At 35.2% G+C, this 70,955-nt stretch overlaps 7 protein-coding genes across 10 annotated transcripts; 2 read left to right on the forward strand and 5 right to left on the reverse strand.

The window, feature by feature from the left end:
• Nucleotides 1–12,387: 12,387 nt before the first annotated feature.
• LOC143566173 (uncharacterized) lies at nt 12,388–17,137 on the reverse strand. The gene is made up of 7 exons (XM_077052932.1): nt 16,963–17,137; nt 14,128–14,260; nt 13,716–13,795; nt 13,561–13,639; nt 13,375–13,484; nt 13,234–13,298; nt 12,388–12,555 (listed from the first exon to the last, which is right to left on the reverse strand). Exons 1-7 carry the CDS (start codon nt 17,107–17,109, stop codon nt 12,462–12,464), a joined length of 708 nt encoding a protein of 235 aa, XP_076909047.1. The 5' UTR covers nt 17,110–17,137; the 3' UTR covers nt 12,388–12,461.
• Nucleotides 17,138–23,289: 6,152 nt separating this feature from the next.
• On the forward strand, nt 23,290–29,391 carry LOC143566183 (protein ACTIVITY OF BC1 COMPLEX KINASE 7, chloroplastic-like). 4 transcript variants are annotated; one of them, XM_077052943.1, is made up of 18 exons: nt 23,290–23,510; nt 24,559–25,155; nt 25,232–25,375; nt 25,475–25,600; nt 25,699–25,786; nt 25,863–25,956; nt 26,132–26,225; nt 26,324–26,378; nt 26,485–26,576; nt 26,656–26,826; nt 26,924–26,980; nt 27,079–27,162; nt 27,661–27,745; nt 28,501–28,562; nt 28,640–28,714; nt 28,807–28,911; nt 28,994–29,135; nt 29,212–29,391. In XM_077052943.1, the coding sequence occupies exons 2-18, from the start codon at nt 24,601–24,603 to the stop codon at nt 29,283–29,285; spliced, it is 2,103 nt and encodes a 700-aa protein (XP_076909058.1). In that variant the 5' UTR covers nt 23,290–23,510; nt 24,559–24,600; the 3' UTR covers nt 29,286–29,391. The 4 variants fall into 4 exon arrangements, with proteins under 4 accessions (XP_076909058.1, XP_076909060.1, XP_076909059.1 ...); XM_077052945.1 differs by having other exon boundaries at nt 24,593–25,155; XM_077052944.1 differs by having other exon boundaries at nt 23,290–23,465.
• Nucleotides 29,392–37,080: 7,689 nt separating this feature from the next.
• On the forward strand, nt 37,081–40,873 carry LOC143566184 (acetyl-CoA acetyltransferase 2-like). The gene is made up of 13 exons (XM_077052946.1): nt 37,081–37,181; nt 38,207–38,305; nt 38,378–38,551; nt 38,633–38,738; nt 38,857–38,995; nt 39,085–39,162; nt 39,257–39,322; nt 39,405–39,490; nt 39,589–39,688; nt 39,750–39,860; nt 39,957–39,998; nt 40,499–40,585; nt 40,708–40,873. The coding sequence occupies exons 1-13, from the start codon at nt 37,133–37,135 to the stop codon at nt 40,795–40,797; spliced, it is 1,227 nt and encodes a 408-aa protein (XP_076909061.1). The 5' UTR covers nt 37,081–37,132; the 3' UTR covers nt 40,798–40,873.
• A 361-nt stretch (nt 40,874–41,234) lies between these two features.
• LOC143566174 (transmembrane emp24 domain-containing protein p24beta2-like) lies at nt 41,235–42,843 on the reverse strand. The gene is made up of 4 exons (XM_077052933.1): nt 42,491–42,843; nt 41,681–41,867; nt 41,482–41,589; nt 41,235–41,394 (listed from the first exon to the last, which is right to left on the reverse strand). The coding sequence occupies exons 1-4, from the start codon at nt 42,689–42,691 to the stop codon at nt 41,261–41,263; spliced, it is 630 nt and encodes a 209-aa protein (XP_076909048.1). The 5' UTR covers nt 42,692–42,843; the 3' UTR covers nt 41,235–41,260.
• Nucleotides 42,844–45,026: 2,183 nt separating this feature from the next.
• Nucleotides 45,027–47,853, reverse strand: LOC143566175 (uncharacterized). Its single transcript, XM_077052934.1, has 2 exons — nt 47,456–47,853; nt 45,027–45,440 (listed from the first exon to the last, which is right to left on the reverse strand). Exons 1-2 carry the CDS (start codon nt 47,834–47,836, stop codon nt 45,117–45,119), a joined length of 705 nt encoding a protein of 234 aa, XP_076909049.1. The 5' UTR covers nt 47,837–47,853; the 3' UTR covers nt 45,027–45,116.
• A 1,862-nt stretch (nt 47,854–49,715) lies between these two features.
• On the reverse strand, nt 49,716–53,411 carry LOC143566185 (indole-3-glycerol phosphate synthase, chloroplastic-like). Its single transcript, XM_077052947.1, has 10 exons — nt 53,211–53,411; nt 51,876–52,136; nt 51,587–51,763; nt 51,057–51,131; nt 50,918–50,962; nt 50,671–50,835; nt 50,501–50,579; nt 50,324–50,406; nt 50,169–50,237; nt 49,716–50,088 (listed from the first exon to the last, which is right to left on the reverse strand). The coding sequence occupies exons 1-10, from the start codon at nt 53,346–53,348 to the stop codon at nt 50,005–50,007; spliced, it is 1,176 nt and encodes a 391-aa protein (XP_076909062.1). The 5' UTR covers nt 53,349–53,411; the 3' UTR covers nt 49,716–50,004.
• Nucleotides 53,412–55,343: 1,932 nt separating this feature from the next.
• LOC143566176 (ribulose-1,5 bisphosphate carboxylase/oxygenase large subunit N-methyltransferase, chloroplastic-like) lies at nt 55,344–60,803 on the reverse strand. The gene is made up of 12 exons (XM_077052935.1): nt 60,546–60,803; nt 59,174–59,337; nt 59,023–59,106; nt 58,328–58,385; nt 58,196–58,249; nt 58,043–58,114; nt 57,873–57,953; nt 57,563–57,735; nt 56,862–56,964; nt 56,637–56,768; nt 55,756–55,878; nt 55,344–55,669 (listed from the first exon to the last, which is right to left on the reverse strand). The coding sequence occupies exons 1-12, from the start codon at nt 60,657–60,659 to the stop codon at nt 55,583–55,585; spliced, it is 1,245 nt and encodes a 414-aa protein (XP_076909050.1). The 5' UTR covers nt 60,660–60,803; the 3' UTR covers nt 55,344–55,582.
• Nucleotides 60,804–70,955: the final 10,152 nt, after the last annotated feature.

A 70,955-nucleotide genomic window follows, 5' to 3' on the forward strand; every position in this document is an offset into this window, starting at 1 on the left:
CAGCATTGTGACGATGTCGGATTATTTGAGCTTTTGGCCATGGGAGCTCCTCAGTGGCGAATATCTCGGTGACGCTTTTGGTGAGTGGCGTCCATCTGGAGTTCTGGTTCGACTGTACGTTATCCCTTCCGCCTAACCGATGTTGCAAGCCGGATGAGGTGTCAAAGTTTACCCTTGAATGCCAAATGCCTAGCTTCCGTTTTTTGTTTAGTCGGGCGGTAAGGACGTTGTCTTCTCTTGTTTTCTGGGTGTAGAGGTTTGTGCTCTGGGGGAGATCTCTACCCAGTTGCTTCTCCGTTTCCGCAAAGCGTTTAACTGCTGTCATGATGGCATCCCATGTGGATGGCATGCCATCTTTACCCGTTAGGGTGCGGATGAGCTCTGGGTCGTTAGCGCCCTGGATGAAAGCAGCGCGAACAAGATCTTCGCTAATATTACCCAGACTTAGCTTCTTTGAGTTGAAGCGAGTGATGAAGTCTGGCAAAGATTCATCTTCCTCTCGAATGCATTTGAGGATTGTCCATTGCTCTTCGGTATACTTTCTTTGTTGGCTGAAGTGTTGGCTAAATTTCTGCTGGAAGTCTTCCCAATCGTAGATGTGGTGGACCGGTAGACGATCGAACCACGCTCTAGCTGCCCCAACAAGCGTCATTTGGAACATGTAACACCACGTAGGTTCTGTCCAACTACTGATGGTTGCCCCCGCTATGAACCTGTTCAAATGATCGTCTGGATCAGATATACCATCGTAAGTGCCGATGTTGGACATCTGTTTGGCACTTTTCGGGACGATTGCTTCCGCAATGTCCCTTGCAAATTTGGACGTTCCCGCCTTTGCAGCAGTTGGTGTAAATGTTTTGGAGAAGTCACGTGGGTTTCCACCTGCGTTTTTTGGTTTGAAGGTTTCTCCAAAACGCCTTCTTGGTTGGGAGTCCGTTTCCTTACGCTTCCCTTTCGCCCTATGACGAGGGTTTGCGTCACTATCGGATTCCTCCGAATCATTGTCCCAGTACTCTTCGAATTCCTCAGGCTGTTGGAGTGAACGTAAGCGTTCATCCAACTCAGCTTGGAATTCTTTTTGACGTGCTTCCGCCCACGCTTTAACTTCATCGAGTGTTTGGCGGGGGAGCCTCGTTCGTTGTCTCTCTAACTGGGTATCGGTGAATCCCAGTGAGCGATTATTTACTGCACTTGCCCCAGCTTGGGTAACTGGGGTAGTGTTCGTAAAATTTACTGCACTTGCCCCGGCTTGGGTAACCGGGGTAGTGTTCGTAAAAACTGTGTAGTCGCCGGTATTCCCCTCAGTAGCTGGGGTTGTGGTTACCGGAGTTTCTTTAACCATCTTTCCAGAAGTTTGAAAAAACTGAAAAGAAATGAAGTTCTAGCTTTTATGCACGGATGGCGCCAATGAAGAAACACTAATCGACCCCGGGCAGATTACGGATAATCTGGGGGTTAAATAGATGTTTCCCACGAGGGGTTAGACCCGGCAAAGATGGTTCTTCTGATAACCTGCAAAACAGACACCGTGAGCTCGTCACTGAGAAGGGGGGGTACCTCCTTGTGACCACCCTCCGGCGTGAGAATCAGACTAGATTGCTCTTGAATATAAGTGTATATTAAGAGATTGCTAGAGCAGATATCAGGTATAAGATGTAAGATACAAGATAAGATGAGATGATCATACCATTTGGGGTATTTATAGCCGAAGGTAGGTTTCCAAGAGGGTATAGCCGGTTGAATAGTATTCCTGTTCTACCAACTGTGGCCTACGCACGTGCCATGCTGGTAGTTGGTGGGTATGCAGCGGCTGACAGTGACCAGGCCTGCTGTGTACTATTCCTTTTCCACCAACTGCAGGCTATGCACGTGGTATGACAGGAGTTGGTGAGTAGGTAGCGGCTAATAGTGACATACAGTACAAGAGCATGCTGCTCGCCATACTGTTGTCAATGGGCTGTCGTATCTCTGGTCAGATCTTTTGCCCATACCTCGTCAGGTACAGTACAAAAGATCTTCCAGTATCGTACGGACTGGCTCATTTGGGCGGGAGTATTCCCCCTCCCGCCTTTGTACGGGATTGTTCCCGGCTTTGCTCATTCCTTCAGGTGACTACTGAATTATTGAGAGCTAAGTGCCTTGTGCGTGTAGCCTTGCTGCGCGGGTGGCCTTCCCTGATGGCTTGTATCCGCAGCTGCGGGAACAGGCGGAGTACTTCACCATTGGGAGGCATTTCCTGCGGGAACAGCTTGCGTACTGCGCGTAAGGACGTCACGTCTCTGAGCATGGTGGGTCCTGCGGATCCAGTTGGTTTCTGCGCAGACGTCTCTCTTCAAGGTGAGTCATGTGGGTCCAACTGGGCTCTGCTGGGATCAGTAAACATTTGAACATGTGAGATTACCATATTACATGAATTAGGAAATAATTTTATGTTTAGTGTTAATAGTTATAATATTAATTTTTAAGTTAAAATTACCATGGCTTAAAATGTTACATAATAAAAAACAATTGAAACGACCAACAATTTAAAAGGTTAAAAAATTATAAAATTTATTGTAGCATAAAAATAAAAGGATGTACCGTTTGATTACATATGCAAAGTTGATACTGAAATTTATTGTTGAATTTGCTAAAGATGACAGTTTGCATACGTATAAAAATCTACACAACATAATGTACACGTACCTATTTGGTCAAATGACTTTTATGGTAGTATAGTAATACAAATAATAATAATATTATAACAAACCATTGGCATCCCTACGTACTTCATGGGGTCAACGAAACATTAGATATTCATTAAAAGAATTTATCAAATGTACCTCCAGTAAATTATTTGTAAGTTATTCAATTACTTTTAATAACAAATTATAAAAAAAAAACTACTAAGACATTAGTTATTCAATTACTTTTGATATAACAAATTATAAAAAAAAAACTACTAAGACATTAGTTATTCAATTACTTTTGATATAATAAATTATAAAAAAAACTACTAAGACATCGAAAAGTAAATGAAATCCATAAAGTCGTTGGCTGTTTTGTGAAAGATTTTGTTGCGCTCACGATCAAATAAAGTAAGGTATAAAACCTAAAACAACTTATTTAAGCCATGGTAAAGCTTTATTATGTACATTGCAGTAAAAAAAAATTAATTGGTTGCATGTTACAATTAATAATTAAAATAAGTAAATGCGTTCATTTGCATTTTGATAAAGGAAATATCCGGGCTTATAAGAAACAAAATTTGCGAATTATTTACCATATAATTTTCAGTCAAACATGTGTTTATGTTCGTTTATTTAATAAACGAACGAACATGAACAAAAAATTTGTGCTCGCTTAATTAAACGAACGAACATGAACGCATGTTATGTTCATTCGTTTATTTTCATGTACGTTAGTTTATGTTCGTGTATGTCTACTTATTTATGTTTGTTTATGTATTAATAGAAAATAATTAAATATTATCTAGACGAGTAATCTACTCAAAGGTTTTATATTTTTTTTAATTGTGTTCATTTAAGTCTTTTCATTTATGTTCGTTTATGTTTGGGTTTATTTACATTTGTTCATATATGTTCTTTTATCTTTATTCAGTTATGTTTGTTTGGATTTTAAACAAGCGAATATAAATGAACATGAACATAAATATTTAGGCTCTATCGATTTTATTTGTGTTTGTGAACGCATTCATTTCCTTAATGAACGAACACGAACATGCTCTTATTCGTGTTTGTTCAATTCGCTTATAGTATTTCATTATTAACAGTGATGAATATATCGGTCTCTATCTCAAGGCTCTATCGATTTTATTTGTGTTCGTGAACATATTCATTTCTCTTAATGAACGAACACGAACACATTCATTTGTTGTAGAGGTGGTTCCAATCAGTGATGGTGATAGGAAGGACTGTGAAGAAGATAAAGGAGCTTGTGGAAATGTTCTAAGTAGATTTTATTTGTGATCGTTATTATTTTGGTGAAGATAACTGAATGTTCTTTTCACTTTTTTTCTTTTTTGGATTATAGGCATATATGATATAACTTATAATCTAATATTATTATTGACATCAAAATATCAACATGTAGATTGACCCACAATATACAAATTAATGGAATTTGTTATGCAGCCTATTTTTTATTTCAAACTAGATGATGTATAAAGGCTCTCAAAGCTGAAGACATCTTTAGACCTTCTATTCATCATACATATTAAAAGTCAACATAATAAAATGGTAATTTGAGATAACATGATTAATGGCCATTTGAGATGACCATCTTTCCTTTATTTATTTATATTTATATATTACTAACAAGACAAGCATCCATTCAATAATGGTTAAAGTTGAGAGCGGTGGTAGGTGGTAAGAATATTGTAAGTCAAAGTGATTGTTAATCAACGTATGAAAGTTTGAATTATTTAAGTCCAAATTTGCACTTGAAAAAGATTGTAAACTAAGCAAAATTAAAGTCTTTTAGAAAACTTTACATCACCCAGTTGTTCTTTTTTATAAATGTCTTACAATATCAATAAGAGTTCACTTTCTTTATTTAATATATGTTTCGACATTCTTTAACTAACATATATCGATCAAAATATTGATAAAATCGACGTTGTTAACTAGGGAAGACATTCATTTACCAAAACAAATATAGGGGTACTGGGGTAGTGATATTTGAGCTATGGTTTAGATTAACTGTTTATACAATGTATTTTCCTTTTCATTTTAGTTTTGAATTCGTTAATTTCGCATGTAGATAGTATTAGATATGTGTCATTTTTCCCGCAATGTCTATTTTGCACCGACGACGGTCATTTTTGCATTTTGCTAATTTCAAGTTTGTTGATAGTTTGTTTTTGCCAACGTATTTTAAACATAATTGGTGTTGTTAAGTTAATCTTTTTTTACCCAATCCTGTGTATCACACAAGTTTATAACCTAGTTTATATATAAATGAAGAGACAAACTAGGTTTTATTAAAGTGATTTTGATTTGTTTGTCACGTGTTGTTATAGTAACATTGTAGAAGACAGGTGTAGCCTCTTTTAAGACCTCCACCACTTACCCTTTTCTTTTGTTCATTTTTCAGTTTCATTTCATGGAGACTTACATCATCCTTGAAGTTGGTAGCTTGTGAGTTCTTCCTACATTTATTCCGGTTTGTTAATTTATGTTTTGAGTTTAGTTTCTTATATACTTCCTTCCTATGGTTATTGCAGCTTGCAATTAAGGCATGAAGATGTTTACTAGAAATCACAAGGTTGATTTTTTTTTTTTAAATTTAAAAATATTAACTGGTTATATATAAATGAAGAGATGAGATGAAACTGTTAGTAGCATGAAATCATATATTGCATACCCAAAAATATTACAAGAATCTTTAGCACCTCAACCTTTTGTTTCATTACCAAAAAACTCATCCAAACTCACATCTTTACTTCATTGAGTTGACACACCTATCAAAACACCACCTTTCTTTTGGATGTTTGTTGTTGAATATCGTGATCGCGGTTTTGGTCTACACCTACGGTGGCAATAAACCTAAAAACAGGTGGATTTCGTTCCTTTTTAAAAACAGGTTAAAAAGGAACGAAATCCACCTGTTTTTAGGTTTATTGCCACCGTAGGTGTAGACCAAAACCGCGATCACGATATTCAACAACAAACATCCAAAAGAAAGGGCCGGATACATCCTCTCTTGCGGGGTAGATTCGGTTGCCTGATTAAACGATTGAAGCAGCACTCCCATGACACCTACAAGCATGATGTAAAGCTGTACCCTAAACAAATAGTTCATTCATTATTTTAAGTTAGTAAAGCAATTGATATATTTCAGAATTAATATAACAATGATAATGATTTAAAAAAAAACGAAACTGACCCGTCCTCGACCGACATCATATAGCATGCTCTTGAATTTATAATTCAAGCAACACAAAATAATTGTACATAAGTCAGTTTACATAAAAGAAGGGAGTTAGATCCTAATATAACAGTGATGACTAAAAAAGAGATGACTGACCTATTGTTTGAGACATTTGGATCCAAGACGCGGTCATCTGAAACATTTAGGTCCTCGGGTAATCGCATGATGCGTGCGCTTCTATTTCATGCAATACAAAATAACTGTATCTTAGTAAAAATTGCCGATTCACCATAGGATTTACTCATATCATCTTTGTCATTACTACATTTTGTTAATTTTTTTCAGTCAAATATACCGATGTGTTAAAAGCAAGAATTCACTATTCAGTTTGTTCAAAATATCTCAGTGTTCCATTTCTATGATCAATCTACCTGTTTGTTCATTACATGCTAGAAAATTGAATTTACCAGGTAAAGATACTAATGTGTTGGTTTTAACACACACAAATATTAGATTTGACTTGTTGAATAATGATTGGTGGCTTTGCTTGAAATTATTTTATATATAAACTAAGATTAAAGACATCAAAATTTTGCTTTAAAAAAAAACCAATGTTTGTCATTTTCAATTACTACTACTAGTACTTTAATATTTTAACTTACCTCATCTTAAATACACAATTGCGGTATTTCAATGTTGTATAAAGTTCTTTTTAAATTTCGTGAGTTTATCATTTAACTAAACTAAATCGCTCAAAGTCTTCGTTTAAGCTTGTTCAAATTTGTACTCACGGTCTTATGAATCCTACCTCGAATGTTGCGATATTTAAAAATTTTCACAGGCTATTATTCGTCTACAATTATCAATTAATTCCTTCATAAACTTTTGTTGACGTTATCCTTGCAATCATAGAATTTTTGGTAAGTTCACATAAATTTGTTAATTGGCTCGTATCCCCACTCTCTTTCTTCATAATCGATCTTGTTGACGCATCATATATCCCAACTTCAATGTTTCCGTTTCTCTTAACTTTTAAGTTACTTTAAAATTTTCACTAATTTCATTAATCAAATTTGAAAGTTCACCTAAATTGCGTTATTAGAAATATTTTATAAAATCTTCTGATTTTACACTTATAATAAATCAACTCCTAATGGTCTTATAATATGTTAACACTTTCCTCATATTTATAATAAATTAATAGCTTTTCTCACGAAGTCATGCCTTTCAAATATTTTGTTAACCACACGATGGGACGAGTTATGTGGACCATTCGACGACCTAAGTAATTATGGAGGCCTACATAATTATCGAAGTCCTCGCATGGAAATCATAATGCGTGCAATTGTGTGTCATAATATGGAATCGAAAGTAATTGGGATGACGGTACAAATGTAGAGATGATAAGGACATGGTGGATATGCCGTTGGTACATCCTATATATAAGTGCCTTTATCGGATTTTCATTTGGAGCGTTGTTTTGACTATTCAAAATTCTGTGTTATGAGAAAATTTTAAATTATAATTAAAAATTTTGTTTTCCTTAAAATTTAATGGTGTTGCTATTGCATTCCTCAATTTCGGGACGAAATTCCCTAAAGTAGGGGAGACTGTAACAACTCGGGTTTTACATGTATTATAGTAAGATCCAATATCCGACCCGCCTTCGTTTTCGGATAACTTTTAATCAATAAAATATTTATGCTATTACATCATATTTTCTTTTCTTTATTTATTAATATAACTTTGTACCATATTCAAAATGCACCCTAAACTATAGTTTAACCATATTTTGTAGCCATAGCTAAACTCAAAGGACTAATTAGCAAAATCTATTGATATTATGAATTGTTAGCCAGAAACCCGTTTACCTGAACTTCAACCTCGTGACCCGTTAATAGCTTGCACCCTAATCTTCGCTCTCTATATGGAATTGATTATAACAAATCATTTATACACGTATTCTGAATCTCACCGACAGTCTAATTAAGAAAACACGATCAACTATTATATGTATTAACAAAAATTGTATCGCGTCCTAACCCGTTTTTCTTTGGACACCATTACGATCTTCATAATTCAATTAATCCTACGTCAACCTTCCTGGATACCTCGCGCATCAAAACCCTATGATTAATTACATCATTCAAGCCTGCAACTAGCCTAATCTCTTCGTGTTTTGGCCGTACGTCCTGTCTCGCCGTTCACCATCAATAAACCATCGTTAAAGGTAATTGTTTATGCTTCTGTGTTCGTTTGGTATCGTATAACATAAACCCTAACTTAATTTTATCTTACAAATAACGGATTGAACGATTTAGAAACTTAGGGTTCTTATTGATTTAGGGCTTTTAACAATTTATGTATTTAAATTATTTTTCTTGTTCGTTAATCAACAAACCAGCTAGCCCAACTGGTTGCGTGTGTGGGTGTTAGCATCTGCGAGCCGGCCAGGGCGCGAGTTTGAGCCCCGGCCAGCGCATATTCTTTTTGTTTATTTCCTTTCTTGGTTTTTATTTGTTCTAATGGCTTTAATGTTTTATAAATTAAATATAAATTAGTATTAATTATCAAATACACATTATTTTATTTGAACCCACATCTTTAAGTCATCGTTTCTTGCCAAAAGTTTTTGTTTACGTATATATATGTATATGTATATATTATTTGTATTATTCTTTTTTTTAAACGAAAATATAATGAAGCATATTAAACGTGTTACGCGAATTAACTATATTTTACCATTGGGTTTCGTTAAAGATTCTAAAATATGAATTTTACTATAATTAACTGTTTAAACATTTATTTTTATAATATGTCACAACTCCTATTTATTTAAACAAATTATTCATAAATCAGATTATATGATAAGTAAACGATTCTTTTAATTAAACAATGACTAATAATATTGTTTCTGTAACAACAAATAATCCATAGAGATCAATCGTTCAATCATTAAATGTTCTAATCCCAGAATCCTAACTCAAATCTTATCGAAATTCTAAATATATTATACATGTTATATCGTTTATAATTGGACTCATACTATTATTATATTTAATTAGGGATCCTTGACGGTAAATCCCGAAGGGTTCATTATTCTCACATCCGAACTTCTATTTCGTTCATCCGATCAGGTGAGTAATCACTCCCCTATTTTACTTGTTTTCAAATGTTTTGGGGACACTTGCGTACCACTTATCATATTATTTATCTTATCATTTATCAAACGCAAACTGTGATCTTTGTGTTGTGTATCAATTGAATGACTGTTTGTTACTTGCTATTTGTTTACTTGCTTACTTGAATCGCATTCGGAGAGGTCCAACATAATCTCATTATAGTATGATCATACGACCGTCGTAGTGGGCGGAGCCCGATCGCATTGGCAATGGTTTCACCGACACTCACTACTTGCTTAACACTTTCATTGTTTATACTCACAGATAACAGTTTTGCTTATTTTTACTCTAATTAGATATTTAACAGTTAAACGAGTATTTTAGTTGTTTAGACACAACTTAATGTGAGGGTTAAGGAAGGACTAGATGTGTTTAGTGAACATTATTAAAGAGGCGTAACTAGAACTTTATTCAGGCGTTCATCGATTTTCGCGATCTGCACAAACTAAATATATGAATATGCAAAATACAGCAGCAGATGATAAGCATAAGCTGTTTTGTGTCTCTTTTGATATTGCTGACGCAGTTAATATACAAGTAATTAAAGATGATTGGATTGACGCATATGTCTTCTACACCTTCCTTCGTAAATTATTACAACGATTCAAGCAGCAGGTAATTTATAATTAGCAGAGTCTAATCTTCAACTACAACTCTCAATTATTATTATTATTATTATTATTATTATTATTATTATTGCAGGGAAAGAGGAGCGCGTGGCTAAATTTGACTGATGAACAAGCGTATCTTGGCCGGTCTGCAAGAAGGGTAATAAGTTTGGTGCTTCATATTTTTGGTTTAAAAAGGCGAGCCTGAGGCGTGAGGCGCTCGACGCGTTTTTAAAAACGCCTTATTTTACGTAAGGCGATAAAAAACATGAGGCGACGCGTTAGCGGGTGAGGCGTGAGGCGCTTGAGGCAGCGCTTCATGAGATGCAGTCTTAATTAAATAAAAAATATAACTGTTTGGGACCATTTGCTTAAAATATTAACGTTGGGAACATTACCAGCCATATATATATATATATATATATATGATTGATTTATTTTGAGAACCCCTTTGAGTTTTAAGAACTCGAAAAAACTCCACGTAACAATTTTTTTTCGAATTTTTTTTATACATGTGTAATACGTAAGTGTAAGTGATGTGCAAAAAATTACGGTATTTTTTTACACACCGAATCGACTTTTTACACATGTGTAACTAACGTTTAAACTTGTGTAATTATCAAAAATATTTATTCTCTCTCCTACTTCCTTTTTTAATCAAATTTAATCTCAGCCACATATTTTATATCATTTAGTTAAATGTGTGGTTCAAAATTGAGTTCTTAAAGTTCTTAAAAAACAAGATGGGACTTTGACTCTAAACATATCATTAACCATGATTTCTATATTCAGTGCCGACTGTGTTGCAGGTTGCAAACCCTAGAAAATCGAGAGAGAGTTTACGCGTCTTTCAATTTAGGGTTTCTTTAATATTGTGGATAATACACATTTTCGGTTACACCCCTTCAAGTAAGGGGGAGTTTCCCAAAAAGGGTCCTTTAATTTCAAAATTTCCAGAAATCTCGTGGGAAATTTGGACAGAGGTTTTGTTAAGATGACACTAAACAAAGATAAGAAACTTATATGACAATTAAAAATAGTTGTAATTTTTTTTAGTTTTGTTTAATATGTTTTTATATTTAATTTAGCTAGTTTTTTATTATTATTGTATTTTATATTATTGTGTTGGTTTTTTTGTTTTATGGAAAAAAAATCAAAAGTTTAAAGTGGCTTCGATGCCCCTCACCCACTAATGTAAAAATCGCTAGTCGGTAATCGGGCAGTGAGCTGGGGACTAGCGATTAATCGGGATTGATCGGATCAGACTTTAATGTATATTTTTCAGTTTTATATATACACGCACGCATTTTTATATGTAATTTTTCAATTTTATACATACACAAACATATTTTTGGCGAAAATTGGCTGAAAACCGTTGGTTTTTGTTGGAATCTTGCAGAAATCGTTGATTTTGGTCGAAATCTCACAGGAAACTGCTGATTTTTGTCGGAATTTCGCTGATTCTGGCTGAATATGACCGTTGACTAATTAATTAGCCGACTAGCCCAAAATTAATCAGTGAAGTGAGGAATAGCGATTAATCGGTGCCTAGTCAGGATTTTGGCAACACCGCCCTTACCATAGAGGTACATTGGGGTTTCGATGCCCCCGATGCTCACGTGGCGCGGTAAAGGGGTTTCAATTCCCCTCACCATAAAGACAGCCTAAAAGGTGCCACGTGTGGAAACTCTGACAAGTCCAAACAAAATATGTACCGGAAACATCACAACTCATCGGATCCGGCAGCTTTTAAATTGGTTTTGTCTTCCTCGACCAACTTCTAAAATATTCTATTTTTAAGTTTTATTTTAATATTATATAAGCATCAGTAATTTCTTTGTTTTCTTTTATAACGTTTGAAATATATAAAATTTTATAGAATTTCAAATATACCGTTCATACGTGCTTATTTATATCCACGTACCGACATGAACTTTATTCGAAACTAAGCTGGGTCAAATTTATGTCGAAACCTTTAATAAAAGCTTGGCCTGACTTAGTATATTATATGATATATATAATTGAATGAGAATACAGCCCTTATTATTTTGTAAAGTTGTAATTCTAGAAATGAGTTAGGTTCATGTTCGTGTCAACACACGTGAAAACTCATGCAGCGTTCGGGTTCATATCAAATTTTCAGATTGACAACCGGGTCAACATGCGAACACAATCCATTTAACACCGTAATTCACAATCATCTAGCAGAACGAAAACCTTGAACCCAACATCGTCACCTTAGCATAATTTCAGTTTTACAAATGCGTTGGTTCATAAATATGGTTATAGTCTTCCGAAAACCTTGAAGAACCACCCCTCTTTCTAAATTTGCACTTATACATTTTGGGTCCATAAATGCATATAAACCTCAATGAAACAAATTATAGATTTGATGATAAATGATATAATGATTTTTAAGTAAAACCAATAATAAAAATAATAATAATAATAAAGCCAAACTGCAGAGTTGCATACACAAAACATGAAAGAGTGTGCACCAATTCGGGTTAACATTGAGTTATTTCGACTTTTGACGAAATTTAGGTGGGGAACGAAAGTTGGCGGATCGGGTGGTGACGTTGGTTTTGTTCAGTTTGTTATTACTTATTACTACAGTTAAAGTTTATCACCAACAGACGATAAATTGCAAAACCCGTTCGACACATTCTCACATCAATAAACTATTACATATGCAGACTTTTAGTTTTTAAGCATCACTATACTTGGCCCTTTTTGTACACACACTATTATAAAAAAAAGAAAAAAAAAACCCTGAACTTACAGTTTTGTAGTCAGCAAATCACAACTGACCTGCTCTGATGTCTCTATCGACTCGCTCCGCATTAAACGTTCCGGGGAGTTCTCTAAAATCTTCATTGAAGATGGAATAAGCACTGCAAACGCCACAACCGTTAGCTTATACACGGGTTGATTTCATATTATAATTTCTCATAGGGGTGTGCATAAATTATAAAACCGAATCGAAAAAGAAAAACCCAAATAAACCTAACCGAAAAAACCAAACCAAATTTGAAACCGGTGGTTCGGTTTTGTATATATTGTTAACAACCGAAAAAACCGAACCACACCGAAATAACAAAAAAAATCAAAATAACCATAATATCTTAACCGTAACCCTTAAAACAAAATCTACCGACGACTATTTGTTTAGTTTTAACATATGGTTAATAACAAATATATTTTGTTTCTACATATGGTTAATAACTAATAATACTGGTATTTTTAGTTTTTATTTTGAATTTTGATTTTAAAAGTATCTTTTATTAGCTTTTAATATTTGGAGTCCAAATATTCTATATTCTATTAATTATTAGTTTAAAAAAAAAAATCTTGCCAAATTTCAATATCTTGGGTCAACTTTTTTATTTTGGCCCAAAAAGTTTTGACTAGAGTAGCAAAACCGAACCGAAACCCAAAAACCTAAAACCGAAGCCGAACGGTTTTAAAAAATCATAAAACCGAAAGTTTGGTTTTTTGGTTCGGCTTTAGTCAAAAACCGCACCGAGCCGCACCACGCACACCCCTAATTTCTCAAGTTACGCAACACATACCTCATATCACCTTGCTGACGCTTCCCGAGGTTCATAAAGATGATGGCAAACCCGGTCCCAAGTATCTACATATATCATAATAACATTTTTTTTATAATTAAGTCAGTATTTATTCATAAAAAAATTGTTTAAAAAACTTACATATAAAGGTCCTACATCCCATTTGTGTGCAATAGGTGCGAATACAAACCACATTATAATTACAGCCCATGCCTTTAGGCTCAAAGAGAAGAGTGCTACCAGAAACATATCTGCTCAAAATATATATAAAAAAAATATCTTAATTGGTAACTTATAAACTTTCATTATACTATACAAGAAGCTTACCGGGTATTTTCAGCTTATCATGCAAAGTAATTAAAAACCGCCTCTTCCATCTACTGTTTAATTCTGGGACCTCAAACTTCTACAATTTGCCAAGATTAACAATCACAGAATGCTGTGAAATAATTATAATAAAAATATAAAAAATGAATTCTTACGAGCTCCTCCTCCTCATCGTCTAGTCCGTTTTGGATGTGTTTAGCCGGAGGTTTTGGTTTAACAGCAACAATAAGAGTATCTGTGAAGTATGAAAGATTATTGGAAGTTAAACAAAATATTAGTTATGTAATTATGTTAAAATGGTTATTGATGAAACGTTGTGTCGGTGTCAATTGGTTATGTACCCCCCCCCCCAAATTGATCCCTTTGTGTTTTGTATCATACAAATAATTATTAATCAAAGAATTTGTTTATACATCATTATTGTTCTTGTTCTATATTCAATTCTTGTTATTCATATTCAATTGTTTGATCACCAATTACCAACAAAAATGTAATCTCTCGAATTGTTGTCACTTTTGGTTTCATAATAATATGTGAAATGTAAACCAAGTGGAAGACAATTTATACCTCCATTGTTGAAATGAACAGATACATCATCGCCATATTTGGTGTCATGTAACACGTTTCCTTGCAAAACAAGCCTTAAATTTTCGAGAGGCATACGACCATTTCCAGAAATCAACTTTCTCAAATCACGCACCTGTGTACAGTTTTTCAAAGAACATCAACAGATTACATACATATACATATACATATACATATACATATACATATACATATACATATACATATACATATACATATACATATACATATACATATACATATACATATACATATACATATACATATACATATACATATACATATACATATACATATACATATACATATACATATACATATACACATACGCATACGCATATACATATACAAACATATACACACACACACACAAACACATACGCAGGTTAACAACTACAAATCTCTTTGAGGCACATCACCATGTGTATATAAGTTTGTTTAGTTATTTCTTGGTTTATTTATATAGTTTTTTTTCATCACCACATGCAGCAGAACCAGGTATGACAATAAAGATGAAAATAAAATACAAGATTATTGTTTTCTCCCATAAATTTCTAGTTTTCAGTGGTTTTAAATAAATGATCAAATTTTTTTTTAATAAACTATAATTGTCAAAATGAAAAATATATGCACATGTGCACATAAACAAGCATTAGACGAGTGTACCCAGTATAATCCCACTAATAGCGTAGACTACTGGTTGTAGGAATAATAACAATAGTAATAATCATAATCATAGAGGTTGTAAACTACCGCTAATGGACAACAATGCATGAATAGTAAACTATAGACTATAGTAGATGCCAAAAGAAGCAATGGGACACAAAAAAGAAGCAGTAGCCCCCACTTCAATATCTATACACTCCCACAAAAAGGGCTATAACTATAACACTAAGGCTAAGTCATACAAAAGGTTTAGAGGAAACTAAAGCCCCAAGGCAAATCAAAGACCTAAGTAAGACACATCTATGCACTCCCCAAAGCATTGTTATGTGTGTGCATAGAATTCATACATTTGCATATTTACTAGAACTGATATATACATTCATGTAAACTGCAAACTGATTTTATGTTTTCTATCGAAAATATATATGCATATATGTTTGTTTGACAATGAAGGCAAAACTCAAACAAACATCTAAGTTGTTAGCTTCTAAATTAATGTTTTTTTAATCTCTGTAAGGGGATACCATTATTAGCAACAGCTAATACTGGAAAACTGAAAGACTAACAGTTTCTGTCCTTTTAGTCTTTTACGAATTTGTTTGACGTGATTATTAAAAGAAGATGACCAATTAATACTTAGAAACAAAAGTCGTACGAGTTATATAAGATCTGATTAATTTATCTTGAAGCCAACCTAGCTAGTCCAAAGCCGTTGCACATTAGGTTTCAGTTCCAGTTTAGGCTAATAACCAAACCGAACCATTTACACCCCTAACTAAAAGCATATAATCTACCGTACTAAAACACAATGCAAGAAACAGCATGTCTAAAGTGTAACTATCACATTCACTTAACGACCTACAACATAAAACAACCCAATTCAAATTTGCAGTCAGATTAAACAACCAAACTCCAAACATATCAGACCACATAAATATATGATTTTTACCGTAACGGACCTCTCGGTTAATTGCATACAAAAAGAACAGTTAAAGCTTCCACAAAGAAGCTTCAACACATCATTATCACTCCCACTCCCACCACCACCACTCTCCTTTTTCTCATCGGATCCGGCTCTAAGCGACAACTCCCAAGACACAAAAGGCGCAATAATAGTTGAATAATATATAATTACATACACACACATATATGTATGTGTGTGTGTGTATGATATAATCCGTACATACATACAGTTTAAAATTACTACTAATCTACAAATATAGTAAAAATAGCCTAATAGCAAAAAAACAACATTAAGTTACCGCCAAAAGTTCAAAACTAATAACAATTTACAAAATGAAGAGTGTGACATTGATATGTTATTTATCATTGGGATCCTGTGTTTTATATAGAATACTTATTGATGGAATACTATTACTGACTATACAGTAAAATTCATGGGCACTCTGTATATAGTAAAAGCTCAATAGTATTAATTCTTTGTAATTGTAAGGTTCTAAAGAAAGCTCAATAGCCTGTGAATGCGTATTAGTTGAAGCACTTGAAAGATTAAATGGTTATATAATTAATATATACCTTCTTTGATACTTCACTCAGTGTTTTAGCCAACAAGTTCGTCTGAAAAAAGTTATATGGGAAGCAAAAAACGATTGTCAAAAAAATAGTTAAGAAGGTAAGCACGTCGACTCCCTGACAACCGTTTTTTTCCGCTTCCCATCTAACTTTTCTCAGAACGAAATAATGAATTTGGCTAAAACACTAGTACGAGATTGGGTAAAGGTCGGAAAATAGAAAGGTATGTGGATTATAAAACCATATTAACTAGTTGGAATAATAAGCGTTTGCAGGCTATATATATGAATCAACTGCAGGAAACTTTTCTATCTAATTATTTGCGGACGAAACAGTTTATTATTATTATTATTTTTTTTTTGAAAACTTCTTCTTAAGGTCATTGCCTTTATCATAACCTAATTCTAATTTGTTTAACCAACCTAATGCAACTAATTATCTAACAGGTGAATTGGTACCAAAATCTTAGGTTTAAGCAGCAGTAGGTTATTAATTGATGCCTAGTATGGAAGATTTGAGGAGTCAATTTGAGAATAACAATAAAAATAAGCTCAAATTAGAATTATAATAATAATAATAATAATAATAAAAGAGAAGAGAAAGGAGAGAATAGAATACTTTGATCGGAGAATGGAGATCCAGGGAAGAAGGAGGAGAAGGACCGATCGTTCTGAGTGTTATTCGTACCATATTATTATTATTATTATTATTATTATTATTATTATTATTATTATTATTATTATTATCTTCTTCTCCGTTACTCATCCTTCACCGATCACTAATAACAATGTAAGAACCCTGATGTTGATCCGCCCGATTGAAGCTTATCAAGTTTTGTGGACTTTTGGCTTTGTATGTTTTGATTACAGTGGCTCAAACTGTTCATCGCTAGCCGCTTGTTTATAGGTCGCTTGAAAATTGTTCGTTCGATTCGGCTCAGTTTGGAAGTGAGCCGTTCAGCTTGGTTCGGTTTAAAAACAAGCAAAGCACGAGCAAAGTCTTGCTCGATTTGGTTAGTGGTCAACGGTCATATAACCAGTTAGACGGGTTAATCGGATAGAGTATTAACCGGTTTTGAAACAAGAAACCCCTACCGGATATAATTGGTTTCGGGTATAACCGAACCGGTTAACCGGTAAATAACCCGGAAAAAACTGGTTAAAAAAACAAATAACCGGTTCGGTTAACTGGTTTCAGAGATCAATAATATAAACCAGTTTCTAACTGGCGGTTAGAAGCGAGTATAAACCGGTTAGTGGTGAAACGGTTACTAACCGGTTAGAATTTCGGGTTGAAATCTGTTATCCGGGTTTTCTGTGCACCTCTAGGTTCACTTCAGCCATTATTTTAGGGAGTGAAAAACACCGGTTAAATAAAAAAAATAAGCATGTAAAAATTGTTTTTTTTTAATTAACCCAATACACTTTATTCATTTTTCTACAAACCCATTACATTTCTATAAGATTCTATAATAAAAGGCATTTGACATATAAATAAAAAACTGTCTAATACGAACTAAAACAATCATCCTGAGTAAACTTCGAAAGTCGAATAAGATACATGAAAAGCTAAACAAACATTAAAATTTAGGCCTCAATATCAAAAAGATCTAGGTCAATAATACAATCCTTCTCATGCATTTTGTATAAAATCAATAACAGAAAAAGCAATGTACCGTAGTTGGTTCAATTTATGATGTGTCGTTATTTGATTGTTTCTAATTTCATGTGTGATGTGTGATGAAAACGACAACATCAGTTCGGGTTCTTAAGTTTCTTCAATTATTGTTTGTTATGATTTTCCGTTTGAAGAGAACACACATGCGCTTTTGATTCTTTAACTTTCTTTGAAACAATACTAACATTTGAGATCTAAATTTGTTTAAAAAAATAAATTATTTTTGTTCTTGAACTAGAAATCAACATTAATTGAACTCGGATTAGACAACTACTGTGTGTATGAACAAATTACCCAGCCTATAAATGCCTATGATTCCACGAAAACAATACAAGAAAAAGAGTATAACTACTGTATGTTCCTTATGATGTACTCTCTTACAATCTAAAAACGCAAATGCAAAGTTTAAGTCCCAATCGATAATCAAACATGACAAAACAAATAACTCTTGTTTATTAATTAGGACATATCTCAAAACCGATTAATGAGTTTATGACTCGAATCATCGATATATACTAACCAAACTTGTTAGCCAAGCAAACCTACTTGAACAAAAATCAAATAGCTAACTAATAGGTGACAAACCTACTTGTTTAATCCTAATCATTATTCCAACCGACTTGTTGGATAAGCACATTTAAAATCAACATAATTAACTCATGAGCTGGACTCGAGTCTTGGGCCAAACAACAATTAAACCAACAAAGTTGCATGAATTTTACAATGAAATCAACATAGAGACATAAAAGCTTTAAAATACCCTACAATTTTATATATTTGTTTTACTAATTGTGATGGATACCAAATTGCAATAAATTTGTCTCATCCATTTTGATGTCCAAAATTGACTTCTTGAAAGTTAAAAGTGTTATGTCATTTACAAAAGGTTGTCCTTCCAAGTTACACGTGAGTGGGCTTGACCATGACAATAACTTTTATATAACATTTAATTTTCTACAAAGTAACCCAATTTTATAAGTTATATTGGAGGTATATTTGTTTTTTATTAATCCTAATTATCGTCTTTTGGTCGTTGTCGGTTCCAACTAATGAATTGGCTGCTGACGGTCCCAACTTTTAACATATGTGTTCCCAACGGTCCGCGACTAACAGAATCATAACGCCGTTAGTTGCAGGTCGTCGGAAAAACGTTTTTGGCGGAAACGTCACAATTTTTTTTCGGAAAACCCCACCCGAACACCGGCACCACCTCCAATTGACTCACCACCAACCAACCACCACCAACCGATTCTGACGATGGTTCTAGGGTTCCGGCGATATCAATAATTAAATTTTTTTACTAGAAAAGGTTTCTAAATGTCCGATACAAAGTTACAGGATGTTTGGGACGGAAATGTTGAGTTTTCCGGAAAAAAATGTGACTCTTTCGGCAAAAAAAAAAACGTTTTCTGGCGACCTGCAACTATCAGCGTTAGGATTCTGTTAGTTGCGGACCGTTGGAAACAAATACGTTAAAAGTTGGGACCACCGGCAGCTAATTTGTTAGTTGGGGCTATCAACGACCAAAATGTGATAGTTGAGATTAATAAAAACCAATATTACCATTTTATAAAATAAACTTATATGCACTTACTCACGCGTATTAAAAACAAATCAAATCATAACCTAACTATTGTAAAATCTTGTTTGGCATCGTTCGACAAAAGATGTACTTGTAACCGATATCCGAAAATACGGTTCAACTATTACAATGTATATTGGTTCGTAGAGGATGGACCATGGTCCAGTTTATGTACTATTTAAATTCAGTCAAGTTTGTTTGGTCACTTTTAAGCTCTCCAAATTTGAGCATGATAATAATTGAAGTCTGAAGACCACTAGTGTTCCATATCCTGTTATATTATCATGGAACAAAGGACAATATCTAAGTCTTTGGTCATAATATATTATGAATGAAGAGTAATAGCTAGTTGAGTACATAGAAAAAACTTAATAGAGGATAGACATGTGATATAGCTACTATTAGAGGTGAAAAAACACTTTAATTCGAAACCAGACCCGAAAAAAAAAAACCAGAACCGGGTTTTTCTATACCCGGGTTTTTAATACCTTACCCGTAGAGTACGGATATGGCATGCATTTCAGTACCAAAACCCGTACCCGAAACCGGACCCGATTTGTACCCGGTAATACCTGAAAATCGGAACCGGTTCCAAACCCGGAACCATGCTTTTCCAATACCCGAAACAGGGTTTTTTAAATACCCGATCTATACCCAAAATTATCCGAAAAATACCTTTAAAAGTGCGACCCCTTAAAAATTCCAATCTATATCCAAAAAAATACACGAAAAAAGCCAAAAAAACCCGAAAAAAGACCAAAAAACCCCGAAAATAAGGTTTCTTCAATACCCAGAAATAGGAATTCAAACACATAGTTTTAGAATGTTTGGTTCTATACCTGACCTAAACCCAATGCATAGGGTATGGTTTCTACAGACAATACCCGACCCGGGATGAGATCTCATCATCCATACATAACGAATTGATGTGGTATATTCATATCATACTATATGAACAATAAGAATTAGTAGTATTATTGAGAATAGAACTCATAGGGAATCAAATCGATTTATGGACGGAATCATGTATGCAGTATTTACAGACAAAAGTATTCGGTTATTTGGGAAAATCAATATACTTCTAATGTCGAATCAAGATCAACTAGGACAGAAATAAAGCATTGGGTCGAACTTTTCTTTAGTGTCAAGGTAATCACGATGAATAGTCATTGGCTAGAAGAATGAGACCCATTATGGGACAGACAATGCAAATGTTTTCATAACCGGACCGGACACCGAACCGGACGGCCTACCGGTTCAACCGATCGGACCGGCCAAACAAATTTGGTCAAAAAATGACGGATCAAGCTTAAAAAACGATTTTTTCAAGAAAATTTTTTTCCTTAGAAAACCGGTTCAACCGGTCCGGTTTTCCGGTCCGACCGGCCGGTTCCCTAGCAGCCGAGCGAACTATGTGAACCGGACCGGTCGGGGACCGAATCCCGGTCGGACCGGTTCGACCGGCCGGTCCGGTACGGTTTCAACAACACTGGACAATGCATTACAGAATATTGTGAATACCCGATCATACTCAAACCCGGTTTCATACCCGAAAACAGATATTTAAAAAACCGATTTGTGCACCTACAGCTCCTAACGTACGCTACACTTAATCTAACTCTAACTAGGATAGACACCTCTCACAAGACGGTGAGTAATCTTGTCATAACTAACACAACATAGTTTCAGGGCATTACATGTTTGACTTCATTAAGAAGCCCTAGATTGATAGATTTTGCAAAAGGGTTTAAGGATGTGAGGCTTGTTAATTGTACGCATCATCATGAATCAACATGGACGCAAAGTAAGAGGAACTAAAGAAACAACGATTAAGTTTGAGAAATCATTCCTTTCAAAATTGAATATGTCTGTCTCTCCACGCCTCCACTCACTGCCTACTAACCGTCGTTGCACCTCATTATGTCGACCATATTGTAGTCTTCTATTAGATGTTATGAACTGTTTAGAAACGAGTAATGTTTTAATCCGGTAAAGTGCCGTTTAATAATATTCTATGACTTCCTAATTTGGGCAATCTTTCTGAAGAATAAAACTTTGGATTATTAATTAAATTAAAGTGTTGGACAAGGATTAGATATTGGTTAGAAGTTAACCACGTGACCATGATTTCCATAAACAATGATACGCAGGCTGTCTTGTGGGTAAGCTAAATAAGGCAAAGACTTTAGGCCTCTAGTTTTATGGGGCCTCAATATAATATAGAGGTTTATATTGTGGGTTTTTGAGAGTGGAATTTTTTTAGAATTAACAACTTAGTGTTGGGTCACAAGTTAAGGAGGAATGTCACGTACCTATTATCCCTGCATCTATAATAACTACACACATAAAAAAAGAAAAAAAAAGCCTCAACATTTTAGTTAATTTTAGGTCTCCGAACGCGTTAAGCCGGCCCCAATGATAGGAATAAAGATTAAAGGACGACGTTTCATACTCATTTTTTTAACAATCCGGAATCTTCTAAATGGGCTATATACCCACTTAATTTGATCAATTATTTAAAAGTAGATAGAAACCATTGTTTGTGGTGCTACTTATGTAAAGATTATGTTGAAACTCACAACGAAAGCAACCATGATACAATTATCTAATTGGTATCAACAATTAGAATAAAACAAAGAGATTAATTAGTTGAAAACAAGTTAGAAAAACATATAGATTTAATTTATTATATCAACATATCATAGTCAATGGATTATATTTTTAATGCTAAAAACAAATACAAATAGCTATTAACACATAAATAACTAAAATCATTATGTTAATGGTAGTCTAATTATTATTATGCTATAGTTTTTGAACTGAAGTAATTATCATAATTACTCGGCTTTTTTTTAGAGTTCTCACGTTAAAGCTTTGATTGTACCAGATACCATATCATCAATTTATTTTAAAGTAAACTCGTATAATATATAATAGAGGTGGGCTTGAACCGGGTCCATCAAACCCAAACTAATCATCCTACTTAGAATACAATAGGGTCGGTTCCAAATCCTACAAATACCAAAAAATTGCCCCAACTCTCTAAGAATGACTTAAAAACTGCATACATGTGTTCTACTACTAACAAATGGTTCAAAGACCCATATACCGCCTAGGATATAAACCCAATATTAATAATAGGGTCGGATCCCGGGTATCGTCTTTACATATAAACGGATCCAGGTCGGCTCCGCCCAACACCTGTTTATTTGTTTAATCACCCATATTCAATCCCCAAAATGGCCAACTTCGATCAACATTTTCCAACTTTAGCCATGGTTTTGAAAAATAAAACCCAAAATAGTCACTCTAAAACCGTCGTCCAACTAAATTTGTTAAGAGCTCATTGACCTGTAACATTTCGCCACATGTCAACGTATTAATGGATCCGACGGAATTCGTTAAAAAAACTGTCGGATTCAACGGAAGTTTTCATCTCCTACCTCTCAAATTCCGTCGAATCTAATTGGATCTGTTAATTTGTTAACATGTGGCGAGATTTTACAGGTCAACGATATTTCTGTCGTCGGTTGATGAAATTCCTTCGAACCAAACAGAGAAATTTTTTGTCTATTTTAGGTAATTTTTTTCAAATCCATTACTGAAATTGAAAAGAGCCTGTCAAAGTTGGTTATGTGAGTTGTTTATTAATAGAATGATGAACCTATAAATCAATTAACAGAATGAATGAATAGTATACATATGAAAATACGCATCAACAGAAAGTGACAGTCATGCACGTTACTTGTCTTCTAATAATAATAATAATAATAATAATAATAATAATAATATAGTGAACGTTCTTCTTTCTACTACGTAATCACGTGGTTCTGCATCTCACTCTCCTTCCGCCGTTGATTCCGTAAGCTTCATCATTTCACTTTCATTTCTGTTTTGCTTTCGGTTTGTTGTATGTTGCTTTAGTTTTCTTACCAAATTTTAATTCAGTTAGTTAGGTATAAGTACTGTTATGATTCAACTGCAGTGCAGCTTACATAATTTACTTACCAAATTTTAATTCAGTTTCGGTTTCGAATTACACGTGTAAGTATTTGTTCATACCGAATCTGTTAGTTTATTCGTATGATTCAAATTCGATATTGTTATGAATCAGTTGCATTGCAGCATCTTATATGAATATTGTGTTAATTCGAATTCGATATTGTTTAAATTTCAGTTTCAGTTTCAGTTTTAGTTTCAACTGGGCGCGTAAGTCTAGCACGCGCTTAATGTAGCTTGTTATTGCCTGTTCAGATTGAATATTTCAGTAATACACGTGAATTTATATATTCTTCGATTCGTTGTTTAAATATCATATATTGATACGATTGCAAAAACCTCAGTTTAGTGATCAGTTTGTTGTATGTTTCTTTAATTCGAATTATATGCAAGTCAGGGCTTCTTGTTCTTCTACTGCTGTGTAATAGTTAGGTTAGGTATTGTTGTCATGATTTGGTGTAAACGAGCAAAGCCCCTCGCGAGCTACTCGAGATCACCTTTATAAGAGCTAGAATCGAGCCGAGTTTAGACGAGCTCTAGCCGGCTCATGAGCCTTGACGAGCCTACTGCTTATATAAGTTTTATTTAATATATATTTATTATTAATAATTATTATATATAAGATTATGATGAAAATAAGTAACTTACAATATATATTATGTTATAGATAAAATTATAACTAAAATATATAGACAAGAACAACTATAAATATATAAAAACTAATTAATAAATAATAAACGAGCCGAACCTGAGCCAAACACAAACTTGAAAAACTACTCTGGAGCTTTAGATGTAGAGCTCGAAACGAGTCGAGCTCGGCTCGTTTACATCCCTAGTATTGCCTCTTGAATCAACTGCATTGCAGCTTATATAATATTGTTACAAAATTAGCAATCAAATTTGTTTTGTATGTCTTTTATCTCTTACTGAGCTTCATGTGTGATTGATTGATTCAGTTTCTCTTTGTCTCACAAATTTTGAAAATTTCAGGCGTGTTAATGGCGGCAATACTAGCTTCTAACAGCTGCTATTGCAGTGATGTTGAATTAGTAAATCAAGGTAGAACACCGGGCAATCTCAGATTCTCAAGATCTGTTTCTTCACATAAAATTCACAGATTTCATATTAAGATGCAGCAGACCGAATCACCTATGAAAACTAACACCAACAGTCAACCTTCAAAGAATTGTACAAATGGTCAACCTCTGAAGTTGGGAAGCAAAGGTCAATCAATCACCATGGTTCCCACCAGTGAGGTGATGAATAATAAACCCACGTCAAAACAAAGATCAGAAACAGTAAACGGATCGATACAAGTAGTTAACTGGACGAGTCTTATTAAGTCTGCAAAAGTTAAACAACCTATAGGATTCCCACCGTCTGAACAATTTAAAATTTTACCATCAGATGAAAGTTTCAAATGGGCGAATGAGAATTATAACTCGGTACAAAGATCAATAGACGTGTGGTCATTTGTTCTTTCATTACATGTTCGTGTTCTGTTTGACAATGCAAAGTGGACATATGCTGGTTCCTTCACAGAAGAAAAACAGGTTTATTTTGAATGTCTATATGTTAATAGTCTTTGGTTTCAGCTGTCGGTTTACCAACTTTTGTATGCATCTTTAGAAAATCAGAAGAAGAAAAACAGCTTTGTGGTTAAAAAAACGTGTGCTTCAACTTGGACCAACTTTTATAAAACTTGGCCAGTTATTCTCAACAAGATCAGATTTATTTCCACATGAATTTGTTGATGAACTCGCCAATTTACAGGTATAGGCTGCCTTCTCTGCATACATAACTTGTAGTCATTTCTACAACATGCTGAAATGTTATTGTTATTATTATTATTGTGGCAATCATATGGTTCAGGATAGAGTGCCAGCTTTCTCAATAGAAAAGGCAAAAGGTTTTATTGAGAATGAATTAGGAGCTCCAGTTGATGTACTTTTTCGGGAATTTGAAGAACGCCCCATTGCAGCTGCTAGTCTTGGTCAGGTGAAACCCGTCTTTATAACTGGTTTTTTAATCTAGTTAAACTAGTTTTAGTGGATATTTTTTTTCTTGATATGGACCTTCTGAAGATTGTTGTTTAGGTGCATCGTGCGATATTACATAATGGAGAGAAAGTAGTTGTTAAAGTTCAAAGGCCCGGTTTGAAGAAACTTTTTGACATTGATTCAAGTAAGTACCGATATTAACAATATTATTGTTATTTTATGTTTTTACTATGATTCAATCACACACTCTTTTTACCCAGGAAATTTAAAGCTAGTTGCAGAGTATTTTCAAAGAAGTGAAACTTTTGGTGGTCCTACAAGGGAGTGGATAGGTGTCTATTATGAATGTGAAAGGTAAGTATCCATATTTATCAATGACCAAAAGTTGAATCGTTGTAGTTCGGGTTAATTATGAATGCGGATTCACTAGTTCCTGATAACATGCCAAAAGTTGAACTGATGTAGTTCGGGTTGTTCAGGTTTTTGATGTTTTAAAAGATCTAAGCTTTTGGTTTCATTTTGCTTGCAGGCTTTTATACAAGGAGATTGATTATATAAACGAAGGGAAAAATGCCGATAGATTTCGTCGAGATTTTCGCAACATAAAGTGGGTCCGGGTGCCTGTATGCTTCTTCCTTGACTCTTTAACTTATTACCAAAATGTTTAAACTATAAGTGTCACGGTCGTCTGTGTTTCTAATCTAATTTTAATACCGTGCAGCAAGTATTCTGGGATTATACTGCTACAAAGGTGCTGACGTTGGAGTATGTTCCAGGTATCAATCTGAAGTTCTGAACTCGTTTATTTGTTAATATAATACAATCTATGGAGTATTACTTAAAACTGATTCTGTGTTCAAATGTATGTTAATTGTTAAACAGGCATTAAAATCAATAATCTAGATATGATAAAACAAAAGGGTTACAGCCGATCCCGAATCTCTTCACGTGCCATTGAATCATACTTGATTCAGGTTTAAAATCTCTCTATTCATCAATCAACATTTTAATTTATTTTATTAAATTGTCATTAAATATATGTAATCTATGCAGATACTCAAAACAGGTTTCTTTCATGCTGATCCTCATCCCGGGAATCTTGCTATTGATGTTGATGAATCTTTAATCTACTATGATTTTGGTATGATGGGGGAGATTAAGTCACTCACAAGAGAAAAATTGATGGAACTTTTTTATGCAATTTATGAAAAAGATGCAAAAAAGGTTTGAAATTTTGCATCTTTTAATAAGTTAAATAGCAAACAATAAGGGTGATGAACAGTTTAGTAATGAGCTAAAGTTAATATTTTATATCATGCAGGTGATGAACAGTTTGGTAAACCTTGGAGCACTTCAGCCTACCGGAGACATGTCATCAGTATGCAATTTAATATATATTTTATTTCCATATGATTTTTACCATCTTAGATTAAATCTGCACATTATATTCAATACAATTATGCATTTCAATCATAGGTTAGGAGATCAATTCAGTTCTTTTTGGATAATTCATTATATCAATCACCAGATCAGGAGCAAACTTTGGCTGCAATAGGCGAGGTATGCATTTTATTCATACTTATGGGAGTGCATGAAACCGAAAAAACTTATTTGTAACCGAAATAAGCGAAGCCAAACAAAAACTGGTGGTTCGGTCATATGTTTCCTTATAAACTGAATTTTCGCTTCGGTTTCAATTTTGTGTGTGGTTAAAATTAAAACCAAAAATCACGAACTGAATTAATGGATTTTCATCTATTATTTCCAGTTTTAAGTAATTTATAAGAATTTAGTAAATAGTGTAACCCGATATTTTAGCCCAAATGTATGATAATCAAGTAATTATTAGTTAACTAAAAGATTTAGGCCCAAGTTCATTATTTTGGGTCAAATTTATTTCCAGCCCAAAAACCGAAAGTTTCTAAAAACAATTTTCGGTTTTTGTTTCAGTTTGAGCCTAAAGACTACCCATATACACTATTCATTCCTAAAGTACCTTTTTACGTTTATTATTCAATATCTTCAGATATGTTTTCATACCGAGAATGTCATACGCAGGACTTATTTTCTATAGCAACAGATCAACCTTTCCGGTTCCCGTCCTCCTTTGCTTTTCTAATGAAGGCATTTTCCACTGTTGAAGGTGAGCTTGAAATTATGTATTTATATATGTGCGTATTCACAGGCGTACATATGCGATATGTAGGCCTGTAAACAAACCGAACGAACACGAACAAGGGCATGCTTGTGTTGGTTCATTTAACTTTAAACTTTCAAAAGGGGGTGGCGGCGCAACTTGTTGCCCGCTTACCTGCCTCTTTATTGTAATTGGATCCTTTTATTTGAAATGAAAATATAAATATTGTTTCATCTAACAAGGGCATGTTTGTTTTCGTGCTCGTTTATTAAAAAAATGAACATTTTCATGTTCTTTTGTTTAAAATCTAAACAAACAGTCCACGAACATAACTGAACAGAGATAAATAAACATAAATGAACATACATGAACAAATGTAAATGAACACAAACAAACATAAATGAACACACCTAAGTGAACACAAATGAAAAAATATAAAACCATTAACTAGATCACTCTTCCAGATAATATCTAATTACTTTCTATTAATTTGTAGACTAACATAAACGAACATAAATGAATATAAATAAACGAACGTTCACAAACATAAATGAACTAACGAAACATGTGTTCATGTTCGTTCGTTTAACAAAACGCACACAAATTTTTTGTTCATGTTCGTTCGTTTATTAAATAATCGAACTTCCATCTGAACGGTTCATGAACAGTTCACTGAACGTCTGGTTCGTTTACAGGCCTATATATGTGTATAGATGTATGTATCATGTATGAATAGATGTATGAGTCATGTCTCCTTTCAGGAATCGGATACTCACTAGATCCAAATTTTTCATTTGTCAAGATTGCTTCACCATACGCACAGGTTAGTTATATATCCTTCCGTGTTATTGCAATCATTTAAGTTTATAAGATTCTCAAACCACTCAAATCTTCTTACAGGAGCTGTTAGATCTCAAACAACAGCAGCCCAGTGGACCGCAACTTGTTGCTGAAATGCAAAAACAAGCTGATGATGTAAACACAAATTTAACAATTTAATCCATGAATTTATAAACATACATTTTATCATATTATATGTTACAAAAATATATCTAACTAACTTTCAGGCAAGATCAAACACTATGTCAATGCCTTACAGAGTTCAAAAGATCGAAGAGTTTGTTAAACAACTAGAAGTCGGAGACCTTAAACTTCGTGTCAGAGTTCTCGAGGTAGTTTAATAGTTAAATACTTACTTATATACTTATTTATACTTTTATAACTATTTTGATGTATTTTCATACGTATAACAAGTCTGAGAGAGCAGCTCGGAAGGCGACAATGCTGCAAATGGCAACCATGTACACAGTTATAAGTGGTGCTCTTATTAATCTCGGTGTCACGTTTAGCATGCAAGGCAGGCATCTTTTAGCAAAGGGGTCATTTCTTGCTGCAGGTAATTTACTGATTCTAGTTTTTATGGTGCAATTTATATTATCTTTAACTGGTATTAACAGATATCATGAATGTAGGACTTTTGATAGCATTGCTTGTTAGGTCCATGCAAAGGGTGAAGTTTCATGATAAACTTGAAAAGATGATTTAACTTTAGGAACTTTGTTAAGGGTCCAATTTAGAGTCCCTAAATAGCATTTTTATTATTATTAATATGTATTATTTTTTATACACAAACTGTATAGAGAATTGAGTAAATTTCAAATGCAAATGAAAGCAATATATATTTATATACTAGATTTTATCCCCTGTAATACGGGGTTGTTATACATTATTCGTTTTTAATATTTATATATTTTTTTGGGTTTTAATTTTATTAATTTTAAGAAAGTTAATAATATACTTATGATTTGATAATGAAAGAGTTTCACAAATAGATGAGATGTTATAACCCGTTTAAAAGCTATTTGGGTTTGGTGAGACCCATGACCCGCTTATTTTTTTACTATAAAATTGTTTCTTAATTGTAAATAATATACTATTTAACAAAAAAACTGGAATATGAATTTTTAGTATATATCATTGTCCCTATTTTATATAATTTTCATATCAAATACATGGTGAGATTAATTTTTAATTTAATGAGATGTTATAACCTGTTTAGACTATCTAGGTTTGGTGAGACCCATACCCGTGAATTCGGGTCAAATGCATGAGAAGCCTCTATTTATAAATAATACAATCTGGTGGCTTAAGAAAATGTAGGGAGCAACCAGAGAGCTTTTAAAGGTTTCGTTTATATATATTGTAGATAGATATCAAAGTATCAAACTATAAAATGATAAAAGTGTATTATGCAGTTCTCAGATTTCTACACTTAAAGTTGGTTATGTATTGAATATTGGAGGCATGTAGATTATTGTACCTTAACATAATTGCTTGTTTCGTATTCCCAAAAGGTTAAACAATGCCCTACACATTCCATAATATGACATAAAGTAACATGTTCGCCACGTAATATATCGCGTAACATGTTATAGGAGAGAAGAGGCACCACGATCCGACTGTTGTGGTGTTGTGCCTCTTCTAGATAACGTTTTTAGTTTTTATGTTTCAAATAAGTCATTTAGTATAAAACTCCACTCTAAACACTTTTTTCATGTTAGAAACTAATTAAAATGCTTGAGAAAGAGTGTTTTGATGAAATAAATCATGTTTGTATAAAATGTTTATATGGAAGTTAGTTTTGCAATGAAGAAAGCATGTTTAGTAGTTTTCCCATTTTAGAAAATGGTTTCCCAATTTGTTACCAATGAATGATCATGTTGCTTAGTTCCACAAATTCCACCTATGTTTTTTTAACGACGACTTGCACACTCATCCGCTCTGACTTTCCTAAATTACACCAATAATATACCACATGTCAGAATTTGAATTTTAATATTCTTTCAAGAGGCAAGAGCCATTACCACCCAACCTAGGCTGAAGTGACAAATATTGCATGTATACAATTATAGAAATGATGATGGGCATTAACTCATTTTTGATACCCTTAAAAGTGAAAAGTTTCATAGAAATATGTTTGTTCAATTAGGGCTTTAGAAGATGTCGATCGTAAGTGAGAAGATATTTTAAAGTTAAATTTGTACAGTTTGATTCTTATTAGAGCATCCATTAGTTGATCTTACATTGTTCTCTCTCTAAGGATCTTAACATCATCAATCATCAATGATGAAACCAATCTATGTACCTTTTTCTTCCACCTCCCCGGCCATCTTCTTTTTTGGTCCAACATGACTTAAGTCTTTGATTTGCAATTTTTAGCTTAACATATTAGTGTGAAAGAATATTGAGGATTACCAACATGACTACTTGCATATATTAAAGAAGAATCATTTTCAATAATTTCAAAAGAGAGGAATATTTTTCTTTTATTGATGCGAACCTTAAGACTGTGTTATGAGGCTTCGTTGCGGGCTTCAATTGGGGGGGGGGGGGGGGCTTTGGCCACATCACTCGTGAACACCATAACACATTCTAGCGATCAGGGGCTTTAACAGGGGGCTTCATCCCACTCGCGGCCACTAAGGGAAGATGGAGGGGAAAGTTTGGTGTTTTATGGCTCACGAGCAGGGGCTTTCCAGTCAGCACGATGTGGCGTAATATTAGAGGGTGAATATGGGGCCAACGAAGCCCCACAACACATAGTTTAAAGGGGTGAATTGAATAAGATGGAAAGGGTAGCATAGTGTTTATTGAAAATGTAAGCTATGTTCTCTTCAAGCTAACTTAGTTAATGACAACATTCTCCAATAACTTTCCTTAGATGATGACTTACCAAGAGGTCTTTGGTCTAATGGTGTTGATGAATTCCTTTTAATCAGGTGACGAGTGTTTAAACATCATTATGGCTAGGATTTTAGATGATATTGAATTAGGGAATATGTGTCGTTGTTCTAAGAAAAGACGACGAACTAAATAAATTCATTTAAAACTTTAAGCGTCAGTGGAATCATATTTGGAATGGCAAATGAATTTGAATCATACATCGCGCTTACAAAATCAAACACTTGGGTATTGGTACCCATTGTTTCATTGGTTCGCGATTATTAGCATTATGTATTTCCTAATTTAATGCATCTTCAAAAACATTTTATTCTTAGTTATATGCGATGATATTATTCAATTTTGTCAGGGAATTTTTGCAACTATAAAATTTTTCAATAATAACAAGACTAGTTTAGATGGTTGTTACAATACTTTGTTTTCTGAGCTTTAATAAGTATGATAGTTTTGTTAACACTCACTCTTATATCATAAGTTATTATTTTGGATATTGCTTCTTTGAATACAAAATTTCTTTTCATTCCAAATATTGAAAAGTCTAATTTCATGTTTTGAAGTTTGGTAACCATAAACGAAAAACACAAAACATATTTTAGATCATAAGCTCAATCTTCGTAATTCTTATTAGCTCAAAAATCATAATACTTAATTCTTAATTATAAGCTCGTTGAGACTTATAATTGAGGTTAATGACATATAGAGAAGTGAACACTTTAACCAGTCTAATCAACCAGACTCTACTTGTTGTCTCCTAGTAATTTTGTCTATATGTTGTATCTGGTACTTGCAATTGTCTTCTACTAATTCATGCTCTATGTTGTTTTTATGCTATTGAATATAATACTTATTTTTACTCTCACAAATTTTATATTAGTGTTTGCTTACCAATTCTTGACTTTTGAAACCACTACTAGCACCACGCTAGCACTATATATTTTTGTATGACGTTTTTTAATACAAGTTTTTTATAAAGCTGATGGTTTTACTGAAAGTAACCTCCCTAGACCCTATCCTTTAGTATATAGAATTATAGATGTATGATCTGTCTATATCTTAGATTTCCTATACGCTACCAATTACTTTGCTATGGGAGGAATTTTGGCTAAGCAACCATGTTTTAGCTTTTTCCAATATATATATATATATATATATATATATATATATATATATTTTATACTACTGTTATTATTAGTATTTTATGAAAGTTCGTTTTTTGGGCATAAAAAGTCAAGAAGTGGCATCTATATATAAATTGTTTTAGAAGTGTCCGAAGTTGACAAAGGTGAGATGCTTCCTATTACACCCATTAAATATAATAATTTCTTGGATCTTATTTACAAATGGATTATTCATCATTAATAAAACAATTTTTTGGATCTTATTTACAAAGAGATAAAAGTTGGGTTATTTTGGAAACATTGAATCCAAAAGGCATATTTCAAACTAATGGTTAACTTATCACAAAATCGACCTTATCTATCGTGAAACTAAAAAGGGTCCGGGTTCGGGTGTTCACCGTTAAACTAGCCAAATTATCTTTTATTTTATATGTATACACATGGTCGTTTTTTACTTTGCTATTTTAATTTAAGACTGATAAGATAATTGAGAGGATGCTGAAAAATAAAACCGAGTCGAAAAGTTATGATCCCATCAATTTCATCTATTACCCCCACATGTTGAAATTGCTTGTAGCTTATACGTTACAATTATTTTATAAAATTCATATTAAAACTGTTCTACAATCTTGGAACGCCAAACTTAAGTTGATATGGTGTGGTAGGGGCTTTCCATTGAATGGTTATTTTCCATTCATACATGGGTCATTATCGAAAGCGTTAATTTGTCTTGTCATATTTTGTCATCTCGAAAACACTTGGTTCTCTATACAAGTGCCTGATCCTCTCTCAAAACATAATAGTTACAAATTCATGGTAAAAAAAACCCGAAGTTCGTTAATCCATAGGGTCCAAGTATTCGGAAACATTGACCCAAACTTTTGCCAACGCCACCTCTCTTCACGGGTCCATCTTCATGACCCTACCCTAATATCGGCTAGGAATTTGGTTGCTTCATATATAGTGATGGGTATTTGCTGGGTAATTTGAAAAGAATTAAGATGGTGCTAAAGGATGAGAAGATTTTTGTGTTGTGGTTTAAAAATGAAGATGACGTTTGTTAGTTTATATATACCGGAAGAAACATTTCTATTCCTACGTGGTAGAGGTAACTTTACCATAGCTTTGCTATTGGTGGGATTTACTGTACGATGACGATGATGATGAATATAGCCCGACTATTATTTTTTGAAAATCGTGTCATTTGAACGTTGTCTCCAAACATTAACCACCAAAACTTTACCCAACATGCCGGAAGGAGGTAGGGGGCGGCGATGTTTCCCGATGTTTTGGACCCAAAGCATTGTCCGAAACATACCATTATGCGCGGTCTAATGCCCTTGTAAGCAAAATCAAATTAATTGTGTTTAAAGTGGTTATTGGTTATTGGTTATTAGGTGTACGAATTTAATTGTTCACTCACTAGAATTTAAGGAGTTAAATCGAATTGACATGTTTGTCACATGATAGGTCTTTTAAGAACAATAAACGTTTAAAATACGTTTTGAAATGATAAATTTGTCCTTTATATTAAAAAAATGAAGAAAAAAACAAACAACAAAACTAGTTTTCCTCGTATAGTATGGCCAACATTAAGATAACGGGCTCTCAAATTTAGAAAGTGTGATAGCTTAAACACAACAATAAAATTGTCGTTATAAAAAAAGTCTTCTTCACATCATATTATACTTGGTATTAAAACGGAGTATTGGTGATAACATCATTGAAGTATGTGGTGAAAAATGCCGGTCCATGTGGCACACCTGCATAGGGCGTGCCACGTCATTCAATTTTTAGTTAAAAATATCAATTAATATTTTGTAATTTGTATCATAAATTAAGTGTCACTATTATTTGAGCGTTTACTATTATTTTTTGAATTTAGTTTAATATCGATACGAAACTAATTGATACAGATCAGATTCCTGCTGCTTTGATCATAAGCTCCACGTGTGTCGATACTGTTTTGAACGTTCACGTATTTATTTTTTTATCTAGTGTCAGTTTCGTAACGAACTTAGCCGATACAAGTCGAATTCTAGCCACACCTAGCTTTGTCTCCCCTATGTTAACGAATAGTTACCGGTGGTTTAAAATGGTAGGTAATAGCGAATTGGCGTAAAAGAAAGAACAATAAGTGAAATAATTGGGATGGCACATAACATGATGATGTGGGCTTATGATATTTTTTTATAACAAACTAGTAGGCTTGATAAACCAACTGTGTTGGGGGGGGGGGGGGGGGTTCGGGTTACCAGTTAAAACGGGTTCGAGTCAAGAAGATCAATTCAAGAAAGGATTATGGTTGATGTTGTGGCTGCAAATAGACGTGAATACAGTAAGTATTAATTAGGTTCGTAATGATTATAGATTTAAACTCAATGATAAATCGAATTAAAAAAAGTATAAAAACCATATAAAAAAAACAAAAAGGAAAAAAGCAGATTAAAAAAACCATGAAATAAAAAACATATAAAGAAATCAAATTACGACTTCCTAAATCCTAATTTCTATCCCAAACATCTAATTGTCTACGCACCAAATAAAAAAATCAAAATATAAAAGGCGAATTAAAAAATCAAAAGTACATCTGGATTCTGGTCACACAAACATTCAAGACTAATCTTATATTATTTATAAAAGAAATAGTTAAAACCAAGATCTTAAATATAATAATATAATGAGCTGGAGGTGAATTAAAAAATAGAGATTTTTGATGTTCTATATGACTTGGGTTTGATTCCCGTCTGATCATTTAGTTTTAGCGATACCAGGTGATGATAGGAGACTAGGCGAGTATGTGACGTTCACTAGTTGGATCTTTGAAATGTGTCGTGCCTTCGGACGAGTGTTGGTCTTAGATGAAGGTTTCCCGAATCAAAGGACGAGTGTTCACGTGTATCTCGATTAGGGCTGTTCACGAACCGAGCCGAATCTAACGCATGCTTGCTCATACTTGGTTTGGTTTAAAATTAAAAAAACTTTCAAAAATACTTTATATATATCTATATATATATGTATGATATATAAAAAATAAATCATTTAAAAACGAACTGAACCGAGCGAGACTTTGCTAATGCTTGGTTTGTTTTCAAACTGGACCGAGCCAAACGACCTATTTCCAAACCGATTCAAAATCGAACGAGCGTTTTTCGAATAATTTTCAAGTGAGCGATAAAAAGTTTAGATAACCCTACTCTCAATCTCGATATAATGAATTTTGCCAGTTGCTCATCTCGTTTCCGGTTAAACAAAATATAATAATAATAATAATAATAATAATAATAATAATAATAATAATTTCCGGTTAAACAAACTGGACCGAGCCAAACGACCTATTTCCAAACCGATTCAAAATCGAACGAGCGTTTTTCGAATAATTTTCAAGTGAGCGATAAAAAGTTTAGATAACCCTACTCTCAATCTCGATATAATGAATTTTGCCAGTTGCTCATCTCGTTTCCGGTTAAACAAAATATAATAATAATAATAATAATAATAATAATAAGTTTAGGCTCCAATCGTGTGTATCGTCAGTCCATTACATGTTCCCAAACACCATCACCAACCGGATATAAATAACCGCTCGTTCGTCCGTTGCGATTGGCAACACTCTCACTCACTCACTCACACACACACATACTGCTAGCTGCTGCTGCTGAAGGTACGTACGATCTTAATATACTTCAATTCATCTCTCTCTAAATTTCATGTTATATGCGTTCTGTTTTCATAATTGTTATTAAGTTGTTAATGGATCTGGTGTTGTACGATCTATCTATAATATTGTGATAGTTATTATCGATCTACGGTGTTTACTAGTAGAGATGTGAGTTTAGTGAAACGTCGTCGTTTTGTTGTTTATAGATTGTGATGTACGGAACAGTTAATAATAGTTTAATAAGTTTGGAATATGAATGTTTGCTGTGTAAATGAAGAATAGGCATCTGCTTATTGCTTGTGATTTTAGTGATGTGTACGGAACAGTTTAGAGTTTTATAAGAGAATCATTGATTTGATGAGTAAGTTATACGATTGATGCGTTGGCGGATGAGGATCGTAGCTAATTAAGTTTGAATATGAATGTTTGTTGTTTGAATGAAAAATAGGCGTCTGCTTATTGATTGTGATTTTAGTGATGTGTACTGAACAGATGAGTTTTATAACAGAATCATTGATTTGATGAGTGAATTATACGATTGATGCGTAGCTAATTACGTTTGTTGTGTAAATGAAGAACAGATATATGTTTATTGATTGTGATTGCTCCAGAAGCAGTAGCGGCGGATGGTTCTGTAATATTGCGATTATTGACGATTTACGATATCTACTAGCACTAGCGGAGTTGTTGTATATGTGAATTGTGGATTCGTAGTTGTTTCATTGTTTATAGATTGTGATTTTAGTGATTAGTACGTAATAGTTTAATTAGAGAATTGAAGCGTTGTCGGATGAGAATCGTTGCTAATTAAGCTTAAAATATGAATGTTTGTTGTGTAAATGAAGAACAGATATCTGCTGCTTATTGATTGAGATGGCTCCAGCTGCAGTATCAGATGGTTCTAACAAGATTAAACCTAGAGGTATTTGACTAATTTCATTTTACTGGTTTTATAGTTTTATTTTTAGTTGTGATTATAAGGTGCGATATATTTAGTTGATTAGTTCTTGAGGTGATGTGCTTTGTACTAATATTTGGCTGGAATTTTGCGAATATATTACAAAGATGTGAAATACATATATTAGGTTAATTGAAATTGATAAACTATAATATGTTCAGATATATGTATAGGATGTCGAATGAGATCCGGTGTCTTATGCATATCTGACATCTTTTTTCAGTAAACTTGGGGTGTAAACGAGGCTAGCCGAGCTCAAGCTCGAGCTTAGCTCGTTTCGAGCTCTTTTCCTGAAGCTCAAACTTGACTCGCGAGTAGTTTTTTCAAGCTCAAGCTTGGCTTGGGCTCAGCTCGTTTATTATTTATTAATATATCTGTTAATAAATTTATTTAAGTTTATAATGATTTTTATATATTTTGAGAAAGGCCTTAACGAGCCTAAGCTCGGTTCGAGCTCGTGTGCAGTACTTTAAACGCCAAAGCTCAACTCGAGCTCGGCCATGCAGTGTAAAATTTATACATAGAAGTCTAAAATAGTTTAAAAGTTAAAAATACACTATGATCTTTAAGGCTTGACGAGCCTAAACAATCCTCCCATACAAGGCTCAAGCTTGAGCTCGATAATTAAACGAGCTTTATTTGAGGCTTGGGCTTTATAAGGCTCGGCTCGTATTGAACTTTTTTATCGATCCTATTTTGTGTAGCTAGCATGCAGCTCAGCTCGGCTCGTTTCAACCCCTACAGTAAACCATATATATCCTGAAAATTGTTCTTCATTGAGATAAAAAAAAACTATTAGGTTTATTGAAACTGATAGCAAGTGTTACCAACTAACATAGGTTGCTAATAACTAGTTACAGTATTTTAGTTTGAAAGTAGCAGTCTATGCATTTTCTCATTCTTGAAATAGTAGTAGTTTTGACATTAAAAAGTCAAACCCGCATCATGGTTTCTCTCAACCCACACCTTTCTTGGTTTTTCATAATTAGATGTATGTATTGTTGGTGCTGCACGCACACCACTTGGTGGATTTCTTGGTTCTCTTTCTTCTTTACCAGCCACCAAACTCGGATCCGTTGCAATTGAAAGTAAGTTCACTTTTTTCACTGTTCAGGATTCCTATATTACCTTTTGTATTAACTCTTTATGTTAAACACTAGGTGCGCTAAAGAGGGCAAATGTTGATCCATCACTTGTGGAGGAAGTTTATTTTGGAAATGTTCTTGGTGCCAATTTGGGGCAGGGTCCTGCCCGACAAGCAGCATTAGGTGCAGGAATCCCTAATACAGTGGTCTCTACATCTGTTAACAAAGTTTGTGCGTCAGGGATGAAAGGTATTCATTGTTTTAATATTGCATTTCAAAATTCAGGTAAAGAAAACTAACATTGTAACATATTTTTTTATAATATTTCAGCAACCATGTTAGCAGCACAGAGTATCCAATTGGGTCTAAATGATATAGTTGTGGCTGGTGGTATGGAAAGCATGTCAAATGTCCCCAAATATATTGCGGAATCAAGGTTAATATGATATTGTCTTTTCATCCTTCTGTCGTGCATAGTATCCGTTTTATATAAGTAATAACTGAGATGTCCCATATATGCTTCTAGAAACTTCTTGAACTGATTCTAACTGCAGGAAAGGTTCCAAATTTGGACATGATACTCTTGTTGATGGAATCCTAAAAGACGGTTTATGGGATGTTTTCAATGATTACAAGATGGGAAACTGTGCTGAAATATGTGCAGATACACATGGAATCACAAGAGAACAACAGGTACCTCTCATCATTATAATAGTTATCTTGAGTTATCATATGAAAATATAATAAAATTCAAATACTAAATATCTGAATTACACGTGCAGGATGACTATGCGATTCAGAGCTTTGAACGTGGTATTGCTGCCCGAGACAGCGGTGCGTTTTCATGGGAAATTGCTCCGGTAAGATTACTCATTCATTATACTAGATCGTCAGGTCAAAAGTGTTTGACGTTTTTGCCAAGACCATAAATAACCATTATTATCAATTATACAGGTTGAAGTTCCAGGACCAAGGGGAAAACCATCAATAATTGTTGACAAAGATGATGACTTGGCAAAGGTGACGCGTCATAACAATGCCACATAAGCTAAATTACACCATTCAAAGATAAGGTTTTTAACTTCTTTTAACTTTTTAACAGTTTGATGCTGCAAAATTAAGAAAACTCCGCCCGGCTTTCAAGGAGAGCGGTGGCAGTGTTACTGCTGGCAATTCATCTGGTATAAAGTAAGCATTTTTTTCTCAATGTTTCAAAAAAGGGTAAATATTAATTAAAAGTTAAAACAACTAAAAACAATTAAATTTGTTTAATTCTTTTTCCACAGTGATGGTGCAGCTGCACTTGTTTTGGTTAGTGGTGAGACGGCACTTAAGCTTGGGTTGAATGTGATTGCAAAGGTTTCTGGATATGCTGATGCTGAACAGGTAACTAATTAAATGATAAATATAAATTAAATGAAATACAAAATTAAATGAAATTTTGCAGGCGCCTGAGTTATTTACTACTACGCCAGCCCTTGCTATACCTAAGGCTATATCTAGAGCTGGATTGGATGCTTCTCAAATTGATTTTTATGAAATTAATGAAGCATTTGCTGTAAGTATATACATATTTGAAAAAACTGTTTACAAATTCATGCATGTGGTAGATGCGTTAATATGATACTTTTGTTTGGTTGGTTAATTAATCCAGGTTGTAGCTCTTGCGAACCAGAAACTTCTTGGCTTGGATTCAGTGAGTTCTCATCTCTCTCTCTCTCTCTCTCTCACACACACACACACACAAACAAACAAACACACACATGGATATTTTTATACTGTGTTTCAACTAGGTGCGTATTATGAGAGGAGACGAAAACAATCAGGTTTTGTGTTGGTCTGTTCAACCCATTTAATTAAACGGGTCGTATACAGGTTGACCTGGTCAACTCGTTTCATTAAGCATGTTGATCCCACACTCCCACTCATGTAAAACTAGAATAAAAATAAATTGTTTCAATATTAAACAACCAAGTTACAAACCAACAACCGTTTAGGCCTACCCGTCAACCCGTTTTGACTCATTTAGATTAATAGGTTACAAAGGTCATGTTTGGGCTGATGATTTTAATTTTTAAGTGTGTTTTTGACACGAATAGATATACGGGTTCACGCTACGGGCCGTTTAAACCATCAACCTGCCAACCACACATGTCTCCACTAGTTTAAATGATGTGTTTTGTTTTTACTTTACAGACAAAGCTTAATGTACATGGCGGTGGTGTGTCACTGGGACATCCTCTAGGCTGCAGCGGTGCACGTATCTTGGTCACTCTTTTGGGGGTAAGTTATATTATTATTCATATCTACAGTGGCGGCATGATATGGTGGTTAACCGGAACATTATGAAAACATTGCATATAATGAATGATATGGTGGTTAACCGGAAGGTGTGATGATTGCAGGTTTTGAAGCAGAAAGGTGGTAAATATGGAGCTGCTGGTGTGTGCAATGGTGGAGGAGGTGCATCGGCGTTTGTTGTGGAACTTGTTTAATTTATCTCGTCTTCTTTCTCATTGTATTTGCTTCTTTCGTTATCGGCATCAATAATCAAATATTTGTTCAGTATTAGTAAGCATGTGATACGATTAATAGCCATATTCACGCGTTTACTAGATCTCATATATCAGTATAAACGACGAAAATCAGACGATATTATAGACCAGTAAAACAATATATACATGAGGTATGTTTATTACAAAATCAGTTTTAAGTAGAAAATTTACATAACTACTTGATATTAAAGCAAGTATTACAATACAAATGGTTGTGCTAAATGAATAAAACAATTTTAGAAACCTGGCCCATTGGGCCGGCCCAATATTCGGGCTGATCGGTCCTATAACCTTACTCAAAACCGAGCCTAACTTGGGTTTTCGATGAAGTAACAGGATGGGTATGCAACTTTCGGGCTTAATCACTCGAATAATGTGCGAAAAACGTGCAGGTACGTTACAATTAGACTCTTGAAAGCCCAAGCTTCCGCTCGAAAAGGCGTTGCAGAAGATAAACTTGAAGAACACTGGCTCCAATCAGTGCTGCTGATTCAATTAGTGCTTTGTGAACAGCTCTCTTACCCATTTTCTCATTGACTGCAACCCCCAAAAAAATTACATATTTATATAAATCTTAATAATAGTTACAAATTATATGTGTGTGTGCATGCGCGTGAGTTTTACCAACTCCCTGACGGTCATTTTCGGCTTGTAACCAATGTTGTTCAAACTGAATGTTGTAAAGAGCTTCCTCCAGTTTTGCTATTATATCTAACAGCGGCTTGAAATGCTCTGCGTAATTAAACTTTTATACATGAAACGAGCCTCTAAAATGGCAATCTCAATCGAGTGAAATGAGCGGATGACATTATTAGTGACGTACCATCCTTTGCGTGTTGATCGTGATACGCAAAATGACCAACATGAACATCAAAATCAATTGTCTCATGGTATGGAGACTTGTTTGTGAAGCAAAAATGATACAGGCCTTTTGTAGGAGCTATAAATTCGTGCTTTTCGCTAGTTTTATCGTAGATATCGAATACCTTTTCTCCAGACGGGCCTTTTATCTGATACACGTTAAACACAACTCGTTAAAAACTTTTCTCTTTCCTCTGATTTTCTGCAGTTTTAAAACAACATTACACATTGTGATAGATTTTATTTTATTATTTTTTTTAAGTATGAGAACACATTATCAGAAAAAATTAAACTTGTGGGTCCCCTGCAAACCAATGGTGACCTTCCATGATATTTTGTGATTAAAATAAGTTGTTTTAAATAAAGCGCTTAATAAAAGAGAGAACAAAATTTGAAACAAATCATCAGCCCCAAAAGTGTACACCAGCTTGTCTGTCATATTATTAGACTGTATCCCTTTCATACGGGCCGTATGATATCAAATGGGCCATATTCTAGGCGAAAACGTTAGCTAAAAAACATTATACACACGATATGAATCAGCCCTCAAACGACCCATATGACCTTTTTGGCTCTATCATACAGCTAGTACGACTATCAAAAGATTCAAAACAGCCCGCATGACCATTTTTCACCCTACCAATCTACCATACGACCAAATGCCGAATATAACCAAATAGGTTGTATGACATGTGAATGGTGTCTATATAGCAACAACATTTAGAAACATATAAACGACCAAACAAACACGCAGGATTAAGATTATTATTACCACAAGATCAACCCCGTCTTCGGTGAAATGCCATGGTGATTCGGCCTTAATTACAACGAACGAAACATAAACCATATCGCCTTCGTAATCAACATTGATAGACAAACATTCTTCTCTATCAATCACAAATCTTATTCCAACAACGTTGGATATTAGCAAAGATGACATTAAGACAATGATTAATATTGTATGAAACATCATTGTTTTAACATTTGAGAAATGTTATAAAATATGGTTGATTTGAAATTGTGTGATTATAGATCATGGAAAGATTTGAGAAATGGTGGGTAAAATCTAAGTTTGATATATCTTAAAGGACAACACCAAAGGTGCTACATTTTTAACTGTTTTGTAATTTCAATTTGTAACTATGAAATAAATATATTAAAAAATATGATAAAATACCGAACCAGTACCGTACCGCGTATTTTCGCCACCCACTTTTTATGGTTTCTGGGCTCAGTACTTTCAGTGCCGGTGCCCAGTGTTGTAAAAATCTCTAGGTGCTAGTCGGGCAGTGGGGTATGGACTAACGGTTAATCAGAATTACTAAGTATTAGTCGGGTTGGAATTATATGTATAAAATTCTCAATTTTGACGATTTTGGACATAGGGATTAATTGGGGACAAGCCGGTGGGTTGGCAACTAGCGATTAATCGACGATTAATTGGCGTCTAGTCAGGATTTTTACAAAATTGCCGGTGCCCATTCCATTTTTGGCGATTTTCTAGATCAGTACTTACGGTACAAGTACTGAGTTTATCCCTACTTGAGATACTTTTTGAACAGAAATATTGGGCATTGTCGCCCACGGCAGGGGCAACATCTTGGCCTAAAAATAGGTATCATTAACAAGTCAATTCCGAAGTACAAGCTACCACAAAAACCGCTATTGGCAATTCCCGTGTCAGGGTCAACATTTACCTACTTTTGAGGAACTTGCCCATGTAGTCAGAAGAAATAAAGTAGATTAATATGACAGTCAGTTCTTTCTATAAAAAACTGATTCGTTCATGGCACTTTATCATGCGGGTTTGGCTACTTTATCGGTTTCAGTTTGAAAAGTGGAAACTTTTTTGTACGGTTTAAGTACATGTGGCTCGGCCGCTTTGTCTGTTTCAGTTTAAAATGTTTTTTGTACGGTTTTTCTACCTGTGAGACTAAAAAAACAACTCGGCTCCCACCGAGTCACGAACTTACTCAAGTCGAACACAAGCTCAGTTTTCAGCTTGATTGGAATTTACAATCTAAGCCAACTCAATCAAACTTTTCTAAACTCCAGCTCGGGTTTATATATATTGGTTGAACAACCCTAATTAAATTATAACACACCATCAAAACTACTGCCAACAAACTAAGTATTTAAATTTTGCATAAACTAGTTTGCATTTAATGGGCCCTGGATAATTTCTCCTCCTCTATAGCTAATCTTTTCAAAAGCCTATTAAGATGATTGCGAAGCGTCAAATACAAATCTTTTAGTTCTTTAGCTTTCGCATATTCTTCCGTTCCTAGCCGAACAACCATCAAATCATTCTTTGTACTGTAATTCTGCGATCAAGAGGTCAAAGATCAACTCAAAGTAGTAACAGAAAATACAAGAAACATATTATTTTTTAAACAGATCTACACAAGTGGCCCATGGGCCTGGCCCGAACAAGTGCAGGAGCCCAATTTCAGTTATGTTTGCACCGATCCAATCAACTTAAATTTTTTTTTTAAATAAACAGAAAATGGGCCGAACATATAACAATAACCAGGCTTAGTGGGCCCAGTTTTGGGGTGGACCTGGGTCCCGTCCGGGTCTTTTATCTTGTACTTAGGCTTGAAGCTATGCAAGAAACATATTTCTTTTTAAATAGATCTGCACAAGTAGCCCATGAGCCCGAACAAGTGCAGAAGCCCAATTTCAGTTACGTTTGCACCGATCCAATCAATTTAAAAAAATTAAAAATCAACAGAAAATGGGCCGAACATATAACAATAACCAGGCTTATTGGGCCCAGTTTTGGGTCGGGCCTGGGCCCGGTCCGGGTCTTTTACCTTGTACTTAGGCTGGAAGCTCTGTAGGTTTGTGTTGAATGCTCCAGTTCTAAGCTCATCTTCAGCTAGTACCCATGGCCTGTAATAATAATAAATAATTCTCTCATTAATTAGCAACGTCCTGATAAGCTTATATTATACAACAACAATACTTACCTTCCAGAAGCGGATACTATAAGGTGATTTGGATTATTAATAAATTCATATATCTTCTTCAGTTTTGTTTCATCGTCCACCACGATTACTCCCCTTGCATATGCTTCTAATAACAAACTTGGAAAAACATACGCTTGTGCTGTTATTAATGTCTGTTCGCGTATGAAATCCGTCATTAGCAATGGACATAAATATTTCTCTAAGTTTTCCAGTATAATATAATGATAATTCTTGGTTTCTTTCTCTCCTTCCAATTCCTTCTCTATAGACGAAAAAAAAATTAATAAAATCAGTTCTCAAGTGATTGATTATTTATTTAAAAAAAAATTGTTAAAATTTTAAATCACAAAACCTGCAGACAATGCAACATGGGAACTGTTTCCCGCGCTACCAAGCTCCTGCAGAATAAACAAACGAATCATAAAGTCATAATATATGAAAACCGCAACATGAACTGACATTAACTGAAAAACTTGCCTGTGGTTTGGTGATGGTTTCGTTTGAGCTTGTATCTTTCGACATATTTATATTCTTGGGGATCAGAGTGAATTCAGAAGAGGCGCTTTTGACTTTTAGTTTTTCTTTTATAAGTTTTGTAAAGTTGACCACTGTGGGATCAACAGGACCACGCTTAATGAGGTGTATATCTTCAAGATTTGCTTCTGTTATAGTGCCCTCTTCAGGACCATGCTGCCAGAATAGAAAATAAGTGCATAAACACTTCTCGGGCGTGTGTTCTTTGTGACAAACCTATATAATACAGAACATAAAATGTACTGAAATTAGTATCATAATTCATGCATTTTCACATTTTCCTAATTCAGTGGCATTGTCATTAAATGAACTATTTTTTTATTTCTTTTAAAGCAATATCTATAATTATATTTAAGGAATAACAAGTTGCTGCAAGGTTTACTGCAAGATACACTTATTTAGAGAATTAGAAACTAATGTTTACTTTTAACATTCCATCTTAAGAATCATGTCAATCTGACGAATTTTTACGCTAACTAAATGAAATAATTAACATTAATTAACGCTGATCGCTAATTAGATAAAATAAACAAGAACAGTTAATGCTGATCGCCTCAGCCTGACATACATCAAGTGACGCAGTGGAAAACCGACACACAATGCACAAACGAATTAAACACGCAGGAAAAGAAAAAGAACACGACCCGATATAACGTGGTTCAGTCAGGGTAACCTATGTCTAAGGGTGTAAATGAGCCGAGCCGCTCAAGTTTGGCTCGCAAAAAACTCGAACTGAACCGAGCTTAAACGGGCTCGACCCTAAAATAAGCTTGTTTAATAGAAAAGCCCGATCTCGAGCTTCACTTATCGAGCTTGGGCGTGCTCATGAGGCTAAACAAGCTTGTTATTTACATACTTTCTATCTAATATATTTAATATACTTAATATATACATTGTTAATTAGTTATATATAAATTTATGATAAAATAACTAAATAATATATACTATGTTATATATAAATTTATAATTAAAAAACATATGTAAAAAGTAATGATATATATACACTAATTAAATAATAAATAATAAACAAGTCGAGCTCAAGCTTCAAAAACTACTCACCAGCCAAGCTCGAGCTTTAAAAATAGAGCTTATAACGAGGTGAGCTCGAGCTCAAAGGGTTGTCAATTCGGGTCTTATCCGTGTTTAAATGTGTTAGAAACGGCACGCTTATCACAAATATAAAACACTTTATATCTTACGGCTATAGCCTATAAAACAGTTTTAAGTTTCATGTGCCAGTTATTTAAAACAGCACGTAGCGCCATTTTTTTGATTAATAGGTTTTATCGTGTTTTAGACACGTGCCCAATTGAGGGTTTCTCTTTTATTAGTTATAAGTATTTATAAATTGAAAACTAGGACTACTAATTCAGTAAAAATAAAACATAATTTTTTTTACCACAATAATTAAAAAAAAAGAGAATCCAATTACAATAAGTTGCAGGTAAGTAGGTTTTGAGCTAAGCCTTGCGAGGTTGTTAGTTCGGATCCCAAGCCCACCCGGGTTTTCATCCCATCGTGTGTTACGCCAGAGAGAGAGTTCCGCTCTTGTGGCGGCACAACAACTGTCAACTGGCAGCCGGCGGAATGGTTTCCTGGAGGAACGCCCAAGCCAAACGTTGAAGTCACCGTGGGCCCGGTTAAGACAACGTAGTCTAGCCAGCGTGGGGCACATAATGGGGCATTAGACTCTCCAAATTGGATAGTAGGGTTGTAAACGAGCCGAGTCGAGCCAAGCCAAAGTGTGCTCGAGCTCGAGCTCGCCGAGCTCGTCAAGTTGGGCTCATTTAAATTTTTTTAATTTTATAATTTTTTATTTTATATTTTACAAATTTTGATATATAAAAGACAAAAAATATACATATTATATAAAATTTATAAACTAGAGAATTTATAACTTTATATGTTTTATTTTCATTATTCTTTTATAAGGTATTAGGATCGAGTGGCATAATATATGTATAATTTTTATTTATTTATTTCTTGGTATGATATTATTATATATAGATATTATAATTTAGGGTTTAATCTAAACGAGCCAACGAGCCGAGCTAACGAGTCGAGCCACGACCGAGCCACGAGCCGAACTGACCCTGGCTCGAGATCGGCTCGTTTAAAAATTGACCCGAGCTCATTTAGAATCGAGCGCAAACCCGAACCTACTAAAAACATAACTAATTGTACAATTGACCTAAATTATTAATAATAACAATAATAATAATAATACGTACAGCATCAACAATGGCGTCGAAGTAACGCAACTGTTTATCATCCAAACAACCAACAGCACACACCATAGCACCTTCAGCAACTTTACGACACTCGTTAACTCCCACCGGTTCAGATTCCGGTCGGAATCTGCGCCGGAATATTTCGATTTGGTCGTTTGTTGAAAAATCGGAGATAGAGAAAACCTCGTCGTTGGATGTCTGTACGAGGTTCTTGAACTTGACACGGAGGTGGATTTTGAGGTCTGATGAGACGCCGCATTTGTACCAGGCGTCGTCTTTTGTTGATCGGAATTGGAGGTTGTAGTTGACGGAGTGTGACGTCATCGGCGGCGTTGGTGGTGGTGGTGGTTTAAGGTGGTGGTGGCGTTTCGTTTCAAACATGCAAAAGAAACGGACACCTTATTATTATTATTATTATTATTGGAAAAGATATTATTATTATTAGTATACAATAATACTTAACATATTCTAAAAGATAAGGAATTCTAGCTAACAAAAAAACCTTTAAAAAAATAAAAATAAATAAATACAAAAATTATAGCTCAAAATTTAATAAAAAAAATGAAAAAAGTAAAAACACAAAAATGTTTCCATCGTCTTTCTCGTTCTAAAAATAACACAATTGTGAGTGAAAAAAGTCGTTGTGCATTTTTGTTTATCATTGTGTTTTAGGTTTGTTTTCATCATTGATTGTGTTATTTTTTCTTGATATTATGTCATTTTTTTCTCTATATTATGTTATATTATTAAACATTGTGCTATATTTTGCGATCTGTTGTGTCTTTTTTAATTATAATTGTGTCTTTTATTTATTTGCGTCATTATGTTTTTAGTTATAATTCATGTTTTAAGAATGAAAAATGAATTCTTTTGAGTTAAGTATACTGCCATTTCTATTTTAAGTTATTACATAATTCAGTTATTTAATAAATGAGAAATGGAATATTCTTAGTTATTATGCAAATACGTTTAAAATGGTAAATAATATTTTCATATATTATTTGATAGACAAAACAATCGTAAACGGAAATAAAAGTGAAAATATCATTCGTTTATGTTTGTTTGTGGTCGCATACGTTTATTCATATTCATTCATTTATGTTCTTTTTTTACCTTTGTTCAGTTATGTTCGTTTACGTTCGTTTATGTTTGTGAGTTGTTTATTGAAATTTTAAATGAACGAATATTTAACCCAGCTTTGTATCATAGAACATTAAGATAAAAAAACTAAATCAAGAATGTTTTTATAAATTTAAGATAACATAGCATGTTAGTAATATGCAACCAGTAACCTTTGTATGTAGGTCTGGAATCAAGGTTGGTGTGGTGGTGGTGGTGGCTTGAGTGATGAAGATGAAAAAAGGTTGACCCGGATAGAGTTTCATAAATAAAAGAGGAGGCAAGGAGCAATCAAATTTGAGCCAGTGGTCGATTAACCTGTATTCATTTGTCGATAAAGGAAAAATCCAACAAAGAAGTGGCGGTTAGTATAAGTGACGGTGGTTGATGCATGACATGTGAGGTTGGCGATGATGGGTGGTAATTGGAAATTAATCGACGATGGAGAGGAATACAGGCAACGGAGATGAAATAGTTTTACAAATAAATAAGATGCTATAATCCGTTTAAGGGCAATCCGGGTTTAGTGAGACCCATGACCCGCAAAAATTATCGTTTGATGATGAAATATTTTCACAAATAAATGAGATATTATAACATGTAATGGACTAATATTTTAGTATATATGATTAGAAAGTGGGTTAGCATAATTGCATATTTGTGTGTGTATAAGTTAGAATATAATTTGAGCGTACCTTTGCTTGGGCTTGACTTGTTTACACACCGAGCAGAAAATCAAACAAGCATTTTTCGACCGAGAATCGAACAATTTGAACAACCCTAACCACAATGGATGTGTGATTGAAGGTGTTCTTGGTTGTGTAACATGACACAAGCCCAACCAATAAGAAATTGTTTCTCTATTGCCCACTGACAATCACATTCTCTTTCCATAAAAAGACCCAGGTAGTACTAGCTGAACATATAGCTGAACAACTTGAGCGTGTCAAATCAATACTTAACAGGAAACGACCCTATGTCCCCTTGGTTCGGAGACAAAACTCGAGAGCAAGATTTTATCGAAGACTGAGGTACGATGTAGGATTAGCTTTGTTAGTTAGTTCGATCTCGTTGATTTTCAATTATAAGTAGGGATTTTGGGGACGTAACCCACAAAATGGTAGATCTTCATAAGTACCCGACAAGCGACTTTAAGTCACACTCGCATATACCAATTACCAATGCGATAACAACATAACACATAAGATATTTAAGCTGGATCCGCCAACAATTACCCGTTGCGTATAAGAAATAAAATCATGGTGTGACACCAAATAGTATCATAAAAAACGGTGCCATGTCACCAATTTTAACCGCTAAACAACATTACTCGCAACAGAAGAAACAAACTGAAAGTAAACTGCATACAAAAGGGTGTTGAACCCAAAGAAAATTGACTTTTATTCTTAGATGTTTTGACTGAACCGCAGCTAACCCGTTATATCTTTACCAAAAAGATCTCTAATTCCTTGTGTTGGATCTTTCTGCTTCACAATCGACTCTCCGACCAATATCTGCAACACAAACAAACTCGTATTTTAAATCCCGTTCAACGGCAGAATCTATCAGTCAAATTAGTCAAAGGTTTACTTACGGCTTTCACACCAGCTTCTTGTACATAAGCAATGTCCGCAGGAGTGAACAGTCCCGACTCCCCAACCACCTGATTTTTTTTTAAATATAAATAAATAAATATCACCATTTATGAGCATAAACGGGCATGGCATATTCTCATTGTGTTGCACTTACCATTATGTCCTTTTGTCGGATCGTTTCCCCACGTTTTCCTTCGAGCAACTTCTTTGTGTTACCGATATCCACTTCAAATGTTGCTGCACGTATATTATGAAGTTACAGATTATGATATGATGAAGTCGTGAAACAAATAATTAAATTAAAAGCAAGATGTAGAAGCACGGGGTGTACCAAGGTTGCGATTATTGATGCCAATAAGTTCAATTCCATCAATTGCCAACATCCGATCCATTTCATTCTCATCATGCACCTAACGACGAAATTAAATATAAGTATTTTTACCTAGATATTTTTATAAAAACTACATTAATATAAAGATATATAATTAAGGTTTAATCTACCTCAACGAGTGCAGTAAGTCCAATCATTTTGCAAATCTTAAGCATATATTTTATATCAAGATCTGCTAAAACAGCTGCAATCAACAAAACACCATCGGCACCCTTTGTTCTTGCATAATACAACTGCCATGCATCCACAATAAACTCTTTGCACAAAAGAGGGCACTGCGTTATAAAATAATGTCAAAACATGCTAAAGTTGATAAGTTGTAACAAAATGATTTTAAAAAGTTATAAACAAACAAACCTTGACTCCAGCACTACGTATAGCCTCTAGATTCTCAAAGCTTCCCTTTAAAAATAAACAAAGAAACACAACATAAACATCATATGATCATAATGCTGTCAATATTAGTTAAAGCAAACATGGTATAATCGATATTTACCTGAAAATATTTTGAATCAGTCAAAACACTAAGGCACGCGGCTCCACCTTTCTCATAAGCTTGTGCAACTTCAACCTGTCATGAAAACAATTTTATATAATTTAATGAAAGATAAAAATGAGAAGAATTGTTAACAATAATAGCATATGATAGTAATTAGGTTTATTACACCAAAATGAAAGAAACTTTTAACATCTTTTTCACTGTGTAAGAAAAAAATTAAGATCCGCCATGTGTAACATAGTTTCAATTTATTACAATCGTATGGAAGTAAACTTCTACAACAGGTAAAACTTTCAAGTGGTACAGCGCCAAATCGTCAAAAAAATGGTGACAATGGTGAAAAACTGTAAGGGCGTTGCAAACAGTGAAACAAAAAGGAACACTTTTCTTACATACAACGGTGAAAAAAAATGAAAGTAAGATACATTTTGGTGTAATCAACCCTAATTGTTATAAGTTCATTATGGGAGCATAACCATACGCATTATACAAACATATATACATATATATAGAGAGAGGCAACTTACAGGATTAAAATCTTCCCTTAGAACGCCTCTACTCGGTGAAGCCTTTTTCACTTCAGCAATTAAAGCAGGCAGTCCCGTTCTTAAATACGATGCCTTAAGAGCTCCTAGAAAGTCTCTCGGAGGAGGAGCATTTTCAAGAGCCTTTCTTAATGTAAATATTGGCCTTTTCTCTTTCATCTGAAAAACAGTTCTTGTTAGTTTTAAACATTTGGATGAACAGATTCTGTTTTTCATCATTCAGAGGTCAAATAATCATTAACTAACAATAACAAATTCAAACAATATATACCTTTGCAACCTCTGTATCTTTGTTCCATACAATTTCCTCTAGTATGTTACGAGGAGTATTCCCTTCGTTCTGTAACCGAAACTCAAAAGGACCAACATAATGCAAAGGAGGTCCGGATGGAGGTCGTCTTCTTATCTGGATTCCCTGAGTTGCAGCTATTTCGTCTTTAAGAGCCCCAATTTCCCATTCTTTGCTTTTCAGTTCTTCAGATACTGAATCACTGGTTGCATTAGAAATTATAGGCCCGTCCTTCGTGCCAGACTGCAGATTGATTAAACAAAAAATTTAATCATATGAAATCATATGAAGATTTATAAACTATTGAACAAAAAAATCTCCAGTAACGAATTTAGATATCCAAGGGGTGCAAACAAGCCGAGCTGCTCGCGAGCTACTCAAAATCGAATCGATAAAAAGCTTGAAACGAGCCGAGCTTTTTCGACTCTCAAATGAAAATCGTTTAGTTATTGAGCCCAGGCTCGAGCCTTGTATCGGAATCTCGTTTAAGCTCGTCAATCCTTAACAAGCCTTGTGTAATTTTTATTTTTACCTCTTTTAGACTTTCAATGTATTAAAATCACACTGCAACGTCGAGCCCAAGCCGTGCTTTAGCTCGTTTAAGGTACTACATGAGCTCGAGCTAAGCTTAGGCTCGTTTAAAGTTTTTCTCAAAATATATAAATATAATTAAAAATGTATATAAAATAATTAATAAATAATAAACGAGCCAAGCCCGAGCTTGAAAAACAACTTACGAGCCGAGCTCAAGCTTTAGCTCGCTTTGGCTAGTTTGAGGTTTTTCTCAAAATATATAAATCCAATTAAAAATGTATATAAAATAATTAATAAATTATAAACAAGCCGAGCCCAATCTTGAAGAAACGACTCACGAGTCAAGCTGGAGCTGAGATTTAGTTCGTTTAAGGTACTAACAAAGCTTATGCTCGTTTAAGATTTTTCTCAATATATATAAAAATAATTAAAAACATATATATAAATTAACTACTAATTAATAAACAAGCCAAGCCCGAGCTTAAAAACAACTCACAAGCCGAACTCAAGCTTTAGAAAAAGAGCTCAAAACAAGCCGTTCACAAGCTCGGCTCGTTTACACGTTAATTTGGATATCCGCAAGTTCTGAATCCTAATTAATTTCACATTTGCACAAAATTAGGTGAATACAAATCAAATTCAAACACCGATTAATATCAAACTCTCGCAAATTAATAATAATAACAATAACAGAACAAATCTATTCAATCAATCAATCAGATTACAATTAACTAATCATAGAGTTCGATACATCAATTAAATCAAATAATTAACATGATTAACCTGTTGAGCTCGAATTGAATTGAGATTAGTTCTACGGCCGTCCATTAGAACTGATTGATGCTTACGGAATTTGAATCTGGAGTTAGGGTTTATAGGATTTGAATAAACCCTAATTCCAATATGCATCAGAGCTTCCATATTATTATTATTATTATTATTATTATTATTATGAAGCAGTTTCAGGTAGAGAGGATAATAATAATCCTTTTATAAGGACAGTATGGTCTTTGACCGTTAGTAATATTTAAGTGTTGTGAAATGGACGATATGAATATGATGATAATATCTTTTTTATAATTATTTGAAAGTATGATATTTTTTCCTTTTTATAAGTTTTAGTGTAATCATTAATATTTTAAATTTAAAAATTTTCCTTTTAGAATTAATAAAACAATATAAACTTATCCAGATTGACATGTATCCATACTATAAATTTAGTTGTATATTTTTCCATTTATTGAAATTTCAGTACTAACTATAAATCAATAAAAATATCTTTGTCATTTACAATTAAATAATTTTTTTATACATTTATCATTGTAACATTTTTCTCTACCAACTTTAATAAATATTATATAGAGTGGACAATATTCTTTTCAAATTTATTCAAAACGGTAACGTTTTCTCTTTCCCAATCATAACAACTTACAATCATACTATAAAAAGTAGATGGAACGGCACTCTCACGCAATTTAGAGAAGTTATAATGAATATTTTTATAAATTTAATTTTATAATATGTGATTACAATAAAAAGTTATAGCTTTAGCGGTTTAAAAAGGAAAAAAGTTTTTATACTTTGGGACCATTAGGTTCATTAACATATTTGAAGAAGTCTTTTTGAGAAAATAAGCACGTTTTAAATGCCCATTTTCAAATTGTAATTATTAGCATTTCTTTTGGGCTATAGTAGCATTGCTTAGGCTGAGGGGTGTGGGGCGCAATCCTGGGCGCGAGAGCCCCTCCGCTCGCGCCTCGGGGCGCTAACCCCACACCACCGGGGCGTGAGCCGGGGCGCGAGCGGGGCGCGAGCGCGGAAATCCAGGCAGGCGTGAGTGTGGTAGCGGGAGAAGAGAGAGGAAAAGCTGGTGGGCTCGAGAGAAAGAGCCGTTGGAGCTCAATATTTTTTTTAAAAAAAACCTTAAAACCCTTATATAATATCCCAAACTCCTATATAATACCCCATTTCATCTATAAAATACCCCATTTCACCCATATCAATCACCACAACTTCAAAATAAAACCCAAAATCAACCCATCTTCAAAATACGTTTTTTTAATACATTTATAAAAAATAAAAAAAAAATCCGCTGGAGCCCCTCCACACCAGGGCCAGGGGCTCCAGCGGGGGCTCCAACACCCACCTTATCCAGTTTCTCTCTCTGCCACACGTCACAATATTATTGGCTGGAGCCCCCACTCGCGCCCCCGTTAGAGCCCCCCACACCCCTCATCCTTATATTTAATGTTGGCATTAATTGCATTTCTATCTTGTTAGTATTATTATTATCTATCCCTTTTGAGTTTTTACATAAAATAATATGAAAGTGGTCAAAAGTCAAAACTACTTCAATGTCGGAATCCATTGCATGTAGACATGTTGTTACGAAATATTTATCCAGTTTATAAATTTAACTGCATATTTCTTCATTATTAATTAGAATTTCTAATACAAACAAGAATGTAGACATGTAGTCATGAAATACTTTTTTTTAACAGTACCACACCATAAATTTAATTAGAATTTTAATACTAACCAGAATATAGACAGGTAGCATGAAATAATACTTATCAACACCATAAATTTAATTACATATTTCTTCATTATTAATTAGATTTTAGTACTAACTAGATGGAATTCACAAATCCCGGTGCCGGACATTATCTGTTAGACATACGAGTTTGTGAAAGCGGTAGCCGCATACGTGTGGCGTACTGACCCTGAGAATATACTTTTGGTTTTTCGCTCGTCTTGTGAAGTGGATTTAATACGATACATATTGGACTAAACGGCCGGGTTCACATTGCAAGAATGCAGACTTCAGGTGTTCACCGTGCAAAAAGTCCATCACAGGTGCTCAAACTGTATTTGGGTGTTGATCACACGGATGCAAATTGCACTTAACTTTTTTTTAATTTATACTACAAAAGGGGGCCGAATATCGCTACCGGGTTGTCACCTTTAAGCCGTTTAATAATAAGCATGTCGGTGATATAGTTAACCTGTTTAACTAAACGGGCCATGCTCGGATAGTATAAATCATTTGTGGTCAATACATATTAAATTGCACAACTTTCCGGTCAAGGTCAATGCAAAGACACTAAATAGTACTATACTAACAATGCAGACCTTAGTTGAGTATAACTTCTAAGTTATTTAAAAAACTTTGTGACACTATCAAACAATTTAAGGGCCTTGAGTTCACCTCTCCTCATATCCCTTAACTTTCTTCGCAGTATCTGCAAATCACACGAAACACGGAGTCAGCACATATAACGATTTTTGCGCGTGTGAGAATGAGAGTTTAAGCTGAATGTGTTCTTACGTATTGGGCACGAAAGAGAATTCGTTGTTCGCCATTGCACAAGTCAACGGCTAACTGTTTGAGGAAGACTTTACGGTTCAACTGCTTTGGAGATGTTATATCCAAATCCATTGACCCGCTCGCCTGTTTCAATAATGTTTTCAAATATTAGTTAAAGCATCCAGAACACGCAATAATGAGATGTCAAACAGGTTGGGAGACAGAGGGTATTTTGGACAGGTCGAGTTGGTTTGACCTGTAGCCTTCTCGGTCAAAATATTCATATTTTTTATGAACTAACGTGTCAAATTAATAAGGGTGTGCATAGGTCGGTTTTGGGCTTAAACCAAACCAAAAATCAAAAAATTCAGTTTTTGAATCTTTGAAAACCGTTCGGTTTTACTATTTAGGCTTGACATTTTGGGGCCGAAATAGATTCGCCCAAAATGATGATTATAGGCCTAAATATATCTGTTAATTAATTATTTATTGATTATTGTAAATCTGGGCTAAAATATTTGGGTCACGCTATTTTTCAGTTTTAATGGCACACAAAACCAAAACGAACCAAAAGTTCAGTTTTACGCAAAACTAAAACCAAACCATTGGTTTTTTTTTTTGGGTTCGGTTTTCTCGGTTTCATGCGCCCATAATCAAAAATTTTACATTTTTTTAATATTTAGGATAATGTTTCAAACCAAATGATTTAGGAGTTCTCATGTTCTATGCATTGAAATTACACTTTGGACAGCAACCAACCCGATCCGTTACCGTTTTAACTATTTTTTTGTGATATACAGCATAGCTTGAATAGATCCATTCATAGGTAAACGGGTCGAAATTGCTACCTCTACTAATTTTGAATTTACTCAAAAAGATGAGATTGTTGCAGTAATTATTACCTGAAGGAACTTGGTATACTTTGATATGCTGGATTCACAGCTATCCAATATGTATTGCAATGCCTCTTCCTCTAATTCAGGATATTTAATTTCCTTATTGCTGGTGTTTTTATTTGATGCTGCAGATGCCATCTGGTATATAATAATATCACATTAGAGTTTATGTAAACCGAAAATATATTGATTATGTTAGTTATAAGCTAATCAATATAGATCAATTATCACCTCTTCAAACTTTGCACTCATACTAGGGGGGCTGACAGCTAAATACGCATATGCTATTAGTTCCAACGGCCAACCCGTAACATGTAAAGGAAAACATTGTGATCTGACAAGAAACAAATAATAAATAAGTATCGTGTGTTGTGATAATAATTAAAAATGAATAACATAGTGTTTGTAGGTCAACCCAACTCGTTTAAACCCGTAACTAGGGCTGTTAAAAAAACTCGAGGCTCACTTAAAACAACACATTTGTAAACGAGCCAAGCCAACTAGCTAGTTTAGCTCAGTTAAATTAAAAAAAAAATTAATGTGTGTGTGTGAACATAATAACATATAAAAATATTAATATTAATAATAATAATAATAATACATATAATTTTTTTAGTCTGTCACCTGATTTAAAATAAATACGTATTACACTATAAATTCGTTTATTTATAAATTTTGCATTCTCTGTATGATAAAAAAATATTTTTTTTGTCTTCTATGCATCAATGTGTAAAAACAATTTTAAAAAACAAGAAAAAAAAATTAACGAGCCGGTTTGATGGGCCACGAGCTGGCTCAAGCCTTCTATGCGTGCTCGAGCTCAACTTTTCAGCTCATTAAAATAAACAAACCGAGCCAGCTCATTTAACTTCGAGCTCTAGCCTGAGCCCAAACTTGCTTGTTTCGGCTACAAAATTTTTTATAATACTCACGCTGACAGCCCATGCTTCTTCAAAGCTTCCACCTTTTGTTCATAGCACTTATCTGATTTTTCAAGCATTAATGGCAACTCAACCGAGTCACGCGGGTTTGTACCTTGCCTTGGCACAAACCCGTAAGAAAGCAAGAGTTCTCCATTAGATTTCCAGCCATATGAAATAAACACCTGCAAGAAATTATAAAAGAACAAAATTAGATTTCCATACATTATCCTTTTTTCTTCTTTTTGAATAAAGGTTACCGCATAAATTACTACTTTTACGCAATGAAGTATACCTGAAAAAAAAAGTAGAATATTATTACCTGCTCACCTGGCTGGTAAGCGCGATCGGTTGTGAATACAACTCCCTTTGTTGATTTATCATAATCCAAAAAAGTTTCCACCTATGAATTTTAAATAATTAAAGAAAAAAGTTAGGGTGACTCGGGTTTGAGCTATCTTAGCTTATGTAAAAAGACGGTTTAGGACATACATCACAACTATGATTAAGCATATCTGCCCACGGGACTAATGCAACTCTTCCATCCAATGAGGGTAATCGAACCTGTAATCGTCATTAGTATAAACTATACGTTTAATATCAAATAAGCATTTAATTATTGAAACTAGAAAATCAATTACTCACCAAACGGGAAAAAAGAATCCCAAATGACCATCTAAATGTTTCCATGTTGAATACCTGCAATGAACATTAAACACATCTTAGTTTTGACAAATGTTGTGAAATCCAAGAGCAATAAAATATATTATGTAATACCTCTTCAGGAAATAAATTAGGATGCTTGGAGAAAATTCTTGCTCTCAGGTCATTGTATCTGAAAAAAAAACATTCAAAAACATGATGAAAAAAATCATTATAGATAGTAAGGCATGTAAGCGAACCGAATGAACACAATGGAGCATGTTCATGTTCATTCATTTAAATTTAACTATACAAACGATCGAACGCAAACAACTAAGCGAATTTGTTCGTGTTCGTTCGTTAAGAAAATCAATGTGTTCATGTTTGTGTTTGTTTGTTAACAGTATAAACGAACGGTTCACAAACGAGCATTACTGAACATAGATGAGCAAATATAATTGCTATGACCAATTAAGATTAAATGTGAACACCAATGTGTTGGGCCTGAAAAGTTAATAAAACTATATTACGTTGTAATGGGCCTAAAAGTTTAAATGATTTTATTAACAACCGTAAATGAACAAACTTAAACAAACGTAAAGTAACAAACATAAATGAACCAAAATGAATGCACATAAATGAACGAGCATAACCGAGCGTTCACGTAAATGAAAACAAGGCATGTGTTCATGTTTGTTCGTTTAACTAAGTGAACACAAAGTTTTATTCAAGCTCGTTTGTTTATTAAATAAACGAGCATAAACAAAATGTCCTGTTAATGTATAGGCCTACAGATAATTAACCAAATATGTATGAAAAAGGTTGCGTACGTTCCGGTTACATTATTGATCCTTTCAATGGCGCGTTCTCTAATCTGGGATGCTTCCAAGTACCGATCTAATTCTGCATGCGTCCTGAAATACTAAGCATATATTCTTATACTATTCAAAGAAACAAATGCAGTTATTATTAAAAGTGTACCAGTATAAAAGTGAGTAAGGTTGTCTTGGTAAGGCTGATATATAATTGCTCCATCTTGATGATTTCATAAGACTTGCTTCACTAATTAAGTATGTTGCAATTAATGGCCAATCTGGTACATTATATCTCTTTAAAACTTCACCTGCTTCCGGAAAACTCCACTCCTGAATTCAAGTTTCCATATACACAAACGTGTAGATTAGGGTGTGCATGAAACCGATAAAACCGAACTGAAACAAAATCGATGGTTTGGTTTTATGTTTTTGTAAAAAACCGAACTTACAGTTCGGTTTTGGTTTTGCATGTAATAAAAACCGAAAAACCGGAGCTCAAACCATAATTTGGGGATCTTAGTTCCAGTTAGGGGTACAAAAGAGCAGAGTTGCTACCGATCTACTCGAGATTGGATTGATAAAAAGCTCAAAATGAGCCGAGCTTTTTCGAATGTGAGCCTTGTGTATTTTAAATCGCTACTATTTTAGACTCCTATGTATTAATTTCACACCACATAGTCGCATAGCCGAGCTTTGGCTTGCAAAAGGTACTAAACGAGTTTGAGTTGAGCTTAGGGCTGGCAAAACAGGTTTTAGCGTATTAAACAGGCTAGAGACGGCGCGATTAACACAAGTTTGTTTAACTACTTTATATCTCATGTATGTAACACAATTGTATGCTTCATGTACCAAGAAGAATAAATGATGGAGTCTAGCCAACTAACTTTATTTATTCAAAAATTTATAAAATTAGGCTCGTTTATAGTTTTTCTCAAACTATATAAAAATTTTAAAAACGTATATATATTAATTAACAAATAAGAAACGAGCCGAGCCCTAGGCGAGCTCGAGCTTGATCTTGAGCTTTAGCAAAGTAAGGGTGTGCGTGGTGCAGTTCGGTGCGGTTTTCAGCTAAAACCAAAACTTCGGTTTTTGGAGTTCTCGAAACCGTTCGGTTTTTTTCGGTTTTGCCATTTGAGCTTGAAAATTTTAGACTGAAAATAAAGTTGGCAAAAAATAATGAATCTAGATATAAATAATTTTGCTAATTGTTAAATAATAGTCTATTATACATTTGAACAACAATATTTGATTAAATATTTATTAAATTCTTATTAATTACTTAATAAATATAAAAAAATTAAAAACTTAGGAATTCGATTCGGTTCGGTTTTTATTACATGCAAAACCAAAACCGAACCGAACAGTTTGTTCAGATTTTACAAAAACATAAAACCAAACCATCAGTTTTTGTTTCGGTTCAGTATGATCTTGTAAAGCTTTCAATCAAATCAAAAATAAACATAATTGCATAATTCAGTTCCATAATTCAAAACCACAACTAAATTCATCACCAACAAAACAAAAAACCATCATACCGAATCGGCGGAAATAGCGAGTGATGGAGGCACAAACAACAGCTTCTCCCCCTTCCTAATATTATTATTGGCAACCAAACCTCTTTCCCCCACATCAACCTTTTGTATATCCATTTTCTGATCCGGTAACCCGGACTCGGTCAGCCACTTCTGCAACGCTCCCGCGTTCTCCACCGAATCGATCTCGCACCCCCACGGTATCGCCTGCGGGGCCGCGGAAGGTTTGGTTGTGTCATTGCCAGTGGAGATAGTGCAGCGGATGATATTATTATTATTATTATTATTATTATTTGAGGTTCTGCGTATGGAGAGTGAGTGAGAGATGCGAGTGGTTTTGAGAGGTGAGGTTTGGTGGAGTGAAGGAAGGAGTGTGGTGTGGAAGGTTGATGTTGTTCTGGAACGGTTACTGTGATGGTTATCTGTATTTTTTTTTCTTTACTTGTTAAATTCACTGTATCGTGATACACTTACCTTTTGATTCAGAGGAAACCCCCACCTAAAGCCAACGCCCGTGAACGCTCGCCCAAAGGCACAACAGTACAATGAGATAAAATCCGTTCAGTAGGATCCAACTAGTGATAGCCAACTATTCACCTAGTCTACTATCGTCATCTTGATGTCGTTGAAATTAAATGTTAGAGGTAGGAATCGAACCTGAATAACATGAAACACAAAGTCCCTCCTGTACCACTTCATTTCTAGCTCGATCTTAAGTTTCAAATCTCATAAACAATATACTCTCTTTAGTTACATAGAATATTTATTAAACAATTATCTAATCTGAACTTAGTATGTCTAAGAGGATATACTATCCCACATTCAAGGACAGTAGATGTCGTATTGCCATACAATAGGAATGAGTAAGTGGCATCGGGTAATTTTTATGTTCATTTTTTGAAATTTCAGGATTGTTGCGATACGAACCTAATATTATAATGATTTTGTCTTCGGTACCTATATCAATACCAAACTCATTCCTATATTATGATCCAATTTGAAGATTGTGTGCTACCTATCAAGTACCAATTGAAAAATACGGGGTTCTTTCCAGCATGTTAATAGTTAACTGAATTTAAATAAGTGTGATAACTAAATAATCAACTACTAGTTGACGTATAAATTACTTTAAGATGATTCTTGTATCCTGGAGATATTCCATATACCGTTGTATACTTTGATATATCAAGTGTGATAACTAAATAATCAACTTCTAGTTGACGTATAAATAACCTTTAAACTGGTTCTTATATCCTGGAGATATTCCATATACCAGTTGTAAACTTTGATATATCAACTCTTTTTAAAACTTATTTTAATACAAATGGAAGGCAAATAGATAATAAGTTGAGCCACTAGCCCATTTTTATAGTAAAATAAAGTCGTTTAAAAATAATATTCATAGATCATGACAGGGTCGTGACGGCTCAACCATTTATGAGGCCTAAAGCTTAGTGAAAATATAAGGCCCTTTTACATTTTCTTTATTCAATTAACAATTTTGAAATTATTTAATTATCTGACCATTTAACAAACTTTGATCCGTTAACTATCAAACATAATTCAAATCTATCTTTGTACGTGTGTCCAAATATAATGTATAAGTAATTTGCCTATAAAAAATATTTAACTTAAGTTTTGTTCCGTAACTTTGAAACAAAATAGTCTAGTACACAATTGTGTGTGTGTAACAAAAAATAATCCCTTTATGATACATATGCTAATAAGAAATCAAAGAATACAAACAAAAAAAAAAGTGCATTAGTATGGCATTGGAAAAATATATAATCATCACAGGAAAAGAAATATAATGAAGTTAGACAATTTCTTTTTGGGCTTGAAGGAGCCTTTACCATAGCCAAGGTAAAATCTCGTAAAAACCAAAAAATAAGATGTTGTCAATGGGACTCGAGCGCAGGTGCTACGACATGCAAGAAAGGAGGGTTACCAGTACAATATAACAAAGGAATGTTACCATATTTGAAGTAGAAACGCTACTAAATGTATAATATTTTTATTTTATTTTATTTTTCTTTTAAAACGAGGCCTCAAAATTTCGGGGGCCTAAAGCCCTAGCTTTAATTACTTAGCTTGTTGATCCGGCCCTGGGGTCGTCTTCGAGAGCTGTTAAAAAAATTTAGCCGACGGCGAAAAAAATAGGCCTCAAGTAAAAGAGGTTTTTTATTGGGTTTAAACAATTTAATTTTTAAATTGACTTATTTGGTTATGATTTGAGTTATGTAAATTCTTTTTTTGTATAGAAATAACTTTAGCACGTTTATGGTGAGACTAAACCCACAACATTTTGGTTATAATCCATACCTCTTTCTCACTAGATCAAGCAGTTTAAACATTAAACATACATATTGTTTTACATAAAAATATATATATTAAAAAAAAAACTCGGGGCTAGCGGGGTATTAGGCCGAGGTTCATCGACCACTCTGTCCTCCTTGAGAATTGGCTCTGGATCCTGAAGTCATAGCATTGTTGATTTGAACTTTTAGGATACAAGTAACTAACCACACGACTTCAAACGCTAAAAATATCAAAAGTATTAAATACAAATAATATAAACATCTGTTGATAGTCAAGACACACGTTCTCACATTCGACCACTTTATATACAGAGTGCTACTAAACGTACCCCCCTACACCATTTTTACTAAATATACTCCTCCCTAAACTTATTACATCAATTACTATTAGCTCTTAACATTATTTATATGGAAAATTGGATTTTAATAATCCCAACTTATTGCGGTTGGCTGATAATAATCCCAACTTTGAAAGTAGTTGTCACTGGTCCCAACTTTCACACTATTTATTTTCATTGGACCTCCGTTAAAAAAAACTTAACGACGTTATGTTTTTTCCAAATTTCAAACTGATATTTTAGGGCTTTTGATCGGAATGAGAATACGAGTCGATTGATGTAAAACTTACTTTCAAACGGTGGTCCAAACGACTAAAGGATGCTTTAATTTCGGTGTTTAAACTTTTAATTAACAAAAATCAAGTTGTTTGAAGCGTCGTTTCGAGTTAAGTTTTACATCAATCGACTCGTATTCTTATTCCGATCAAAAGCCCTAAAATATCAGTTTGAAATTTGGAAAAAAACATAACGTCGTTAAGTTTTTTTTAACGGATGTCCAATGAAAATAAATAGTGTGAAAGTTGGGACCAGTGACAGCTACTTTCAAAGTTGAGATTATTATCAGCCAACTGCATTAAGTTGGGATTATTCCCTATAACATTTTTTTCACTTGATAATCTCCACTACATATATCAAATTAAAAACTATCAAGTATTACTATTAATTTATTTTTTTAGTATTAAAATTGTAAATATTTATAATATCTTTTTTTGAATTTTAATAGTATATATATTTATAATACTTATTTTACCCTCTTTATCTTTTACAAAATAAAACCGAAACCTAAACCTGAAACCCGAAACTCTAAACCCTAAACCCGAACCCCGAACCCCAAAACCCGAAACTCTAAACCCTAAACCCGAAACCCGAACCCTAAACTCTAAACCCGAAATCATAAAAAGAAAACGCAACTTGTAAAAAAAAATCTGAAATCCTTAATTTTATGCAAATTTGTTAATTATATGATTTCAAGGGGTAATATGAAAGTAGGTTTTTTTAAATACGTATGACAAGCAAGTGAAGTGCGTTTAGCCTGACCCAATATAAACCAGCCTAAGAGCATTCTCAGCCCATTCCCTATATTTGTGTGAGAATGTTTTGTAAATTATATGGTATGGTTATGGGTGGTTGTGAGTAGAGGAGAGAGAAAATGTTATATGGGAAAGTTAAATTTGGGGTTTTACTGTTCATACCGTATAATATTTTAATATTTTCTAAAAGTGGTTGTGAGTGAAAGAGAGAGAAAATATAATGATAAAGGTATAAAAATTATTATTTAATTAAACAGAAGAGATAAAATACAGTAATTTTTAGTTTAATATTATGATATATATGAATATATGGTAGCGAATGGGCTGCGAATGCTCTAACTCATCGTAAAAACACTAGTCCACGGGTATCAAATCCGCACACGCTTATTTCCAAAGATATTAATTTTCAATCTACCATGTATTTAAAAAATCAAAACAACGCCGGCAATGACGTGGACTATTTGGCAGCAATGGACCAACCGTCGTCAACCTCAATACTCACACCTCATCTTCATCGCCACTACAACACACTATACAGTATAACTCACACACACCACTTGTACCTTCCGCCTCAAAACTTGTACCATGCTTACTCAAACTCACCTTCACACTCACTCCACCCCAATAATCTCCTGCAACTACCCACAAAACCCTAAGCTCAAACCCCACTATTTAAACCCATCATCAATTCACACTCGTTCTTCACAATTCAACAACACAAGAATCAAATTCACACAATTAAACAAGTGGGTTTGCCTTCAAATTTGCAGAAGTTCATTGGATACTCTAAAATCAGAAAACCCTGGTTTAGATCAAGAAAGTAGTATAAAAATTGACGGCGAGATGGGTGGTGGTGGTAATGGTGGTGGGACGACGTCGTTTTTGATATTATTGTTGTGGGGTGGACTTACGTATTATGTGTTTAATTTGGCGCCTAATCAAACCCGGGTAAGCTCTATTATCGAGCTTAAGTTGAGCCCGAGCCTCAGATAAAGCTTGTTTAGTTATTAAGCTCAAGTTCGAGCCTTGTGTATTTTTGCTGTTAAGAAATTTAAGTATTAATTTTGCACTGCACGGTCGAGCTTGAGTTCGAGCCCAGCTTAGGTTTGTTTATACTTTATCTCAAGATATATAAAATAATTAGAAGTTTATATAATTTAATTATTAAATAATAAGCAAACCGAGTGCGAGCCTCAAACAAAGCTTGTTTAGTAATCGGGCCCGAGCTCGAGCTTTGTATGAGCCTTATGTATTTTTGAGTTATAACTAGGGGTGAAAACGAGCTGGAAGCTCATTTTGAGCTCATTAAATAAAGCTCGAGCTCAGTTCGTGAATTATGTTTTCAAGCTCAAGCTTGGCCTCAGTCCCGGCTCATTTATAATTTATTGTTTAATTTATATTTTTTATTGTAATTTTGTATATATCATAACATATATTATTTAGTTATATTTATATTATAAATTTATATACAATAATTATTATTCTATAAATATTGAAGAAACACTAAATGTCCCCGGCAGATTAAGGATAATCTGGGGGTTAAGTAGATGTTTCCCACGAGGGTTAGGTCCGGCAAAGATGGTTATTCTTCTCGACCTGCAAAACAGACACCGTGAGCTCGTCACTGAGAAGGGGGGGGGGGGTTCCTCCTTGTGACCACCCTCCGGCGTGAGAATCAGACTAGATTGCTCTGAATATAAGTGTATATAGAGAGAAATAGCTAGAGAAGATAAGATGATGATACCGTTCCAAGGTGTTGGAGTATTTATAGCCGAAGGTAGGTTTCCAAGCAGGTACGGCCAGCTGTATAATATTCCTTTTCCACCAACTACGGGCTATGTTCGTGCCACGATGGGAGTTGGTGGGTAGGCAGCGGCTGATAGTGACCTTTTGTACTGGAGCTTGCTGCTCCTCGTACTATTGTCGGTGAGCTGTCACCCTGTGATTGGTTCATGGGTTGCTTTTGCCAGATCTTGTCTATTTGTCCATACCTTGGTAGGTATAGTATAAAAGATCTTCTAGAAGCGTACGGACTAGCTCTTTTGGGCGGGAATATTCCCGCCTTGCTCATTCCTTCTTCAGGTGACATTACTGAAGTATAAGAGTTAGTGTCTTATACGTGTAGCCTTACTGTTAGTGCGGGTAGCCCTCCTTCTTGGCTTGTATCTGCAGCTGCGGGAACAGGCAGGGTACTTTACCAAGGGAGGCTTTCCTGCGGGAACAGCTGGCTTACTGCGTGTAAGGTCTTCATCTCTCTGAGCATGGTGGGTCCTGCGGATCCAGTTGGTCTTTGCGCAGACGTCCCTCTTCAAGGTGAGTCTTACGGGTCCAACATGGCTTTGCTGGGACCTACCTCTTCAAGTCCCCCCAGTCCATTGTTCTTCTCATGAATTGTTAATGAGGGGAACTTTTGGACTTTAAGCAAGGGGTTTTGAAAAGGGTTTTTCGTTTTGTAAGGTTTTCCGTGGAGATTCTTCCCGCTGTTTTCCTAATGTCACTTGCAGAAATTCCCGACTTTTCTGCCTGATCTTTGGGTATGATGCGGGTAGGTGTGTAACCTCCTCGCAAGTCGGGAGCGTTGAGTTTCACTTGTGTAGATTCTCCACGAGGTTTTGGTAGTTTGACATAGTGATCAGTTATGTTAAACAACCAATTCCACCTTGAAGCTTCAAACAATCTAATTCTCAACGTTCCCGCCATGCGGGGGTGCTATTTCTCTTTCCGCAAGCATGATCGATCCATCTTGGGTTCAATTCCCTGCAAGTGTTGAGTATGTGAAGGGTTTCGCCTTGACACTGTACCCGCACTTGTCTTACGGTTCCTTGTTTTCCAAGGTATCTTCTTGGCTTCAATTCCCTGCAAGTGCTAAGTATGTGAAGGGTTTCGCCTTGACACTGTACCCGCACTTGTTTTATGGTTTCTTGATTTCCAAGGTAAGGGGGTATATTCCCTCTTATTTTTGAATCTTTTTAAAATTCGAAGAGTTGGTGAAAGAATAAGGACAATTCAAACGGCTGAAGGGACGTTGGCGTCTTCTGACGGTTTCAGGACGTGTAGGAAGTTATGACGACGTGACAGCATGTGGTCAATCAGGACGCTTTTTCAGGCGCGTGGGTGCGAGTTTCATGTTACGTGCCATTACGACACCTGTTGCCAGCTTGCTTTATCCACACGTGTCGTCGTTTCATTGCACCTGCGCTCTTTCTCTCCTCCGCATTAAATTCATCGCATTCATTGCGATGAGTATATAAGGGGGGAGAGGGTGCATCTCATCCCATACCTTCACTTCACTCTTCTTTTCCTCTTAAGCGATTTCCGGCGAATACTCATCTTTTCCGGCGAGCATTCTTCTGAAACCGCTTTCTTTAACTTTTAAAAAATGTCCTCTACTCATGATCCCGAGATTAACGTCGAGGAGTCTGACGTTTACCTCGAGAACCCGACGTCTACGTCCGATAAGGACGACAAGAGTACTGCTGGCGAGTGCCAGTGTACTCTTTCTGTCGATGTGTACCATTACATCGTCAAGAAGTTCATGCTGGAGTCGTATGAGCCAGAGTTTCTGGAGCCCAACCAGACGGTGTACGATGTCCCTAAGGGCAAGATAGGGGTTTACGCCTCGTTCTTCATATATGGGAATCTAAGATTCCCATTAACGAAGTTCGTATACCGTGTTTTGGAGAAACACGGTGTGCATTTGACGGAGGTGCACCCAATGGCGATTGCTAAAGTTCGCCATTTCGAATGGGTGTGCCGTATTTTGGGCATCGAGCCCCGCGTCGACCGTCTGATGACTTTCTACACCTGGAGGTGCATCCAGGGTTGGTATACCCTTGTTACTCGGATCAAGGGGTTGAAGATCTGCGCTACCGAGCGTAGTCTTCGTTCTTGGAAGCGGGAGTTTTTCTACATCTCCGCTCGCGTCGTTCCCATCGTGATGACGTTCAAGAATGGGAGGGCACTCCCTAACCTTCACGCCTCCAATTACCAGGAGACGGAATGGTTCGCCAAGATCTCCCAGATCCAGACTCCAGTTTATCGCTTTGCAGAGTCTGGGATGGTGATGCTTGGGATGAGCCGCGTGTGGAAGGATGCCGGGTCTGGGACGCCGCAAATACCCATCGTCCTTGAATTCGGTTTGAACTATATCCCTTACGGTATGCTCTGTCTTTTGTGTTGGTTTAGGGTTTTTCTTCTAACACTGTTCTTTTTCTTTTCAGAGGGGAACGACTTACAGTCGCTCTTGCATCTGCGGGAGACTGGTGGTCCCGCACGGTTGGGTACTCGTGATCTCGATGAGAACGAGTTGCCCGTTTTGGAGCAGACGGCGGATAGATTCGTAGAGGTCTACCCGCCGGGCCACGAAATTTTAAGCGCCACACGGCCAGTTAAGGAGTTCTTTAATCCTCGTCCTCTCCATGCTCAAACTTCTGCTGGAATTCCTCTGATTTTGTCATCTTCTGATGAGGGATCCACAGATGGGCCTTTCTTTGTGAGGAAGAAGAAAGCTGCTGGCGTGAAGGGCAAGGCAAAGGTTGCTTCCGTCGTCGACCTGGGGAATCAGTCTGATTCCGAGACTGAAAGTGAGGAGGCGGCGGGGAATCTTGGTGGTGGTGACGAGACCATTGTCTTAGAGGTTGAGACAACGGCTGTTACTTCCGAGTCACCAAGCGCTGCGAAGGTGACTGGCGCGAAGAGGCCAGTTTCAACGGGTCTATCTCCGCCTGTCCGGTCTTTCAGGATCAAGAAAGCCAGTAAGTATATTTTTGTGTACCTTTTCCGCATTTCCTTCCGCCTTTGTTTTTAATATCTTAGTCTTCATGCAGGAGTGGACTTATTCGCTTTCGAGAGCGGTGCGGGAGGAAGCGGTTCAGGACCCACGACGATAGGTTTGGTCAACCTATTCGAGGCAATGACCCAGGCGGCTGCGCCTGTTTCTGGTGCTGGTTCAGTTGCTCATACTGTTGAAGCAACTGTTCCAGTTATGACGTCATCTCCGCCGGCCGTCAGTGCCATCTTTACTACATCCATCACCGGACCGGCGGTGACTTTTTCCGCGAGCTCATCTGCGGCGGCTACCACGGTTATGAGTTCATCTCCGATGGTCTCTACCTCAATGGCTTCTGCATTGTCACATTCGGCGTCAGCGACTGCCTCTGTTGGGGCCAGTTCTTCAGGTATGTTTAGAGTTGGGACCTCTAGACTTACCTCTGTTGATGAGGGAGTCTGACCTTTGCCTCCTTCCCATCTCCTTGACCTCTTGGATGGATATCCTTTAGGTTCAGGTGATGGGTTTAGCGGCTATCGGCCTGTTATCGACCCTACAGGTGCGTGGGGTTACTTTGGCCTGTTATTCCTCCTGATTCATTTTTTCTTAACTGTTTTTTGTTGCAGTTTCAGATTCCAATGAGGTCTATGCGCCAAGGTGGAATATCCGCCAAGGCACGACTCTCAGGACGGCTGCAGACTGCGTCGACTGGGCGCGCCATGCCGCTCCAAGCGGTGCATTGGGGGAGGCTATGGCTAGCTACCAGGAGGGCAGGTTGTCCAACGAGCTTCGAATTCTTCTCGCCCGGATGCAGCCGCTTGTCGAGTTACTTTGTCGTGAAAACGACAAGTTAAAGACTGCGCGTAGCCTGGAAGTGGCTCAGGTGCGATCGCTGCGGGAGGAGAACAAGAAGCTTGCCGCCACCCGCTGCTGAAAAAGAAAAGGCCTTCAAGGACCTTGAGGCCGAGATCCAAGCCAGGCATGAGGCCCGTTCCAAGGCTACTCAAGCTGTTAACGAACAGCTTAGGTTAGCCAAGGAAACTGCGCGTAATGCGACCGAAAGGGCCACCAAAGCTGAAGCCGTTGCTGAGCCTCTGCGCGCTGAGAATGAAGAGCTTAAAGCCAAACTGGAGAAGCTTCAGCAGGCTCATGAGGCTTTGGCTTTAGAGGATGCCAAGAAGCTACAGGAGCTCTTGGATCAGAGGGCTGTGCTTGATCGCACTGAGCGCAAGCTTAAAGGCGTTGAAGAGGCTGCTGCCAAGGACGTATTGCTTGCCAACCTCAACAAGAATGAAGCCGAACGCGCCCCGCAATCAAGTTCAAGCTACCCTTCAAGAAGCTCTATCCAATAAGGATTGGCTTCTACGAAAAGCGTTGCCGCAGGTACGCATAGCTCCATAATTTCTTTGCTTTGCGCTTTTCTTTATACTTAGAAAAGTTTTTTATATATATTTTTTCATTGTAGATTGTGCATCGGATATTCGCGAACACATCCTATGATGATGCCATGAGCGCAGCCCTCAACGCTTCTCATGAGGATGGGGAGAAGGCTGGTTTTTTGCTTGGTCTAGGATTTGCAGAGAAAGGCATCCCGCCTTCCAATTTTCCTTTACACGATGTTGATACTGAAGCTGCCTATGACCAAGCTGTGAACCAGTATGCTGCCTTCCCGCATCCGGTTGTGGAGAAGGTGAATGAAGTTGCTGGTGCTGATGACGGGCTAGCTGTTCTCAAAGCTTTCCTCGAACCGCCGCAGCCGACTGATGGTGCGGGTTTAAGTGGGTTTGGAGGAAGTGGTCCCGAAGCTTGAATCTTGAGATTCCTTCCAACCGTTAGATTTTGTATTTTTTGTAGGCAGGTAGATACCTAGCCATTTTGTAATGTTTGAACAACTTTTACTGTGAATATAAATGTTTTGTTAACGCCTTGCCTTGTAAACATTATATGATTTGCTCATG

Source organism: Bidens hawaiensis, unplaced genomic scaffold (assembly GCF_021521415.1).
Source record: "Bidens hawaiensis isolate Kalapana, Puna unplaced genomic scaffold, B.hawaiensis_p1.1 tig00022738_1, whole genome shotgun sequence".
NCBI classification, from domain to species: Eukaryota; Viridiplantae; Streptophyta; class Magnoliopsida; order Asterales; family Asteraceae; genus Bidens; species Bidens hawaiensis.

Coding starts and splice junctions, on each gene's coding strand:
- LOC143566173 (XM_077052932.1), bottom strand. CDS start 17,109: ATGAGTAACGGAGAAGAAGATAATAATAATAATAATAATAATAATAAT. Junction 14,261..16,962: donor ATCTCCATTCTCCGATCAAA/GTATTCTATTCT, acceptor AACTGTACACAG/GTGCGTGATTTGAGAAAGTT. Junction 13,640..13,715: donor ACGATGAGGAGGAGGAGCTC/GTAAGAATTCAT, acceptor GGCAAATTGTAG/AAGTTTGAGGTCCCAGAATT.
- LOC143566183 (XM_077052943.1), top strand. CDS start 24,601: ATGGCGGCAATACTAGCTTCTAACAGCTGCTATTGCAGTGATGTTGAA. Junction 26,226..26,323: donor TAAAGTGGGTCCGGGTGCCT/GTATGCTTCTTC, acceptor AATACCGTGCAG/CAAGTATTCTGGGATTATAC. Junction 28,563..28,639: donor TTGCTTCACCATACGCACAG/GTTAGTTATATA, acceptor ATCTTCTTACAG/GAGCTGTTAGATCTCAAACA.
- LOC143566184 (XM_077052946.1), top strand. CDS start 37,133: ATGGCTCCAGCTGCAGTATCAGATGGTTCTAACAAGATTAAACCTAGA. Junction 39,689..39,749: donor GATATGCTGATGCTGAACAG/GTAACTAATTAA, acceptor GAAATTTTGCAG/GCGCCTGAGTTATTTACTAC. Junction 40,586..40,707: donor TCTTGGTCACTCTTTTGGGG/GTAAGTTATATT, acceptor TGATGATTGCAG/GTTTTGAAGCAGAAAGGTGG.
- LOC143566174 (XM_077052933.1), bottom strand. CDS start 42,691: ATGATGTTTCATACAATATTAATCATTGTCTTAATGTCATCTTTGCTA. Junction 41,590..41,680: donor CGATCAACACGCAAAGGATG/GTACGTCACTAA, acceptor TTAATTACGCAG/AGCATTTCAAGCCGCTGTTA. Junction 41,395..41,481: donor AAATGACCGTCAGGGAGTTG/GTAAAACTCACG, acceptor TGGGGGTTGCAG/TCAATGAGAAAATGGGTAAG.
- LOC143566175 (XM_077052934.1), bottom strand. CDS start 47,836: ATGTTTGAAACGAAACGCCACCACCACCTTAAACCACCACCACCACCA. Junction 45,441..47,455: donor TCGACGCCATTGTTGATGCT/GTACGTATTATT, acceptor TGTATTATATAG/GTTTGTCACAAAGAACACAC.
- LOC143566185 (XM_077052947.1), bottom strand. CDS start 53,348: ATGGAAGCTCTGATGCATATTGGAATTAGGGTTTATTCAAATCCTATA. Junction 52,137..53,210: donor ATTCAATTCGAGCTCAACAG/GTTAATCATGTT, acceptor ATCAATCTGCAG/TCTGGCACGAAGGACGGGCC. Junction 50,089..50,168: donor AAGAAGCTGGTGTGAAAGCC/GTAAGTAAACCT, acceptor TTTGTGTTGCAG/ATATTGGTCGGAGAGTCGAT.
- LOC143566176 (XM_077052935.1), bottom strand. CDS start 60,659: ATGGATATACAAAAGGTTGATGTGGGGGAAAGAGGTTTGGTTGCCAAT. Junction 59,338..60,545: donor TCGCTATTTCCGCCGATTCG/GTATGATGGTTT, acceptor ACTTGAATTCAG/GAGTGGAGTTTTCCGGAAGC. Junction 55,879..56,636: donor AGTATACCAAGTTCCTTCAG/GTAATAATTACT, acceptor TTATTGAAACAG/GCGAGCGGGTCAATGGATTT.